Source organism: Capricornis sumatraensis, chromosome 8, assembly GCF_032405125.1.
Source record: "Capricornis sumatraensis isolate serow.1 chromosome 8, serow.2, whole genome shotgun sequence".
In the NCBI taxonomy this organism is placed as follows: domain Eukaryota; kingdom Metazoa; phylum Chordata; class Mammalia; order Artiodactyla; family Bovidae; genus Capricornis; species Capricornis sumatraensis.
The window spans coordinates 2,682,501-2,752,066 of NC_091076.1; the positions used below are offsets into that span (position 1 = coordinate 2,682,501).

The 69,566-nt window shown below is 50.0% G+C and overlaps 1 protein-coding gene across 1 annotated transcript; it reads right to left on the reverse strand.

The window, feature by feature from the left end:
* Window positions 1-8,497: 8,497 nt before the first annotated feature.
* On the reverse strand, window positions 8,498-13,187 carry MRGPRG (MAS related GPR family member G). Its single transcript, XM_068976313.1, has 5 exons — window positions 13,098-13,187; window positions 12,839-12,930; window positions 12,217-12,387; window positions 10,679-10,799; window positions 8,498-9,397 (listed from the first exon to the last, which is right to left on the reverse strand). The coding sequence occupies exons 1-5, from the start codon at window positions 13,185-13,187 to the stop codon at window positions 8,498-8,500; spliced, it is 1,374 nt and encodes a 457-aa protein (XP_068832414.1).
* Window positions 13,188-69,566: the final 56,379 nt, after the last annotated feature.

A 69,566-nucleotide genomic window follows, 5' to 3' on the forward strand; every position in this document is an offset into this window, starting at 1 on the left:
GTCAATCTATATGTCCCTTCACCCCCAAAGTGTGACGTTAATGGTGGAATTTCAGGCCCCATGGAGAACACGGAGGCAATGTTTTTGAGCCTGGAGTGAACCCCATCCTCCAATTCGATCCCAGAAGGCTGCTCTGGGAGGGGTTGGCCTTCTCCCAGTGCACAGGTGCTGAGAGGCCTCCTACTGAGCTGCTAACGAGGAGCAAGCCCCAGACTGGCCTTGCTCACCGCTCCTCAATGCACAAGGCACAGGACCTCTCCGTCTGTCTGCTCCCTGCTCCCTGTGTCTCTGGCGAGGCTCGGGAGTCCCCGCTGGAAGCCGCAGAATGTCCTTCATCAGCGTCTCTGCAGCCGCCTCCCCTCCACCTGCAGCCCATCTTTCCAGGCCACTTGGCCGGTGCAGGCCCCCTGCCGCCTGCTTGCTGGAGGGTGGGGAAACTGCCTTTCACCAGCCTGGGCCTGCCAGGCTGAGACACCAGCATCCTTATCGCGGCTCCGGAGGCCTGGGCCAGCAGTGCACACGTGCCGCGCAGCTGTCCGAGGGGCCGAGCTCTGCTGCGGCCCAGTGGGGGGACCGGCGGAGCCCCCACTTTGTCTGGGCCTCCATCTCTCCGCGGGCGGTGGGAATCTTACCCTTGCAGAGAGTCCAATGCCTCATGTGCTTTTTTGGACGTTATACATAAAGGAATGTTCATCCTACTTACAAAGAAACAAGCTCTCTCCTTTTTTTTCCTCATGGCGAGGGGGGTCCCTTGGGTCTGTTTTCCCCTACTTTTCACGATAAAAGGGGGCAAAGAAGACCCACTCACTCTCCGCTTTGATCTAGGAAACGACAGTGGGATGCAGTCCAGTGGCCAGGGCTCAGGTGACAGCGGAGAAGGGGGCCCTCTGGGGGGCAGTGAGGAACCCCCACAGGGAGGCTGCCCCACCCTTCCTTTGTGTGCAGAGGGCAAAGCAAGTGAGGTCTGCCAGCCTCTGACATTCAGGAGAGGCCTGAAATATGAAGTTTGGAGGGAAATTTCCCAACTGTAAGTGCTGTTAACTGATTAAGATTTAACCACTGTGAACGCCAACAAAGGCACCTGACCGCAGGCTCGCAGGCCCCTAGCGGCTGACCTCTGGCCCAGTGCGACCGCCGAGGGCCTGCCGGGGGTGGGTGCTGATGAGCTCTCAGGGAGAGCAGGGTCCCTGATGCCCTTGGGGGTGCCAGGCGGTCTCCAGGCCGTGAAGCACGTTTGTCAGGAGCTCCGCACAGAGTGTGGCCTCTTCTCAAATCCCCGCTTGGATGCCTGGGGGCGGTCAAATGTAGACTGATGGGCCCCGGAAGCTCTGGCTGGCAAAGATAAGCCAGCAAGTGGGAGGCCAGGGCCCCGCCTGAGGGCAGAGAGGGAGGGCAGACAGGCCGAGGGCCTCCCTGGACCGCAGAGCAGTTTTCCCGCAGGTCCAGGAAGCAGGTGTTCACTCTGCAAAAGCTTAGCTCCTGCAGGCTGGAAGGGGTCCAGAGCTGCAGGCCCCTCCTCCCTGCTGGGAGGGGCCGTGCCAGCCCCCGGAGGCCCCTTCTCTGGGAGGGGCGTGTGCTCACCTACAGGCGGCCCACTGGGAGGAAGAAACACACTTGATAGCTTTGTTTAGTCTGTTCTAAGACCTGCTGACTCAGCCGGAGTCGCAAGCCCAGGTCCTGCCGCTTTTCATTCTTCTGTAAACAGGCAGTTTTCCAGGCTGAAGAGAAGTGCTTCATATTTGAAAGTGAAAAATGAAGAGAGCTAGAAATGATGCGTGTGTGGATAATCATAAAGGATATTTTCTTCTTAATTTCTACAAAGCAAGAGTAGTAAAGACATATGTTGGGGTTTATAACATTTGTAGAAATTAAAGGTATAAAAGTAATCCAAAGAGCTGGAGGGGGAAAAAGGGCTTCATCCGTTGGAGGCTCCTTAAGTTGTATGCTGAGTGGTTTGCTATTCGCTGTGATAAGTTAAAAGGGCATATTATCATCTCCGGGGAAACTTGCCAGAATATAAAACGAAGAGCTGTCGCTGAGAAGCCAATAGAGAAGATAAAATGGAGCACTCAGGATGACTTGATTAATCGGAAAGAAGGCAAGACGTGAAGCTCAACAGGACAGTGAGTGTAGGTGACAGATAGAAGCAAATACTGAGACGGTAGATGACACTCAGTCGCATCCGTGATTATAGTACATGTAAGTGGACTAAGTGCTCTGAATGAAACGCAGAGATTTTCACACTGGATTAAAAAATACTACCCCAAAATGTGCTATTTACAAGAGCCACAGATGCAGAAAGACTGAAAGAAAAGAGTGAAAAAAATCTGCCATTCAGACAACAATGACAAGCTAGCCAGGGCAGCTAGTGACTTATTTCAGGCAGAGGAGACCTTCAGGTGGGCTCCCAGGTGGCACTAATGGTAAAGAACCCGCCTGCCTGTTTAGGAGACATCAGAGCTGTGGGTTCAGTCCCTGGGTTGGGAAGATTCCCTGGAGGAGGGCAGGGTAACCCACTCTAGTATTCTTGCCTGGAGAATCTTATGGACAGAGGAGCCTGGTGGGCTGCAGTCCACGGGGTCGCATAGGGTCAGACACAAGTGAAGCTTAGTCTGCACGCATGCTATGTATGGGAAGACGCTTTGCTCAGTCTATGGGTGGTGCTAGTGATAAAGAACCCACCTGCCAATACAGGACACTTAGGAGACACAGGTTCAATCCCTGGGTCAGGAAGATCCCCTGGAGAAGGAAACGGCAACCCACTCCAGTATTCTTGCCTGGAGAATCCCATGGACAAAGGAGCCTGGCGGGCTACAGCTGATAAGATTGAGAAGAGTCAGACTCGACAGAAGGGTGTTACTGGAGATAAAGAGGAATATTTCATAATTGTATTAGTAATCTATTGCTTTGTAACAACTCCAAACTTTAGCAGCTTAAAACGATAAGCTTTCTCTCATCGCCTCTGTAAGTCAAGAATCGGGGAGTGACATATCTAGGACCGCTCTGGCTCAGGGTCTTGTAATGACCAGGCATCTTGGTCATCTGAAGTCCTGACTGGGGTTGGAGGGTCCACCTCCAACGTGGCTCATTCACATTTATGCTCAATTCAGATGATGGAAGGAAAAAATTCCCTGAAAACCAAGACTTTCTAAAACTGATTCAAGGAGAAAAAGAAAATCTGGGTAGCCCTGTATTTGTTAAAGAAACTGAAATTGCATTTTGCACTCCTTCCACGAAAGATGGTTTCTCTGGTGAAACAGTACTGGTCTTACCCAGATTCTTACAGCGTAGAAGGGGATAACTGATACTCCAAACTGACAAGGGCATTATGAGAAAAAAAAAGCCAGAGGCGGCATCTCCCACGAATGTAAGTGCAAATGCCCTTATCAAACGTTTAGCAAGGCAGACTCTGTGATAAGTCAAATGGAAAATATATTCTGGCCAAGTGGGGTTTATCTAGGGACTATGAGGTCAGCACTGGAAAATGAATCAGTGAAGTTCTCCAACGTAACAGACTAAAGGAGAAAAGCCGTGTGTGTGTGTGTGTGTGTGTGTGTGTGCGTGTGCGCGCACGCTTAGTCGCTCAGTTGTGTCCGACCCTGTGCAAGCCCATGAACTGCAGCCAGCCCGGCTCCTCTGTCTGTGGGATTTTCTAGGCAAGAACACTGGAGCGGGTTGCCATTTCCTCCTCCAGGGGATCTTCCCAACCCAGGGATCGAGCCGGCACCTCCTGCGTCTCCTGCGCTGCAGGCAGATTCTTTGCCCATTGGGCCGTCGGGGAAGCCCCAGAGGAGAAACACCATAAGGTCATCTCAATAAATGAAGAAAGAGGTGCAGTTAAGGTCAATACCCGTTCATGATTAAAAAAAAGCAACTTTTGGAAAATTAGGAATAGATGGAAATTATATCAGTATGACAAAGGGTATATACAAAAAACCTATATTTAACATCGTATTTAGTGGGGAAAAACTGAGCACTTTCCCTATAAGATTGGGAATAAGGCAGGGATGCCATTGTTACCGTCTCCATTCAACACTGAAGGGAGGTCTTGGCCAGTGCAATTAAAGAAGAAAAGGAAATAAAAGGAAGAAGTAAAATGATCTCTATTTGCAAATGACATGATTTTGTACATAGGAAACCCTAAGCAGACTTCAAAAAGACTACTAGAGAGGATTCCCTGGTGATCCAGGGACTACGATTCCACACTCCCAAAGCAGGGCGCCTGGGATTCATTCCTGGTCAGGGGACTAGATCCTGGTCAGGGAGCCCGACCACACAGGCCGCAACTAAGGGTTTAAATGCCGCAATGCAGGATGAAGGTCCTGAGAGCTATAACTAAGAACGGGCACAGCCAAATAAATAAACAAATAAACAAAAATTTAAAAAGACTCAGAACTAATTTAGAAAGTTGGCAGGAGAGTTATTCAATTGTATAAAAAGTCAAGATGAAACAATTGGAAAATGAAATTAAAAGATAATTCTGCATAGCATCAAAGCTTCAAATACCTAGGGATAAATTTCCCAAAATATGAACAAGATACCTATGCCGAGGGGAGGTGGGATTTAAAACACAGTTTCCTGGTGGCTCAGCAGTAAAGAATTTGCCTGCAATGCGAGAGACTGCCTTCAGCGCAAGAGATGTGGGTTCAATCCCAGGGTCGGGAGGATCCCCTGGAGAAGGAAACAGCAACTCACTCCAGTATTCTTGCCTAGAGAATCCCCCAGACAGAGGAGCCTGGGGTGGGGATACAAGCCACGAGGTCACAAAGAGTTGGACACGACTTAGCAACTAAACATGCTTATTAACCGAAAAACTCCATAGCGTTAAGGTGCCAGTTACCCGTGATGTGTTTTTTGGCCGTGGGTTGTGCAGCAGAAGCAATTCCCCCGACCAGGGATGGAAAATTCGACCCCGCAGTGGAAGCACGGAGTCTTAACCACCAGACCACCAGGGAACCCGTCCATGAATTTTTATAGAATAATTGAATAGATTCAGTGCCATCCCAGTCACATTTTCAGTAGATCTTTGAAGAAATTGTCAGGTCTCTTCTAAACCATATGGGGAAATGTAAATTTTGAAGAAGAAATATAAAATTGTAGACCACCTGATTTCATGACTTATTTTTAATGCTGGTACTTAAGACAGTGTGATGCTGGTATAAGGAAAAACAGGCCAACACAGAACAGAGTCCAGAAATAAACCCTCCATGTACAATCAACTGATTTACAGTAGAGACGCCCATGTAATTCATGGGAGAAGGGAAGCCTTGTCAACAAATGTTATTAGAATGGCTGGTTATCCACATGGAAAAAAAAAGAAAAATCAGCTGAAACTTGACCTGTTTCACAGCAACCACACTTGCTCTGAACAGAACCACAGGAAAGGCCGGCCGGGAAGGAGGGTCACGCGGCTGCTCTCGCCCCCTGTCCCGGGTGGGCCTCTGTCTCGTGTCTAGGGCACACCCGTCCCATCCCAGGATCCAGCGCCTTCAGCCTCCTCTGGGGCCCCCTTCTTTCTTTCTCTTCTTCTCTGCTGTGTTTGGAGGCCTCTCAGGCTGTCCCCAGTGGATTTTAGTTCCTTCCTGACACAGGCAGTCCCGGGATCAGCGCTGGCACCCCCTCCTCCTGGGAGTCCCCTCTGCTTTATGAGTGGGGGGACATGTGACCCTCTTCCTTGCATCTGTAACACTAGGGGGGCCAGACGGTGTGTCATCCACACCGGGACACACACGACTAGACGGGGGTGGACACGCTGATGGCTGTCAAGGTCAAACTGGGACACACGGGGCCTCTCTAAGCCTCTTCACAAGCCGTCCTTGGATTGAGCGGACGTGTCCATCGCTTCTCCAGACGCTGAGCTCTTGGGGAAGCGGCCACACCTTGGCCTGACCCTCCCCCGAGCTCCCGCCCCGCCCCTGGCCCGGAGTTGCCCCTGCTGGTGTTGCTGGCTGAAAGCGGAGAGTGGGGTGGCGAGCTGGTGATGGGCTGGGGCGGCTCTGAGCACCTGGGTCTCTCGCGTCTCGCGTCTCCTGCTCAGGAGTCAGGTCAGTGGTCAGGCCTCGGCTGACCCAGAAGTTCCCAGAACCAGCCTGGGCTGATCCTGCTGAGTGGCACTCCATTTCAGCCATATCCTCGACTCGCTGGATCCCACGTTCGCGCCGTCACCCGCTCACCCATCTACCGGTCCTCCCACCCCACGGATGCCTGTCAGGCCGCTCCTCCCAGCTGTCCGGGTCTCAGCCCAGGGAGACGGCCCACACCCAGACCCCCAGGAGCTCGCCTTCCAGTGAGACGTGCAGACACTGAGGCTAAAATGAGCGCAAGAAGCGCAGCACGAGGTGGGAGGGAGCCCCTCCGGATGCTCAGCCGGTGGGCGGGCATCACGGGAGCTGAGGGCAGGGTGCCCGCTGCCAGGAGCTCCCAGTGTCACAGGACAGAGAGACATGAGGACAGGCCCCAGGCGCTGGGCGGGGTGCCAGCCGTCAGTGTGGTTTCTGGGCTAAGGTCAGGGAGGGCTGGGGACACGCGGAGCTCTGCCCAGAGACGGAGTTGGAGATGGCAGAGGTGATGCGGCTGACCTTGAAGGTCAGGAAGGTCATGGTCCACCCTCTGCCAGCCTGGCCTCCTGCCTCCTTCCTCAGAGTCCAGGTTGGAGATGCTACTCTGTTTCTCCGTCTGCAAATGAGGCTCCCGCAGTCAGGAGACTTACTGGAGGTCACCCGGCTGGAGAGACGCCAGAGGGACGGGAGCCCGGTCCTGCTTTTGCAGGTCGCTCTAGGCGGCCGTCACTTCTCCGGGACTGGGGACACACTGGCTCTATAGGGCCCAGGCTGGCGTCCGTTTACCCAGCAGCAGGTTCTGGGACAGAGGTTCGGCCCTGCCCATCTGTCCAGACTGGGCTGCTCATCACGCACCCCAGACACTGCCAGCTGCCTGGCTGCCCGTCTGGCACGTGGACGGACGGCCCCTCAGGGGGCCCTGCAGCTATTTCCTGGGGCTGGGAGAGGTGGAGGCTGATGCTGGCGCACCTCTGAGGCTGTCCCACCCTCATCGCAATTCCAGGGGCTCTAGGAAGGAAGCCACATCCCTTCTTGGGTCCAGCATGAAGTGGTCCCAAGAATGGGTGGCTCCTCCCCATCTTACCCCCAAAGCCAAGGCTGAGGTCGCTGACCCTCCTTCCTCAGCCTGCTAGGCTGTCAGAAGCATCCAGTCCTCAGGGCACTGTCTGGGGAGACCAAGTGGGAGGACCTGGGGTGGCCACAGTCCTGTCCATCCCAGGAGGGATGGACAGCTTGCAGAAGTGTTTCTGGGCCAGGGAGGGGTCCAGGGAAGTCTTCTTTCCTTTCCTTAGCGTTCTCCAAAGTCCCAAGGATGAGCAGCACATACCGTTTCCAGTGAAAAAAGGACAAGTTTTTAGAAACAATTCTCCTGGTGTTGTGAGAGGCGTTGTTGTAACAGATTTCACGTACCAGGTATAGAATGCCTTCGTCTTTGGTAAAAATTGAAATTTCTGTGGCTCTCCATCACAAAAATGAACACGGCCGGAGGGTTCTACGCCTCACGTGCCTCGCTCTGAGTCCGAAAGGTTTGGCGACGTAGCTTTTCAATGTTTTCTGTAGGACGTGAAAGGCTTGACAATGATCATGAAGTATCATTTTAAAATATCAGAATCACATAACAGGATCTCTCCTTTGGAAGCTGCAAGGAATGGCGTCAGCTGTCTTCCTCCTCCCTCCCATTCTCTCTTCCGCGTCACCATCCGTCCATCCACTCATCCACCATCCCATCCACCATCAGTCTCCCTTCTTCCCTCCCCTTCTTCACCGGGGGAGCCCTGGGGGTGGGGCGCTGGGAGGGGAAGGGGCAAGGTCTGTGGCAGGCGGGCAGGGGCAGGAGGGGAGTGATGGGTGAGCAGAGGATTCCCTGGAGGAGGGGAAGCTGAAGATGGGGGTCGGGGGGCAAGGGCACCCTCCAGGCAGCAGGTGTCGAGGACCCCCGGGGCTGGGAGGGGCAGGGGAGCGCTGAGGGGGCACCGGGCTCTGCTGTGACCGCAGCTTTGCCCACGTGCTTTGTGAGCACTTGGTGGGGAAGCAGCGCCATCTGGTGGCCAGTGGGGAGACTGCAGGGCAGGTCCTCTGGGAGGACAGCCCCTCACCCAGCCAGTGTCCCGGCTCCCATCCGCCCAGCCCCCCATGTAGGCCTTGGGGGGTGCCACACCCTCTTCACTCCTGCCTCAGCTGGTGGCAGGGTGGGAAGGAAGCGGGAGCTGGGGTGCCCGTCCTCGCCCCAGTCCTGGGAGCTCCCCGCCTCCTTGCTATGTCTCTGGCCTGGTCCTTGGGCCGCCCTTGTTCCCTGCAGGCCAGGGGTGGGGAGTCAAGACCACGGAGCTCACCGGGCCCCCAGCCCTTGGGTCCCCAGTGTGAGTGAGCCGGGGCGTGACGTGGAGTCCTGGAGGGTCTGGCAAGGGATGGGGGGTGGGGGGCGGCCAGGGCGGCCCCTACACGCGGCCCATGGGCAGGGAGACCCCGCCGGCCCCCAGCTGGGTGCCCTCCCCCAGGGAGCGCCGGAGGACCGCTCGCAGAGGCTCCCGCCGGCCCGGCTGCCGGCCCACCATGAAGTAGATGAGGGGCCTGGCGCTGCAGTGGATACAGGCCAGGAGGGTGGCCAGTGGGAAGAAGGTGGACAGCACGAAGCTCGGCAGGTACGGGCGCAGGGCCCAGCAGAGGAGGCAGGGGAGGCCGCAGACGAGCAGCAGGAGCCCGGAGCCCAGCACGGCGCCGAAGAAGCGCGGGCGCTGGCGCGGGCAGCAGCACGCCACCCAGACGAGGAGGACCAGGCCGGCCGCGAAGGCCGCGCAGGCCAGGGCCAGCAGCCCGGCGACGCTGGCCACGTGGTAGCGCAGGCAGGCCAGTGGGCGCGTGCTCTCGCGCAGCAGGCCGCAGGCGTCGGCGGTCAGCAGCACGGCCGGCGGGGCCAGGGCCCAACTGAGGCCGCAGACGACGCCCGACGTGTGTCTGGGGCGGCAGCCCTGGTAGCAGGTGGGGAAGAGGTCGGACAGGCAGCGCTCGGCGCTGAAGGCCGCCAGCAGCCAGAGGCCCACGGAGAAGGCCACGAAGGCGACCGGGAAGTGGAGGCTGTGCTCGGAGCCCAGGGCCGCCCGCACGGCCGAGAAGGCCAGCTGGCAGCCCAGGAACAGGAAGTCCGCGGCAGCGAGGTGGAGCACGTAGACGGCAAAGGGGCCCTTCTTGATGTGGAAGCCGAGGTGCCAGAGCACCAGCGCGTTCCCCAGCAGCCCCCCGATGCCCACGGCCAGGGTGAGGTAGAAAACCACGCTGCCGAAGGTCCCCCAGATCCCGAACATGCTGGCTGGCTGGCTGGGCAGCCGGTGGGCAGGACCCTGGAGGGAAGCAACAGACGTTGAGTCGTCAGCACGCAGGTGTGCCGGACGGCCCCTTCCAGGCCCGGCCCTGCAGGCCCCACGACCTCTTGGTAAAAGGAGGATTTTGCAAGACACGCCCGACGCGGGGAGATGGGGAGGCTGACCAGGTGGGTGGTCCTGCCCCCGGCTGGATGGTTAGACTAAACGCACAAAGATCAGGTGAGAAGGCCGGGTACCAACGTTGTTGCAGAGGTCGGCATTGACTGGACAGGACTCGAGGCAAAGGGGGCGCCCGTGTGGACACGGCTCAAGGACTCCATGTGGGGCTAGAGGACCCCAGTCCCAGAGGGTCAGCCGGGTGGAGGCCAGCAGTAGCCATGAGCACACTCAGTTCTGTGCTGGCCGTGGAGGGTGCTCAGCGCGGGGCGGGGGCGGGAGCCGTACTGTGGGGGCGGTGGGAGGCTGGGAGGATGAGAGAAGGCAGAGGACACCCCCAGCCTCCCTGGCTCTCCGGACCGGGCAGGCGTTCAGCCGGCTCCTCCCGCTGCAGGTGGGTCGGCCGTGTGCAGCTCCGAAGCCTCGGCAACCTTGGGGATGCGGTGATGCCTGGGTCCTCAGGAAAAACCAGTGCTAGTGTCTGCTGCCAGCCCCTTAGGGGCAGCGAGAGGGCACGTCCTATTCCGGTCCCAGGGGAGAGACTCTGTCCAGGAACAGGGGAGGCAGACCCCGATGGCGGGGTCTCAGAGGTGCCCTTCCCCCTGCCCCCTCCCTGCAGAGTCCACGCCTTTGTCCTCAGCCTCGCAGCGGCTGTCAGCCTAGGGTGAGGAGCCAGGGAGCCAGGCGGGGGGAGACAGACACACACCCAGAGAGTGAGAGAGAGACGAAGAGGGACCCAGAGACACCCAGAGACTCGGTGGGGGTGGACAGCCCGCCTCCCAACCTCGGGGTCTCCCCAGGTGCCCCCCGGCTGGGCTGCGCCTCTGCCTGGACCAGCCTCACCTCCCCCCACACCCCGTTACCCAGGTCTGCCTCCTTTAGGGCCCTGGAAACTTCTGCAGCCCCCTTGGGCCCCCAGCCTCCCAGCCCGTGTGGCTGTCCTCGCGCCCGGGAGCGGGCCTGAGCGGGGTGGGTCGGAGTCTCTCGCCTTTACCCCTCATAGGATCTCCCTGAGCGGGGCACGGGCACGCTCGGTGGTGTCAGGGGACCCAGAGAGCCGGGCTGGACTCTGGGGTCGTGGGGTCGTGGACTGGGAGCAGGGCTCTGGCCCCGGCAGGGGGTGAGGAGGAGTGGAGGGCTTACCTGGACGGCTGTCCTGCCGGCTCTCAGAACAGGCACACCTTCCCGGCACATACAAGCGAGGGCCCAGGGTCCCGGCTTGTAAATGACGCGCCCGCCGTCTGCTTCCCCGTCCTCACCCCAGCTCCCAGGCCCACGGGAGCCCGAAAGCACTCAGGGGAGTCCAGACCCACGCAGTGGGGAGCAGGTGGGCTGGGCGCAGGGGCCCCAAGGCTTCTCACCTGCTGACCGGGGCGCCTCTCAGCTGCTCACCACTGCCCAGGGCTCCTCCCGGGCCCTAAATCCTCCCGTGTCCCCGGGGCCCAACTGGCGGGACCCGGGCTCCCAGCCAGTTTCTTGGAAGTGGGAGGGGCCCTCCCTCCCATCCACAGGATGAGCTCAGACAGCGATGTCCTCGTGTGGGCCAGCCCTGCCCTTCCTCCTCAGCATATGAGGCGTGTGGACAGCGGGGAGTGGCCTCCTGGGGCCCCCCTCCAGTGGGGGCTGGACCTCACGTCTGGGGGGTGCTCCTCAGGCTGAGCCGGCTCCTCTGTCCCCTGGTGTGTGGGAGACGGGCAGTGAGGCAGGAGCCTGGCCGTGTGGCCTGGGTGCAAGGACCTGACCCCCCCAGGCCTCAGTGTCCCTCTCCATGGCCTGACCATTCCCTGACAGCTCGTGCCCGGCCTAGGGCTGGACCCCACTGTGGTGGGTGTGGTCTGGGCCTGCAGATGTTGGTCCTTTTCTCAAGGACCCGTCCCGACTGTCCACTTGCCAGCCTCACACCCACAGGTCCCAGCTGCTCACTGACCCTTAGGGGTTAAAACACTTGTCCAAGCTTCATGTCCTGAGCTGGTCCTGCCAAAAACTCGCCTTTTCCATGGGCTGCTCTGCGGCCCTGGGGACTCAGAGCGCAAGTCAGAAGTCAGGTGTAGAGATGCTGTTTGTCCTAACTTTTTTTAAAAAATAATTTTTTAATGAGGTATAGTTGCTTTACGGTAGCTCAGACAGTAACAAATCTGCCTGCAGTGCGGGAGACCCAGGTTCAGTCCCTGGATCGGGAAGATCCCGTGGAGAAGGAAACGGCTGCCCACTCTAGTATTGCTGCCTGGAGAATCCCATGGACAGAGGAGCCTGGCGGGCTACCGTCCACGGGGCCGCAGAATCAAACATGACTGAGTGACTGACATGTTCTCTTTGTCGCTTTAGAGTGCTGTGTTAGTTTCTGTTGCAAAGCAAGGCGAATCAGCTATATGTTTCTATGCATATCCCCTCTCTTTCAAAAAAAATAATTGTATTTATTTATTTATTTTTGGCTGCTCTGGGTCTTTGCTGCTGCGAGAACGTCCTCCCAGTCTCAGCGAGTGAGGGCTACGCTGTGGTTGCGGAGCCTCTACAGCACGAATTTCAGGACTTGAGGCTTCAGGAGCTGAGGCACGCGGGCTTAGCTGCTCTGGGGCACATGGGATCTTCCCCGAGGGAGATCAAACCCATACCCTCTGCACTGGCAGGCGGATTCTTAGTCCCTGGACCCCCAGGGAAGTCCTGTCCCCTCTTTTTTGTACTTCTTCCCATTCAGGTCGCCGCAGAGCAGTGGGTAGGGCTCTGTGCTGGACAACAGGTTCTCGATAGCTACCTGTTTTATGCAGCGTGGGTCCCGGTCTCCCAGTTCATGTCCTGATATTTCCCAGTTCGTGGGTTTGGCTCTGAACTCATTTCTGTAGCAGAGGCGAGGCCTGTGGAGCAAGGGTTCCGGCCTGTGACTCCTGGCAGGCCCCGGTCCCCAGCCCCCGCGGGAATCGCTGTGTGGCCTCCAGCCCCGGAGACCCAGGAGGCAGGGCCTGGCCCCGCCCCTCCCAGCGCAGCCCCGGGTCTCAGGACGCTCTCCGCTGCCCCTCCCCTTTGCTCAGGTCGCCTTCTCCCGAAAGCCGTCCTGGCCTTTGTACCCGAGGCCTCACCCCAGCCTGCCCCGTCCTCCCGCCTCCTGCCTCTCCTCCGCAGTGCTGGCCCCGTGTCCCACCGCTGCCCCCGTGCTCTCTGCCTGCAGCGGCCAGGGGGACCTGGTGCACACCAAGCTCTCAGCGCAGCCTCGGGAGGCGTGTCTGCTCTCGGTGTGTTGGCCACAACGGCAGAACACACCTGTGCGGGGCGTGTCCTGGGCCGGACGGGGCCCCCGGAGACACGGACCTGTCGGTCCCTGGAACCTCACTGGGAAGAAGGGAGGGCTTTGAGATGAGGTCATTCCGGATCACCCAGGTGGACCCTGAAGGCAGTAAGTCCTTAAGAGACAGGACAGGAAAGACACATGGAGGAAGGGCCATGTGCCCACGGAGGGAGAGGCTGGAGGGCTGCAGCCACAAGCTCAGGGGCTCCTGGAGCCCCCAGAGGCTGGAAGGGCAGGAAGGCCCTGCCCTGGAGCCCTGGGCCACCTTGACTTCAGACTCGCCCTGCGGACAGTGAGAGGAGACGTGTCGTCGTCATAAGCTGCCCCGTCTGGGGGCCTTGGCCCCAGCCGCTCCTGCGACGCAGGCCACATGCTGTTTGCTCTCCACGGAGCAGCTCGTTTATGGCACAAGTGCCTCTGAGGTGCTGCCGGCTGTGTGTGCAGATGGGGAAACTGAGGCCCGGGCGCTGAGGGCAGCAGGCCTCAGTGGGTGGGTAGGGACTCAAGCCAGCCCGCTCCCCCGCTCTCCCCGAAGCACACAGCAGGTCTCAGAGCTGCGGGCTGTTCCTGGACCCTGGAGGCCAGCGGCTTGTGGCGTCGCCCAAACACCAGTGTGCTTGTTTGGACTTGTGTCTCCTGAGCCTGTTCACAGCTGGTGGCCTGTGTCCAGGAAAGACTGAGGGCAGGAGGAGAAAGGGACGACAGAGGATGAGATGCTTTGATGGCATCACCGACTCTATGGACGTGAGTTTGAGCAAACTCCAGGAGACAGTGAAGGACAGGGAAGCCTGGTGTGCTGCCGTTCATGGGGTCTCAAAGAGTCAGAGGTGACTTAGCGATTGAACAGCAACAGCAAGAGGATAGACTGCTATTCACCGTTCTCCAGGGGAGTGCGAGGGCCACCAGGGACCCTCACTTGGGGAAGCATGATCAGGCCAGGCGGCAGAGGGAGGGGACCGTGTGGGCTGGAGGTTTTACTGTGGTTTCTGTGGGAAGGAAGGGGTGAGTCAGGATGAGTGGGCTCAGGATTGGCTGGTTTGAATCACCCCTGGGGGTTCTGGGGCACAGGGTCTGTCCCTGGCTGTCTGGGCCTGCCCCCTCTGCAGCTGATGATGTGTGGGGGGTGTGAGCTGTGGCTGGTCGGTTTCACTCGCAAAGCTGTGGGCAGCGGTTTGCTGTCTAGGAAGCCGCTCACTGAGTGAGGTGCAGCCCCTATGGGGTCAGGAGGCAGTGTGGGAAACCCAGAGAACAGAAGACAGGGTTGGGGCGGGTGGGAGCTGAGCACTGCGGGATGGAAGGAGCGGGCCCTCTGCCCCCGCACCTGGCTCGTTCCGACCTGGGGTCTTGCATGCCAAGGGGCTCCTTAGTTGCTCAGTCACATCCGACTCTTCCCAACCTTGTGGACTGGAGCCCGCCAGGCTCCTCTGTCCATGGGATTCTCCAGGCAAGGATACTGGAGTGGGTTGCCATGTCCTCCTCCAGGGGATCTTCCCAACCCAGGGATCGAACCCTGGTCTCCTGCATTGCAGGCGGATTCTTTACCTTTAAAGGCCATTTGACCAAGGGGCTCCTAAGGGGCTGCTTAACTCCTGCCCGGGGAGAGCGGGCAGAGGATTCTGGATTGGGAGCTCGGCCCCCTCCTTGGGAAACCAGACCCCCTTGGCCAGCACTCAGCTCTCTGCCCCCGAAGGGGCGTCCCTTCTGGACATTCACATGATGTCACACGTGTTACATGTTAGACCCCGTGACCAACATTGTACAGACTTGGCATTCGTCGGCTTTTCTTATCTTTAGTGCGACTCCAGTGACGCCGAAAGGGTTTTAAAGAATTAGGCCTTTTCTCTCAACCCGTTCGCAAAATCACCAAGCCCAGGACCACCCAGCAGAAGCCTTGTCGTCCACAGAGCTAAGAGCAGCGGCTCCAGTGGAACCCCCCACCCCACATCCCAGACAGGGCAGCGGGGGTTGGGGTGGGGTGTTTTTCAGACACCAAAGAGTCCAGGGGTTCTGGAGGAATTGTGCAGTTCATAAAAAAAGATAAATCTCGACTGGATTCCGTATTTTAGGTTGAATATTTCTGTTGTTGTTCTCCAACTGCTGAGATAATTAAATAGCTGAGCAGTGAGTGTTGCCCCACACAATGAAAACAAATGATGACTTGGAACCTTCATGCAGGCTGGGGATGGGCTGAGGGGTTCCAGGGTGCCTCCTTCGGCTCCTGGCTCACAGGCTGCCTCGTGCCCTGAGCAGCCTCCCTGTGGATCCCTGAGGACGGGGCAGTGTCCACACCCTTCCCAGGAACGTCTCTCTGCCTGCTCAAGCAGTGATGTACCTGTTCTTGGGAACTCTGTCCTGGCCAGAACAGTTCTGGGGTCCTGGGGGTGGGAGCTCGGTGGTCACTGGCTTTGGCCTTGGGACCCTGGCCTCCTGGGACCTGGGGCTGTCTCCCCTCCCAGCCTGGCTCAGGACACGGGCTGGGGTCAGGCTTTTCCTGAGGTCAGAGGGGTGTGGGCAGGGTGGGGCAATGAGATATTAAGGTGTCCTTGCCTGGGGGAGCCTGCAGGTGCCAGGCTCCAGGCTCCAGCTGTCTGGATCCAGAGTCCCGGGGTCCCATGGATCATAAGACAGGGCCTAAGCAGTGAGATCCCGGCAGAGAGAATGCCTCGCCAGGCGCCCAGGCCATTGGGCCAGACGTCTGCTGTGTGACCTGCTTCCACACCCACGACCAGGGGTCCAGAGAGACCCCAGAGAATGCCGCAGCTCTGGGGCTTCCTTGGGGAAGGTGCCCCTGCTTCATGGAGCCCAATAAGAAGGAACTGAGAACCCCCCAAACCCTGGGGTGCTGGGGGTGGGCCCTCTGGGAGGGAGGGAGATTATGAAAGCCGCTGAGCTGTGTCTGCCCCAGACATGGCAGGGGTGCTGGGGGTGGGGGGCTGGGGCCTCTTGAGGTCACTTTTGGCTCTGCCTCTCTGGTGGGGGTCCAGCAGTGACTCAGCTCCAGCGCGGTGTCCCATCCGGAAGGTGGGAGGACTTTCCTGCATTATTAAAAGGATCCCCAAGGCAACTTCTCCGGCGGTCTGGTGGTTAGGAATCTGCCCTACAATGCAGGGACGTGGGTTCTTTCCCTGGTCTGGGAGCTAAGACCCCGTGTGCCGTGGGGCAGCTAGGCCTGCACGCCCCAACCACTGAGCTCACGCACGGCAACTAGAGTCTGTGGGCTGCGACGAAAGATCCCATGTGAAGCGACGATCGTGGGTGTCGCAGCAGGCTCGACGCAGCCAAACACATCAGTGACTCTGCTGGCAGCAGATTCCCTGGGGTGCCACCCGCGGGAGGGGATGGCTGACCGGTTCCTGCTTTTCCCCTGGGTCCTCCCCTGCCTCTGGAGGAGGTTTGTATCTGGAGGCTGAAAGTGAGGTCACTTCCTCTTCTGAGCCTCGTTTCCCCAAGTGGAGTGACTGCGGTTGACAGTCACGTTCTGGTGGTGGGGTGAGGAGCTCTGCCACCCTGAGGGCCGTGCCATGCCATGCCTGTTGGCCCCGAAAGGTGGGAAAGCCCCAAGCGGGGGCTACACTGTGCTCCTGGAGCGGTGGCCCCAGCTTCAGGGGCTCCCACCTCGCTGGACCCCTGGACCCAAACTGCCTAGGACACTTGGGAGGTTGGGATGAAGGCACCCTGCTGGCCAGGATACGGGCTCTGGCACAGCCCTCGTGGGGTGATGACCAGGGGGAGGGCGCCTATGAGATCAGGACACCACGGTTCTGGGCAAGAGTCTGGACCCTCACCCCGACTAGAGAGGGATAGGTTCAATCATGGTGGAGATCAATGTCCTTCCATCCCTGAGGCTTAGGGGCTCAGGGTCAGAGTTATATTCATGTGTAGAATTCAGAGAAAATGCTCCTTCAGTTCAGTTCAGTTCAGTTCAGTTCAGTTGCTCAGTCATGTCAGACTCTTTGCAACCCTATGGACTGCAGCACACCAGGCCTCCCTGTCCATCACCAACTCCTGGAGCTTGCTTAAACTCATGTCCATTGAGTCGGTGATGCCATTCAACCATCTCATCCTCTGTCATCCCTTTCTCCTCCTGCCTTCAATCTTTCCCAGCATCAGGGTCTTTTCCAATGAGTCAGTTCTTTGCATCAGGTGGCCAAAGTATTGGAGTTTCAGCTTCAGCATCAGTCCTTCCAATGAATATTCAGGACTGATTTCCTTTAGGATTGACTGGTTGGATTTCCTTGCAGTCAAAGGGACTCTCAAGAGTCTTCTGCAATGCTGCAGTTCAAAAACATCAATTCTTTGGCGCTCAGCTTTCTTTATGGTTCAACTCTCACATCCATACAAGGCTACAGGAAAAACTAAGCTTTGACTAGACAGACCTTTGTTGGCACAGTAATGTCTCTGCTTTTGAATATGCTGTCTAGAATTCAGAGAAAATGCTCCTTAGATACGTTTTTTAAAAAAATTATTGAAGTAGAGCTGATTGACAATGTTTGTTAATTTCTGCTGGACAGCAAAGTGATGCTCCCCCACGCCTAAGTGGGGCTTCAATTCCAGGGTCATCGTGGCTTTCACGGGGGACATGCTCTCTGCTGGCTGCAGCTATGTGGAGGCTGGAGGGAAGCAGGGAAGGTCGGCTTGGGGTGGACTGGGCTGTGTGTCTGCCTGGTGGCTGGCTGTGGTCCCACGCCTTCCCTGGTTCTCCTCACCTGGAACAGAGCCTGCGGGGCGTCCTGCATGTCCTGGGTATGAGAACCACCTGGGCAGTTTCCTCCAAATGCATATTCCTGCCGCCCCAGAGACCCCACCCCCAGTGTCGTCGGGGCTGGAACCCACTTCTCCAGCAGCCACTCTGATGATCCTTGTGGGCAAGGGGAGACGTGATATCTCCAGGCATACGAGACCTGGTCACCAGCAAAGGCCGCCACCCTGGGTCTCACTGACCCAGCCTCTGGTCCCGGCACCCGCCCAAGGAGGGCAGCACCACACCCCCGCAGTCAGTGTGTGGTACCTGTGGTCAGGACAACCCTGGGCACCTCCCCTGCCCAGCCCCAGGGCCTCAGCTGTCACTTCCATGAGAAGGGCCCCCTGCGGGAGGTCTCTCTCCTACACCCCAGCTTGACCTTGACCCCCAGCACCTGCGGGGGGACCCCGTGAGGGGCATGGGCAGAGGTAGACGGGCCGCAGCTGTGGAGCTGGGGGCCATGTGCTCGCAGTTTCCGGCAGAGAAGAAGGTGTGGAAGGAGACGCGGGGACGCGGGCAGGGCCGGGGGGACGCCCCAGGGTGGACGGCGCCTGGAGCAGCACCCCATGCAGGGCTGGGGCAGGGTGCTCCCCCCCAGCATAGCACAGTGCCGTGCTCCCTGAGGAGCCTGGGAGGTGCTGCCGCGCAGCAGGCACGGCGGCCAGCAGAGGCCCGGGTGAGGCGGCACAGGCAGGTGGTCAGGTGGCTGGGGGGAGAATCACGCCCAGGACACAGCAGAAGGATCCCAGTGTGGCCGGGCCGGTCTGGACAGAGGGCGGTCTGGACAGAGGGAGCAAGTTAGGGATCATGGCCAGCGCCTGGCCCCGAGGAGGATGAGACTGGCACAGGCCACGCCCAGAGGCAGGTGCCGGGCGGACCCTGTAGAGGCTGCAGCTGAGCATCAGGGGACTGGTCCAGCCTCTGCGGCCCGGCTGGCCCAGGGTCTGGCTGAGGGACAGACCATGCGGTTGAAAGCACCCCCTCCTGGGCTGTTGGGACGCTGTCTGTCCGGGTCTCCTGGCTCCGTCATCAGGCAGGTTCGAGGTGAGGGCGGGAGGGCCCAAGGGCTCAGGAAGCCCCGGCAATGCCTGAGTTTCTGGGGGTTCCAGGCCCCTCTTCCCCACACCTGAGGGGGTGAGAGCCAAGGGCTGGGCGGTGACAGGGAGGAGGGCTGAGACCCCCGCGGAGGGCGAGACGGCTCCCACTTCTGCTCGCTCTGAGCCTGCCGCCCCCTCCAGGGCCCAGGGCAGAGAGGATTTCAGCACGGGGCCCGGTCTCCGGGGCCCCTCCGTGGGGAGGGGCAGCCGGGCCAGGCGGGCACCGGGGCTCCCCGCTTCTTGCGGTGTTTCTGATCCTCAGGACAAGTCCTGTGTGTCGTCAGAGTGAGCGCAGGGGCCCCCGCGTGTCCGGCGAGGGGCGTGGCCTCAGAGGGACAGCAGTGTGAGGCCCGGTGTCACGTTTGTCACCCTCGTAAAGCAGCTCTTCATCCTTGGGGGCCTCTCCATGTCGTCACGACCCCGAGGTCATGACCTTGGGTCACAGGGTCACGGCAAGGTCATGACCCTAGGAAACCTCGCTCGGCCCATGCCCCATCCTCACCTGCCCCTTACCCTCCCCAGCAGTGAGTCCTGAGTCCCTGGGGCAGCTCCTGCGTGCCGGCGGGGACCGTAGCGTTCAGCGTGTCTGCCCACGAGGGGGTCCCAGCTCTGGGAGCCCCACAGATCCAGTGGTCCTGAGCCGCAGCCCTGTGCCTCAGCCCAGTGACCCCGCTGAGCCGCAGCCCCAAGGACCACCCAGCACTCGGGGCGGGGGGCCAGCGGTCACCCCCACACAGCGGATGCACCTCCATCTTCCGCTCCCGTCTTTCGGGGAGGGGGAGGTCCGCAGAGGACGCGGAGGAGCATGGAAACACACACCCCCGACTCCTGAGGGCGCCCCGCCGTCCCGCAGGGCCCGCCTGGGGAGCAGGCCTGGGCAGGGTGACAGAGTGGAGAGCCCACACTCCCAGAACATGGGCTCGGGCCGGGGGCACGCCTCCTCGTGGAGGCCGGCACCCCGCCCCTGCGGTCACCTGGCGGCCGCGTTCTCGCCAGCACCTGGAGCCCGAGGCTCCTCCTGGTGAGGTGGCAGGACTCGGGCTGAGGCTTGCTTCCACCCAGAGACTGGCTGGGCGCCGGGGCTCAGGCTGGGCTCCCCTCCCTTCCTGATGGCAGTGGGCTCTCTGGTCTCACAGGGGGCTGGAAGCTGCGGGGCAGAGTGGGACGGTGGAGGCTGCCACTCAGGGACCCCCGCACCGGTGCTGGTCTCAGCTGCGCCGCCCGCTTCCGGGATGTCAGGGAAGGCGTGGCCCCCGGAGGGCCCTGAGCTCAGCAGCGCCGGCTGCCCTGCGGGCCTGCTGTCTCCCTCTCTGCCCACATGCCCAGTTCTCCAACGCCTCCTGTTTGAAGAGGGTAAAATGACAGCCCCGGGTGGGTGTGGATGAGTGGGCAGTGGAGTCCAGCCCACTTGCCCCAACCCTGCTTCTCTGGGACAGTGAGTCCTGCCTATGGTCCAAGTTGTATCTTCTGGTCTGGGCGGGTGTCAAAGCCCCAGCTGGAGCCAAAGTCTCTTCACCCCGTCCCTGAGCTCCATGCCCCAGCACGAGGCCCCTGGGAGGCAGGGCTCGGGCCTGCAGGGGGTGTGGACAGGATTCCGGTGTGATGCCGAGTCCTGCGGGGCCCCACACACCTGAGCTACAGGGAGTCCACCCCTCTCCCCTCCCAGGCTCCCTCCCTGACTCTGCCCCTGCCAGGACCAAGGCCATGAAAAGAAGGCAGGTTTCATGGGTTTGGTTGAATGTTTTTGCGGTGTTTGTCCAACCTCTGAGATAATTGAATAGCTGAGGAGTGAGTCTGGTTTCACCCAACGAAAAGAACAATATTTCAAACCTTCCATCCAGAGCTTGTTGGGAACCGCAGGCATCTCCCTTGGCCCCTGGCTGACATGCTTCCTCGCGCCCCAAGCAGTCTCCCCTCCGGTCCCCAAGGAGAGGGCAGTGTCTCCACCCTTCCTGGGAACATGTGGCTGCTCAAGCCTGTTCCTGGCCAAAACAGCCCCAGGGATCCTAGGGCCCTGGCGATGGGGGCCCAGATGGGCACTGGCCCTGTGGCCTTCTCGGACCCTGAGCTGTGTCCTCTCCCAGCCTGACTCAGGACCCGGGCTGAGGTCAGGCCGTGTCTGAGGTCAGAAGGGTGCAGGCAGGGCAGGGAGGTGACAAATTAAGGTGTCCTTACCTCTGGGGGAGCCTGGAGGCTTGGCTGCCCACTTGGCCCAGCGCTCCAGCCGGGAGGACAGCCCCAGAGTCCTCTGGAATTAAAGGCCAGTGCCAATCTTTCCCCAGGACCCAGCAGTCTGTGCCCCAAGGCAGGGGACAGTGTGGACTCGGCCAGAACGATGGGCCTTGAACTGCACATCAAGGCCTGATGATGAGGGAGAGAGAGACAGACAGACAGAGAGAGGAAGAGAGCTGTGGGCCCAGGCAGGGTGGGGAGAGGAAAGAGCACCCACCCAGGCCAGAGGTGCATGGGTGCTTGTCATGTCTGGACTGCTGCCAGCCTGACCCTGGGCTCTCCCGAGGGGGCCCGGGCCCTGCAGATGCTTCAGCGCCAAAGGTGACCTGGATCGAGCAGCAGATACGGAGGGGTCAAGGCCGAGGCCATGAGGCTGAGGCTGGAGGGTCCATGGCTCTACGGAAGGGACCTCTTCTCCATGAACCACCCCAGCCCCAGCCCTGCGTCAGCCCAGCAGCGTGGCACCCACGTGGCCCTGCGTTGTAACTGCAAGTATCTGCTCTGTCCTGTTCCCATCACCACCCCAATTCAGCGTGTGAGCTGCCCAGGTGCAGGAGCTGCACACACGTGCACACACACGTGACCTTGCACATGGAATTCCAGGCTCCTTCAAGCCTGAGCTGCGTGTCAGTCTGCACAAACGCAGGATGAAGGTCTGCCAGGGCGAGGAAATAACCACGGGGGAGCTGTCCAGATGTTTCTCAATCGCTCTTTAACAGTGTCTAGCCAAGAGAAAGGACCACACATCTGAGATGCTCCTACACCCAGACACTAAGCCGCTGAAGGTGGCCACTGTGACCCACATGCCCCAGTGCACCCAGACTGCCAGCTGCTGCATGATAAATAGACCCCGAAGATGAGCTAATTCAAGTAATGTAAAAATAGTACGTTTGGTCTTTGGCCTTCCATTCGGTTGGAGTTGAAATGAATGATATTGTCCATCTGAAAACCTCCTAGGAAAGTCTGACGTGTCTGGGTTGTTAGGTCAAGGGTTTGAGGCAGCCTACTTTCGTGGGATGCATTTTAATTTTGGGGAACCATGGGTCGGGCCCATCATAAGATTTTTAGGCAATCCGGATATTTTTAACATTGGTGAGAAAAGAGAGGCACGTGATAAAAATGTGAAAAAGTGTACTCTCCAACCCAGTAAGCCAGAGGGTCGTGCAAACCTGCCTTGAGGAGGAAGGTAACTCTTCAGGGTCGAGTTAGGTGTCACCAAAAACTCATGGTGAGATTGAAACAATTCCTCCCCAATGACGGGCCTGGCTCTTCAAAAATGTCCTGTTATGAAATAAGAAGAGGATGAGGGTATTACCACAGACAACGATGGACAGCTGTAAAGGGGACATCTTGGGGACAGTCAAGCGGTGTCACATGGATGAGAACAGGGTGTCTGCATCAGAGCTCGGGTGAGATGCTCAGACTTTGGGTGATAGAAGGGCACTCCAGCTCTTAGGAGACACGCGGTGAATTATTTACAAACGTGTGAAGTGTCAGGATGTTTGCAACTCACTCTCAGAGAAGAGACAGAGAGAGAGAGAAAGAGAGAGAGGGAAAGAGAGAGACACCAAGAGTCAGACAGAGAGAGGGAGGGGGGAAAGAGAGAGAGAGAAAGAAGGAAAAGGAGAAAAAGAGAGAGCAAAAAGCTGAACCCTAAGTAACGCTGGAGAAGCATGTACTAGGCATTCTCTTGTACTATTTTAATTTTTCAGTGGGTTTGAAAATTTTCAGTATAAATAGTTGAAAAAAATTTTAAATAATTAGTTGGGAGAAAATAAATAAATAATTGGGAGTAAGTTTTTTAAAAAACAAATGGCTGTCCTAATGCCCCTTGATTGAGAGCCACTGATTCGGTCATTGGCCGGCAGTTAAGCCAGGAAAAGTTCATCTGAATTTCACAAGCGTGTTTTGCTCTTCTCAGAAGTAACAGTGGAAGAAACGAGCATTTACAGAGGCCTTCTCCAAAGCACCTCCATCTTTCTCAGAATCAGGGTTTTCTCCAGTGAGTCGGCTCTTTGCATTAAGTGGCCAAAGTATTGGAGCTTCAGTTTCAGCACCAGTCCTTTCAGTGAATTCTTTTAGGATTGATTGGTTTGCCCTCCTTGCAGTCCAAGAGACTCTCAAGAGTCTTCTCCAGCATCACAATTTGAAAGCAGTGAGCGGAAGTGATGAAATTATGCCTTGCAAAAATCAGATTAGTGTGATCACCTGCCTTCTGTTCCACGTGCTAAAGGCATCTGGTATCGACTTACCAATTATAACAGAGGCTCGACCTGGATAACAAATTCTGATTGGTCACAGTCATACCAGAATATAAACGCAAGCCTCTTATGGCTGCTGAGAACTTTGGCCAGGTCAGGCTTCCCTAGGTGGTGAGAGGGTTGGTAGTCACACCGGAATCCAAGAAAGAAAGGATGTGTGTGTGTGTGTGTAATTTTATGGAAGCATAGTTGATTTACAATGTTGTGTTAACTTCTGCCTCCAGCAAAGTGGCTCCGTTATGCATAGGTTCTTCATCTTCTTTTCCATTTTGGTTTATCCCAGGATATTGAACGCAGTTCCCTGTGTGCTACAGTAGGACCTTGTTGCTTATCCACCCTACATATAACAGTTTGCGTCTGCTAATCCCAACACCTTAACTCAGCCCTCCCCAACCCCACTTCCCCCTCGGCAACCACGAGTCTGTTCTCTGTGTCTGTGAACCTGTTTCTGTGTCATGATTTAGATTCCACACACAAGTGATTTCATACGGCACTTGTTTTTCTCTTCCTGACTGACTTTGCTTAGTGTGATCATCCCTAGGTCTGTCCATGTTGCTGCCAATGGCATTATTTTGTTCTCTTTTCTGGCTGACTAACAGTCTATTGCATAAATGTATCACGTCTTCTTTATCCACTCGTATATTGATTGATGCTTCGGTTGTTTCCACGTCTTGGTACTGTAAAAAGAGCTGCCATGAACATTGGGGTGCATGTATGTTTTTTTAAATTAATTTATTTTTTTATTGAAGGATAATGGCTTTACAGACTTCTGTTGTTTTCTGTCAAACCTTAACATGAATCAGCCCTAGGTTTACATATATCCCCTTCCTTTTGAACCTCCCTCCCGTCTCCCTCCCCATCCCACCCCTCTAGGTGGATACAGAGCCGCTGTTTGAGTTTCCTGAGCCATACAGCAAATTCCCACTGGCTATCTAGTTTACATATGGTAATGTAAGTTTCCGTGTTACTCTCTCCATAGTCTCACCCTCTCCTCCCCTCTCCCCATGTCCATAAGTCTGTTCTCTCTGTTTTTCCACTGTTGCCCTGTAAATAAATTCTTCAGTACCATTTTTCTAGATTCTGTATATATGCATTAGAATACAATATTTATCTTTCTCTTTCTGACTTACTTCACTCTGTATAGTAGGTTCTAGGTTCATCCACATCATTAGAACTGACTCAGATGTGTTCCTTTTTATGGCTGAGTAATATTCCATTGTGTATATGTACCGCAATGTCTTTATCCATCCATCAGTCGATGGACATCTTGCTTCCATGTTCTAGCTACTGTAAATAGTGCTGCAATGAACAATGGGATACATGTATCTTTTTCAATTTTGATTTCCTCAGGGTATATGTCTAGGAGTGGGATTTCTGGGTCATATGGTGGTTTTATTTTTAGTTTTCTAAGGAATCTCCATACCACCTTCCATAGTGGCTACATCAATTTACATTCCCACCAACAGTGTGAGAGAGTTCCCTTTTCTCCACACCCTCTCCAGCATTTTATTGTTTGTAGACTTTTTGATGATGGCCATTCTGACCGGTGTGACGTATTTCATTGTAGTTTTGATTTGCATTTCTCTAATAATGAGTGATATTGAGCATCTTTTCATGTGTTTGTTGGCCATCTGTGTGTCTTCTTTGGAAGAATGTCTGTTAAGGTCTTTTTCCCACTTTTTGATGGGGTTGTTTGTTTTTCTGGCATTGAGTTGTATGAGCTGCTTGTATATTTTGGAATTAATCCTTTGTCGGTTGTTTCATTTGCTATTCTTTTCTTGCATTCTGAGGGTTGCCTTTTCACCTTGCTTATAGTTTCCTTTGCTGTGCAAAAGCTTTTAAGTTTAATCAGGTCCCACTTGCTTGCTTTTGTTTTCTTTTATGTTACTCTAGGAGGTGAGTCATAGGGGATCTTGCTTTGATTTATATCATCAAGTGTTCCACCTGTGTTTTCCTCTAAGAGTTTTATAGCTTCTGGTCTTACATTTAGGTCTTTAATTCATTTTTAGTTGGTCTTTGTGTATGGTGTTAAGAAGTGTTCTAATTTCTTTCTTTTACATGTAGCTGTCCAGTTTTCCCGGCACCATTTATCGAAGAGGCTGTCTTTGCTCCATTGTATGTTCATGCCTCCTTTGCCAAAAATAAGGCGCCCATAGGTGCTTGGGTTTCTGTCTGGGATTCCTATCTGGGTCCATTGGTCTATATTTCTGTTTTTGTGCCAATACTATACTGTCTTGATGGTTGTAGTTTTGTAGTATAATCTGAAGTCAGGAAAGTTGATTCCTGCAGCTCCATTCTTCTTTCTCAAGACTGCCTTGGCTATTCAGGGTCTTTTGTGTTTCCGTATGAATTGCGATTTTTTTTTTTTTTTTTTGGTTCTAGTTCTGTGAAAAATGTCATTGGTAATTTGATAGGGATTGCATTGAATCTGTAGATTGCGTTTGGTACTATAGTCATTTTCACAGTATTGATTCTTCCTACCCCACAGCATGGAATATCTCTCCATCTGTTTATGTCATCTTAGATTTCTTTCATTAGTGTCTTATAATTTTCTGTGTTCAGTTCTTTTGTCTCCTTAGGTAAGTTTATTCCTAGAGAGTTAATTCTTTTTGTTGCAATGGTGAATGGGATTGATTCCTTAATTTCTCTTCCTGATTTTTCAGTGTTACTATATAGAGATGCAAGTGATTTCTGTATATTGATTTTACATCCTGCAACTTTGCTAAATTCACTGATTAGCTCTAGTAATTTTCTGACACTATCTTTAGGGTTTTCTATGTACAGTTATATGTCATCTGCAAACAGTGAAGCTTTACTTCTTTTCTGATCTGGATTCCTTTTATTTCTTTTTCTTCTCTGATCGCTGTAGCTAGGACTTCCAGAACCATGTTGAATAACTGGTGAAAGTGGACACCCTTGTCTTTCTCCTGATCTTAGAGGGAACGCTTTCAGTTTTTCACCATTGAGAATGTTTGCCGTAGGCTTATCATATATGGCCTTTACTATGTTGAGGTAGGTTCCTTCTATGCCAATTTTTTGAAGAGTTTTGATCATAAATGGCTGCTGAATTTTGGCAAAAGCTTTTTATGTATCTATTGAGATTATCATATGGTTTTTATCTTTCAATTTGTTAATATGGTATATCACAATGATTGCATATATTGAAGAATCCTTGCATTCCTGATATAAACCCAACCTGATCATGGTATATGACCTTTCTGATGCGTTGCTGGATTCTGTTTGCTAAAATTTTGTTGAGGATTTTTGCATCTATGTTCATCAGGGATATTGGTCTGTATTTTTCTTTTTTTGTGTTGTCTTTGTCTGGCTTTGGTATCAGGGTGATGGTGGTCTCGTAGAATGAGTTTGGAAGTGTTCCTTCCTCTGCAATTTTTTGAAAGAGTTTTAGAAGGAGAGGCATTAGCTCTTCTCTAAATGTTTGACAGAATTCTCCTGTGAAGCCATCTGGTCCTGGGCTTTTGTTTTTTGGGAGATTTTTGATCACAGCTTCGATTCCACTGCTTGTAGCTGGGTTGTTCACAGTTTATATTTCTTCCTGGTTCACTCTTGGAAGGTTGAACTTTTCTAGGAATCTGTCCATTTCTTCCAGGTCATCCACTTTATTGCCACATAGTTGTTCATAATAGTCTCTTAAATCCTCCATATTTCTGCACTGTCTGCTGTATCCTCTCCTTTTTCGTTTCTAATTTTGTTGATTTGATTCTTCTCTCTTTTTTTCTTGATGAGTCTAGCTAAAGGCTTGTCAATTTTGTTTATCTTCTCAGAGAACCAACTTTCAGCTTTATTCATCTGTACTATTGTTTCGTTCATTTCTTTCTGCTCAGATCTTTATGATTTATTTCCTTCTACTAATTTGGGGTTTTTTTGTTCTTCTTTTTCCAGCTGTTTTAGGTGTAGAGTTAGGTTGTGTGCTCAATGTTTTTCTTGTTTCCTGAGGTAGGACTGTGTTGCTATAAACTTCCCTCTTAGAACTGCCTTTGCTGCATCCCAGAGGCTTTGAGTTGTTGTGTTTTCATTGTCATTTGTTTCTAGAAATGTTTTAATTTCCCTTTTGATTTCTTCAGTAACCTGTTGGTTATTTAGAAACATGTTGTTTAATCTCCATGTGATTGTGTTTCTTACAGTTTTTTTCTTGTAATTAATATCTAGTCTCATAGCATTGTAGTCCAAGAAGATGCTTGATACGATTTCAATTTTCATTAAATTTACTGAGGTTTGATTTGTAACCCAAGATGTGGTCTATCTGGAGAATGTTCCATGTGCATGTGAGAAGAAGGTGTATTCTTCTGCATCTGGATGGAATGTCCTAAAGATACCAGTGGGATCCATCTCATCTAATGTATCATTTAAGTCTTGTGTTTCCTTGTTAATTTCCTGTTTTGATGATCTGTCCATTGGTGTGAGAGGGTGTTAAGGTCTCCTGCTATTATTGTGTTACCAGCAGTTTCTCCTTTCATGTCTGCTAGTGTCTGTCTTATGTACTGAGGTGCTCCTGTGTTGGGTGCATAGATGTTTACAATTGTTATGTCTTCCTCCTGGATTGATCCCTTGATCACTATGTAGTATCCTTCCTTATCTTTTGTAATATTCTTTATTTTAAGGTCTATATTGTTTGATAGGAGGATTGCTACTCCAGCTTTCTTTTGCTTCTCCTTTGCATGGAATATATTTTTCCATCCTCTCACTTTCAGTCTACATGTGTCTTTAGGTCTGAAGTCGGTTGCTTGTAGACAGCATATGTATGCATCTTGTCTTTCTATCCATTCAGCCAGTCTGTGTCTCTTGGTTGAAGCATTTAATCCACTTACATTTAAAGTAATTATTGATATATATGTCCCTACTGCCATTTTCTTAATTGTTTAGGGTTGATTTTGTAGATCTTTTTTCTTCTCTTGTATTTCTTGGCTATAGAATTCCCTTTAACATTTGTTGTAAAGCTGGCTTGGTGGTACTGAGTTCTCTTAACTTTCGCTTGTCTGAAAAGCTTTTTATTTCTCCATGAATTTTGAATAAGATCCTTGCTGGTTACAGTAATCATGGCTGTAGATGTTCCCCTTTCGGTACTTTAAATATATCCTGCCATTCCCTTCTGACCTGCAGAGTTTCTGCTGGAAGATCAGCTGTTGAGAGTATGGGGTGTCCCTTATATGTCACTTGTTGCTTTTCCCTTGCTGCTTTTAATATTCTTTCCTTGTGTTTAGTCTTTGATAGCTTGATTAGTATGTGTCTTGGCAGGTTTCTCCTTGGGTTTATCCTGTCTGGGACTCTTTGTGCCTCCTGGACTTGATTGACTATTTCCTTTTCCACGCTGGGGAAATTTTCAACTGTAATCTCTTCAAAAATTTTCTCATACCCTTTCTTTTCTCTTCTGTTTCTGGGACCCCTAAAATTTGAATGTTGGTGCATTTGATATTGTCTCAGAGGTCTCTGAGACTATCCTCAGTTCTTTTCATTCTTTTTACTTTATTCTGCTCTTCAGAAGTTATTTCTGCCATCTTGTCTCTTATCTTCCAGCTCACTGACTCATTCTTCTGCTTCAGATATTCTGCTATTGATTACTTCTAGAGTATTTTTAATTTCAGGAATTGTGTTGTTTGTTTCTGTATGTGTATTCTTTAATTCTTCTAGATCTTTGTTAATTGATTCCTGCGTTTTCCTCCATTTTGTTTTCAAGGTTTTTTTTTTAGTCATCTTCACTATCATTATTCTGAACTCTATTTCAGGGAGCTTGCCTATTTCCTCTTCACTTATTTGGACTTCCGTGTTTCTGGTTTGTTCCCTCATTTGTGTAGTATTTCTCTGCCTTTTCATTATTTTTTTTTAACTTATTGTGTCTGAGATCTCCTTGTTCCAGGCTTCAAGGTTGGATTCTTTCCTCCTTTTGGTTTCTGCTCTCCTTAAGTTGGTCCATTGGTTTGTGTAAGCTTCATACAGAATGAGATTTGTGCTGAGGTTTTTTGTTTTGTCTGTTTGTTTTTCCTCTGATGGACAAAGCTGAGTGAGGTGAAAATCCTGTCTGCTGATGATTTGGTTTGTATTTTTGTTTTGTTTATTGTTTAGATGAGGTGTCTTGCACAGGGTGCTACTGGTGGTTGGGTGATGGTGGGTCTTGTATTCAAGTGATTTCCTTTGTGTGAGTTCTCTCTATTTGATACTCCCATATAGGGGACTGGAATGCAAAAGTAGGAAGTCAAGAAACACCTGGGGTAACAGGCAAATTTGGCCTTGGAATACGGAATGAAGCAGGGGAAAGGCTAATAGAGTTTTGCCAAGAGAACACACTGGTCATAGCAAACACCCTCTTCCAACAACACAAGGGAAGACTCTACACATGGATATCACCAGATGGTCAACACCGAAATCAGATTGATTATATTCTTTGCAGCCAAAGATGGAGAAGCTCTATACAGTCAGCAAAAGCAAGACCAGGAGTTGACTGTGGCTCAGATCATGAACTCCTTATTGCCAAATTCAGACTTAAATTGAAGAAAGTACAGAAAACCGCTAGACCATTCAGGTATGACTTAAATCAAATCCCTTATGATTATACAGTGGAAGTGAGAAATAGATTTAAGGGCCTAGATCTGATAGATAGAGTGCCTGATGAACTATGGACGGAGGTTCGTGACATTGTATAGGAGACAGGGATCAAGACCATCCCCATGGAAAAGAAATGCAAAAAAGCAAAATGGCTGTCTGGGGAGGCCTTACAAATAGCTGTGAAAAGAAGAGAAGCGAAAAGCAAAGGAGAAAAGGAAAGATATAAGCACCTGAATGCAGAGTTCCAAAGAATAGCAAGAAGAGATAAGAAAGCCTTCCTCAGTGATCAATGCAAAGAAATAGATGAAAACAACAGAATGGGAAAGACTAGAGATCATAGGACTTCCCTGGTGGCTCAGACGGTAAAGCGTCTGTCTATAATGTGGGAGACCCAGGTTCGATCCCTGGGTTGGGAAGATCCCCTGGAGAAGGAAATGGCAATCCACTCCAGGACTATTGCCTGGAAAATCCCATGGACAGAGGAGCCTGGTAGGCTACAGCCCATGGGGTCGCGAAGAGTTGGATACGACTGAGCGACTTCACTTCACTTCAGAGATCTCTTCAAGAAAATTAGGGATACAAGGGAACATTTCATGCAAAGATGGGCTTGATAAAGGACAGAAATGGTACTAACAGAAGCAGAAGATATTAAGATATTAAGAAGAGGTGGTGAGAATACACAGAAGAACTGTACAAAAAAGATCTTCACAACCTGGATAATCATGATGGTGTGATCACTCATCTAGAGCCAGACATCCTGGAATGTGAAGTCAAGTGGGTCTTAGAGAGCATCACTATGAGCAAAGCTAGTGGAGGTGATGGAATTCCAGTTGAGCTGTTTCAAATCCTGGAAGATGATACTGTCAAAGTGCTGCACTCAATACGGCAGCAAATTTGGAAAACTCAGCAGTGGCCACAGGACTGGAAAAGGTCCATTTTCATTCCAATCCCAAAGAAAGGCAATGCCAAAGAATGCTCAAACTACTGCACAGTTACACTCATCTCACATGGTAGTAAAGTAATTTTCAAAATTCTGCAAGCCAGCCTTCATCAGTACTCGAACTGTGAACTTCCAGATGTTCAAGCTGGTTTTAGAAAAGGCAGAGGAACCAGAGATCAAATTGCCAACATCCACTGGATCATTGAAAAAGCAAGATAGTTCCAGAAAAACATCTATTTCTGCTTTCTTGACTATGCCAAAGCCTTTGGCTGTGCGGATCACAATAAACTGTGGAAAATTCTGAAAGAGATGGGAATACCAGACCACCTGACCTGCCTCTTGAGAAACCTATATGCAGGTTAGGAAGCAACAGTTAGAACTGGACATGGAACAACAGACTTGTTCCAAATAGGAAAAGGAGTACGTCAAGGCTGTATATTGTCACCCTGCTTATTTAACTTATATGCAGAGTACATCATGAGAAACGCTGGGCTGGAAGAAGCACAAGCTGGAATCAAGATTGCCGGGAGAAATATCAATAACCTCAGATATGCAGATGACACCACCCTTATGGCAGAAAGTGAAGAGGAACTCAAAAGCCTCTTGATGAAAGTGAAAGAGGAGAGTGAAAAAGTTGGCTTAAAACTCAACATTCAGAAAATGAAGATCATTGTATCTGGTCCATCACTTCATGGTAAATAGATGGGGAAACAGTGGAAACAGCGTCAGACTTTATTTTTGGGGCCTCCAAAATCACTGCAGATGGTGATTGCAGCCATGAAATTAAAAGACACTTACTCCTTGGAAGGAAAGTTATGACTGACCTAGATAGCATATTCAAAAGAAGAGACATTACTTGGCTGACTAAGGTCCGTGTAGTCAAGGCTATGGTTTTTCCAGTGGTCATATATGGATGTGAGAGTTGGACTGTGAAGAAAGCTGAGCACCGAAGAATTGATGTGTTTTAACTGTGGTGTTGGAGAAGACTCTTGAGAGTCCCTTGGACTGCAAGGAGATCCAACCAGTGCATTCTAAAGGAGATCAGTCCTGTGTGTTTTTGGAAGGAATGATGCTAAAGCTGAAACTCCAATACTTTGGGCACCTCATGCGAAGAGTTGACTCATTGGAAAAGACTTTGATGCTGGGAGGGATTGGGGCCAGGAGGAGAAGGGGACGACCAAGGATGAGATGGCTGGATGGCATCACTGAATCGATGGACATGAGTTTGGGTGAACTCCTGGAGTCGGTGATGGACAGGGAGGCCTGGCGTGCTGCGATTCATGGGGTCGTGAAGAGTCAGACACGACTGAGCGACTGAACTGAATTGAGGGTTAGTTCTCTGATAGTCTAGGGTCTTGGAGTCAGTGCTTCCACTCCAAAGGCTCAGAGCTTGATTTCTGGGGTCAGGACGGGAGCTTGGCGGGCACTCTCCCTCAGCTGGAGCTGGTGTGTTCTGGCTGGACAAAGACTTGAAGAGGTCGCTGGGCAGCAGTTGCCAAATGCAGGAGACAGGGTGTGAACTTGGGTCTGTCCAACTTCAAATTCCATGTTCTCTTCCTTTGTGGGGCTTCCCAGGGGGCTCAGCAGGCGGCCCTGCCAGAGCAGTGTAGTAGGGGACAGGCGTCTCTTCCAGTTTTCCTTCCGCCAGTTAACTAACTTAGGGACACCATGCCTTCAACCTGTGGACTCGGGGTGCGTGTCTGATTTTGAGTTATAGTTTTGTCTGTATATGTGCCCAGGAGTGGGGTTGCTGGATCATATGACAGCTCTATTTTCGCTCTTTTAATGAATCTCCATGCGGTTTTCCACTGGAGAAGGAAATGGCAACCCACCGCAGTATTCTTGCTTGGGAAATTCCACAGACGGAGGAGCCTAGCAGGTCACAGTCAGTGCGGTCGAGTAGGAGTTGGGGATAAACAATGCAGTTTTCCGTAGGAGCGGCCCCTATTTTCATTCTCACCAACAGTGTAAGAGGGCTCCCTTTTCCTCCACACCCTCTCCAGCATGTGTTATTCATGGACTTTTAAATGACGGCCATTCTCACAGGTGTGAGGTGTTAGAAGGGAGGTGTGTGAGCTGTGCCCTTGCCTCCTTGCTCAAGGAGCGATATGATCGTTCTCTGCTGAGTCTCCCGGTTTGGTCCTGCATCACAGTCCTGATCCTCAGAGCCTTCTCCCTGACTGGCATGGGCCGGCTGCGGTTTCTCAGTTCCGTCGCCCATCTGCAGTCACCAGCCCTGACTCACATGTCACGATAAGCAGCCCACTCCCCCCCCTGCCCCAGGTGTGGGGGACGCAGCATCCTCCAGTCTCTGGATCCTGGACGGGCTCCGTTTGCTGCCCGGGGAAGCGTGGATGTTAGTTTTGAAACAGCCGTGGAGGAGATTCCTTCCTGCTCGTTCCTGCCTCTCCCACTCATGCGTGACTGTTCTCTCTTCCGCCTGTGACACTCTGTGGATGTCACTGTGCTGCAGGACATGATGTCATGGGAAAGAAACAGGGGGCTTGTGACTTCCCCTTTTTGTGGTCACTCCTTCATGAGACGGAGGATCTGGTTGTGATTCGATCTGACTTACAGCAAAAGAAGATTTTTTTGTTTGAAAATCTGATTCCTCTTCTCCATTTTCTTAGGGGATTAAGGGCTAGAGACAATAGGCATCATCTTTTTCTCTTTTATATCATCAGGAACTGCGGGCAGTATCTTAATTTGAGTCCACAAAGTGAGGCATGCTCCAGCTGAAGGCATCTGTGGATGCTTCTATGGTTCCGCTTCTTCCTTCTGCATGGAAAAAGCACCTTCTCCATTATTGTGTGAAACTTGCTCAGTCCTGTCTGACTCTTTGCAGCCCCATGGACTACACAGTCCATGAAGTTCTCCAGGCCAGAATACTGGAGTGGGTAGCTTTTTCCCTTCTCCAGCCGACCTTCCCAACCCAGGAATCGAACCAGGGTCTCCTGCATTGCAGGCAGATTCTTTACCAGCTGAGCTATCAGGGAAGCCCTGATAGAGACAAAGACCTCACGTGGATGTGTGGTGGTTTTATAACAAGTTGCAAATTTTTTGACACCTCTCCTACTGAGAAGCAGGGTCTATACCTCCTTCCCTTGAATCTAGGTGACTTTGAGCCATGGAGTCCTGCAGAAGTGATGATATTGGACTCCCAAAGCTGGTCATGAAAGGCCAGGTCAAGGCAAAGGCCTGCTTTCTTTGCTGCAACATGTGGCTTAGAGCCATGAGCCCCTGTAAGAAGTTCAGGGACTTTCCTGATGTTCCAGGGGCTAAGACTTCTGGCTCCCGATGCAGAGGGCCTGGGTTTGATCCTTGGCCAGGGAACTAGATCCCACATATTGCAACTAAGACCTCGTGTGGTCAAATTGATTAATTAAAAGAGAAGTCCAATATCCCTGTGGCCTCTGTGCTACGAGGATGGATGAGTCACGCGGTCAGGCCACTTGGAGGGGCCAGACGCAGGCACAGGTTAACTGTTCCGTCTGAGCCAAGCCTTTCAGAAAGCCCAGTCCAAGCACCAGAATTGAAGTGAAGAGCCTTCCAGAAGATCCCAACCCACCCTGGGGGCCTCCTCACTCGCGTGGCAGCTCAGGCTTCCCCAAGGCATGACGGTTTCAGTGGCAAAGCACCTGTTGTTGTTCAATCGCTAAATCATATCCTATTCTCCACGGCCCCATGGACTGCAGCACGCCAGGCTCCCCTGTCCTTCACCATCTCCCTGAGTTTGCTCAAACTCATGTCCATCGAGTCAGTGATGCCATCCAACCATCTCATCCTCTGTCAATCCCTTCTCCTCCTGCCCTCAATCTTTCCCAGCATCAGGGTCTTTTCCAATGAGTCGACTATTCACATCAGGTGGCCAAAGTATTACAGCTTCAGCATCAGTCCTTCTGATGAATATTCAGGGTTGATCACCTTCAGGATTGACTGGTTTGATCTCCACACTGTCCAAGGTACTCTCAAGAGTCTTCTCTAGCACTACAGTTTCAAAGCATCAACTCTTCGGGCACTGTGCCATCTTTATAGTCCACCTCTCACATCTGTACATGACTACTGGAAAAAAAACATAGTTTTAACTATACAGACCTTTGCTGGCAAGGTGATATTTCTGCTTTTTAATACGCTGTCTAGGTTTGTCATAGCTTTTCTTCCAAGGAGCAAGCGTCTTTAAATTTCATGACTGTAGTCACCATCTGCAATAATTTTGGAGCCCAAGAAAAGAAAATCTATCACTCTTTCTATTTTCCCCTATCTATTTGCCCTGAAGTGATGGGACCGGATGCCATGATCTTAGTTTTGGAATGCTGAGTTTTAAGGCAGGTTTTTCACTTGAGTCTTGGTGAATTATAGAGACAGTTTATTCTCTCTGTGTTCTGTTTTCCTTAACAGATTCGTGAGCTTCCGTTGTCCTGTGCCATTGCTTTGGGGTGTTTGTTACGCAGCATCAGGAAGCTGGAACTGGAGGCTGGGCGTCTCTCCTAGCTGCTGTCCACGGCCCCTCCAGCGGCAGCAGCTGTCCCTGTGGGCAGCGGGAGTTACAGGTGGGGGATATCTGGCCCTCAGTGGCAGCGTTACGCTCACTTTCTTGTTCATATCTGACTGCCAGCAGATGGGTTCTTCATCTTAGCCTGCAGGTTTAGAATCCGTGGATCCTTCAAGACTTGTACTGAGGCTGTATTAGTAAAATGTGGCTGCAGCATGAAGAGACAAAAGACCAGAGGGCCAGGGCAGCTGAGAGGCAGAGCCCTCACTGAAGAAATGATACGTCACAGAGGCGGCGTGGACGGCGGGGGCAAAGGCGGCCCACCCAGTGATGATGCTGGGACCTGTGCATCTCTGTTTGGAAGGAGCAGCCTTGATCTGTCTCCTGCTCCAGCTGCCCTGGAGCCCCAAAGGTGAGAAGCAAAACTTTAACCTTTTTAGGGAAAAACGTACAGGAGGCCATCCTCACCACCTCAGAATAAAGAGGAGAGGTCAGCTGGGCCAATCACAAAAAATCGCAGAACACAGGGAAAGATAAGTGAAATTCACTCAGTCGTGTCCGACTCTTTGTGACCCCATGGACTATACCGTCCATGGAATTCTCCAGGCCAGAATACCGGAGTGGGTAGCCGTTCCCTTCTCCAGGGGTCTTCCCAACCCGGTGATCAAACCCAGGTCTCCCGCTTTATATCTGGATTCTTTACCAGCTGAGCACCAGGGAAGCCCAGGAAGAAAAAGATTGATAGGTTAAAAAAAAAAACCCACACTTGCATTCATAAAAACCACCAATGAACACATGCAGTCAGACGGCAGAGCGGGAGCAGATTTACGACAGAGACAACTAACAGGGGGTGATAAGGAATCCTGCATACCGATATGGAAAAAGACAATTCAAAGGAAAACAGGCCAAGAAATACCAGGTATTCACAGGAAAGGGAACCAAACAGCTCATCAGTACGAAAAGGCGCGGCCTCGCCAGCAGTGTGGCAACTCACAGTCGTGGGGGCACCATTTCACATTTAAATTAGGGGGGAAAACGCCAACTTCAAGCACAAGTGAAGACACAGGACAACGGGAACTCTCCCTGCTGGTGTTTGGAGCAGACGTTCTTTGGAGAGTTTGGGGGTATCTACTACAGCCTTTTTTCTTTTTTTAATACAGTCATGCAGATGATACCACTTCAACGGCAGAAAATGAAGAGGAACTAAAGAGTCTCTTGAGGGTAAAAGAGGAGAGTGAAAAGCCAGCTTAGAACTCAATATTTAAAAAATCCAAGATGTGGCATCCAGCCCCACCACTTCATGGCAAATAGCAGGGGAAAAGGTGGAAGTAGGGACAGATTTTATTTTCTTGGGCTCTAAAATCACTGCAGATGGTGACTGCGGTCATGAAATTAGAAGACGATTGCTCCTTGGAAGAAAAGTTAATGACCAACCTGGACAGTGTATTAAAAAGCAGAGGCATTACTTTGCTGACAAAGGTCCATATAGTCAAAGCTATGGTTTTTCCATCTGTTTCACTCTCCCAGACTCATCTTTGCTCCTTAGAATCATGTCCCAAAGAAACCACTTCCACCCACATTCTTGTTTCTCTATTGACTTTCTGGAGGAACCCAGGTTACACACCTTTGACTCAAGTGTGACTTTTCTGGGCCAGGTTGTGGGGACTTGCTCCTGAGGCTGTGTCCAGGAGCTCAGCCAGTCTCTGATGGGCCTGGAGGATCCTACTTCCCCCTGGACTCAGTGGTGTGAAATTCAGTGTGGAGGACTTAGCTCCGAGGTCCATCCCCAGCTGGAGCTCACACATTCGGTGGCCTCCAAGATGGCCTGGGGGTCCCATCTAGGAGGAGGAAGAATCTTTGGGGAGCGTGTGCTTCCCGCTGTGGGCTCCACCACCTGCTCACTCCTGAGGCAGAGGCCGTCACTAATACAAGGAGAAAATCCATCAGCACTTCATGCTGAAATCGTCCGAGTCTGCCCCAAACCCTGGGGTGGACTTTCACTTTGGGAAATGACCATCTGCTGGACCAGGCAGGTTGGGAAACTTCTGGCTGTAGAGCAATCAGACATTCTTGGTTAAAAAGAAAAGAAAAGAACCACAAGCACCCTTTTAAGTACGTGGTTGTGCTTCCTGCCACGTTGGGGGAATCCCAGGGGGCTGAGGAATAAAGAGGAAGCATGACACCAGCTTGACAGTGCTGAGGGACTGGCCGGTTCCAGGAATTTAGAGCCTTGGGTTGAAGGATCTACAACGGAAACCGGGGCATCGGGTTGAGACACTGACAGCTTCCCGCTTGGCGGACGGTTCCGAACGTCAGGGATGGGAGTGACTGGAGTCTTTAGGGGACACTTGTACCTGCAACTCCGGATGTTCCCGTTGACCCCTTGCTTGGAGAACACCTGCCCCCCAACGGAAGACCCGCGTTGGGTCTCTCCCAGTTTCCAGCGTTTGAGTTTGTAGTTGTGACTGAGCAGGCCATGACATGGGCGCTGGGGAGTCCAGTCCTCACCCCCCCAAGGAGGCCAGGATTGCAAGTGCCGACCCTCCCTCTGGAGACAGTTCCATTACGCCCTACAGCCCCGCTTCCCGCAGGCACTGCCCGGGCTTTGACCAGGTCAACGATACCCGCGTGTTCCCGCATGTTCCCCCGATCTGGTCGACTCTCCACATCTCCCAGACGGCCAACAGTGCTCCTGACCTCTGCTTCTCACCCATGACCCTGAACTTCGGTCTCTTTCCAGACGACCCCTTCACATTCTCACTCTCCTGGAGACCAGGCTGCCTCTGTTCAGCACTGCTTCACGCAGGGTGGCTGTCCTTCCCATCCTGTAACTGCTGAACCGCAGGCTGGAGGAGAGACAAGTCTCACTCTCGTTTCTTACTGCCGCTTTATCTCGTTTCCTCACTCTTGTCCCCAGATTCTTAGTTCCCTTGACACACAGGCCCCTGGCAGCTGCCCTGCCTCATGCGGTCACCTCCCAACCTCCCCCGTCCCCCAACGAATTAGCACACAGTTCAAGGTCTGTCTGCCTGCATTCACTACTCACACGTCGACGCAACTGTGTGTGTGTGTATATATGTAACTGCGTGTGTGTGTGTATATATATATAGTGTGTATATATATGTAACCATGTGTGCGTATATATATATGTATATATAGTGTGTGTGTGTATACGTAACTGTGTGTGTACATATACATATACTGTGTACGTGTATATATATATATTTATATATATACACTGTGTGTGTGTATATATATATATATAAAATGTACTTTGATGTTGTTTTATCCCATATGTACAATTGTGTAACCACCACAACAATGAAGACACATTTTACCACGAGCTTTCCCCTTGACTGAGCTTCCCAGGTGGCACAGTGGCAAAAATCCATCTGACTGTGCAGGAGATGGAAAAGAACTCGGTTTGATCCCTCGATGCGGAAGGTCCCCTGGAGTAGGCAATGGTGATCCACTCCAGGACTCTTTCCTGGGAAATCCTCTGGACAGAAGAGCCTGGTGGGCCACAGTCCACGGGGTCACAAAGAGTGGGACAGGGCTGAGCACACACAGGGGTCCCCTTGATAGCTCCTAAAATCAAACTTTTAATCCCTCGAGACCTCAGAATTGCCAGTAAGCTCTGTTCCCCTCCTAAGGCCCTTAGTTGACGCTGTCTGCTTGGCTTCTCGCCCGCTTGCTCTAAGCAGTGTAGTGACTGCAAGTATTTTGAGGGGAGATGGGCTCGTAGCATCAGACTTGCTCCTCCGAGGTGCCCTCCCTCTGGGATCCCTGCCCCACAGATGCCGTCTGCTCTGCTTACCTTCTGCCAGCCTGGTTTTTGTCTCTGCAGCTCTAGGGAACTGCAGACATACTTTCCAGTATTTTTACTAAGAAGAAAGTGGGGAAAACCACTAGGCCATTCAGGTATGACCTAAATCAAATCCCTTATGACTATAGAGTGGAGGTGATGAACAGATTCAAGGGATTAGATCTGATAGACAGAGTTCCTGAAGAACTATAGACGCGGGATCATAACATTCTACAGGACGCATTGGCTAAAACCATCCCAAAGAAAAAGAAGTGCAAGAAGGCAAAGTGGTTGTCTGAGGAAGCTTTACAAATAGCTGAGACAAGAAGAGAGGCAAAAAGCGAGGGAGAAAAGGAAATATATGCCCAACTGAATGCAGAATTCCAGAGAATAGCAAGGAGAGATAAGAACACCTTCTTAAGGGGACAATGCCAAGAAATAGGGGAAAACAATAGAATGGGAAAGACTAGATATCTCTTCAAGAAAATTGGAGATATAGAGGGAATATTTCATGAAAGGATGGGCGTGATACAGGTCAGAAAGGGCAAGGATGTAACAGAAGAAGACGTTAAGAAGAAGTAGCAAGAATACACAGAAAAACTATACAAAAAAGTCTTAATGATCCAAATAACCATGATGGTGTGGTCACCCAGCTAGAACCAGACATACTGGAGCGTGAAGTCAAGTGGACCATAGGAAGATTTACCAGGAATAAAGCTAATGAAAGTGATGGAATTCCAGCTGAACTATTTCAAATCTTAAAAGATGATGCTGTTAAAGTGCTGCACTCAATATGGCAGCAAATTTGGAAAACTCAGCAGTGGTCACAGGACTGGAAAAGGTCAGTTTCCTTTTTTTCTGCATATGTATATTTTATTGAAGTAGAGTTGACTTACGACATTTCAGGGGCACAGCAAGGCGATTCAGCGATACATGTGCACGTATATTATTTTTGAAATTATTTTCCATTATAGGTTATTATAAGATGTTGGCTATCAGTTCAGTTCAGTCGCTCAGTCGTGTCCGACTCTATGCGACCCATGAATCGCAGCACGCCAGGCCTCCCTGTCCATCACCAACTCCCGGAGTTCACGGCCATTGAGTCGGTGATGCCATCCAGCCATCTCATCCTTGGTCGTCCCCTTCTCCTCCTGCCCCCAATCCCTCCCAGCATCAGAGTCTTTTCCAATGAGGCAACTCTTCGCATGAGGTGTTGACTACAGTCCCTGTTTTATACATTAGAAATTTGTTGCTTGTTGTATATTCTTTTTTAGCTAGAAATCTAGCATTCCATTCATACTAGGTCAAATAGGTGGAATCAAATTATCATAAACTTTTGAGTTAGGCAAAAATTCATGTTTTCTAAAATATGTATATTATACATGTTATCTATGTTGTTGTTCATTTGCTAAGCTGTGTCTGACTATTTGCAACCCCATTAACTGCAAGGCGTCAGGCTTCCCTGTCTTCACCATCTCCTGGAGCTTGCTCAAACTCAAGTCCACCAAGACAGTGATGCCATCCAACTATCTCATCCTCTGTCGTCCCCTTCCCCTCCTGCCCTTAATCTTTCTCAGCATCAGGGTCTTTTCCAATGAGTTGGCTTTTTGCATCAGGTGGCCAAAGTATTGGGGCTTCAGCATCAGTCCTTTCAATGAATATTCAGTGTTAATTTCCTTTAGGATTTACTGTTTTGATCTCCTTGCAGTTCAAGGGATTCTCAAGAGTCTTACAACACCACAATTCAAAAGCATCAATTCTTCCACTCTCAGCCTTATTTATGATCTAACTCTCAGATCTGTATGTGACTATTGGGAGAACCATAGCTTTGACTATACCGATGTTTGTTGGCAAAGTGATGTATCTGCTTTTTAATATGCTGTCTGGGTTTGTCATAGCTTTTCTTCCAAGGAGCAAACGTCGTTAATGTCATGACTGTAGCTACTGTCTGCATTGATTTCGGAGCTCAAGAAAACAAAATCTGTCACTGTCCCTGCTCTCATTGTAACTGTTCATACTTTGGGGGCTTCCCTGGGGGCTCGGATGGTAAAGAATCTGCCTGCAATGCAGGAGACACGGATTCAGTCCCTGAGTCGGGAAGATCCCCTACAGAAGGAAATGGCAGCCCACTCCAGGCTTCTTGCCTGGAGAATCCCACAGACAGAGGAGCCTGGTGGGTAGAGTTCACGGGGTCTCAAAGAGTCAGACACAGCTGAGTGACTAACGCTAGGTTTCCACTTTTTCCCATCTATTTGCCATAAAGGGATGGGACCAGATGTCATGATCTTAGTTTTTTGAATGTTGAGTTTTTAGCCAGCTTTTTCACCCTGGAGACTCTTTCATCCTGCTTCATAGAGTCATTAAAATGACCTGTTTGAAGACACGGAAGTGACCTCAGAGTCCCTCGACAGAGAAAAGGATAAAGAACACGTGGCACCTGGACACAGTGAAATAGTGCTCAGCTGTAAAAAGAATGAAGCATCGCTCTTCGCAGCAACATGGATGGGCGTAGAGACTGTCACGCTGAGGGGAGCAGGTCAGACAGAAAGACAGACACTGCATGATATCACTCATATGTGGAATCTAAAGTGTGGCACAAACGAGGCTATTTTTGAAACAGAAACAAATCATGGACATAGAGGAGAGACGGTGGGTGCCAAGCAGGAGGAAGGTGGGGGAGGGATGGACTGGGAGTTTGGGTTTAGCAGGTGCAAACTATTAATATTATGTACAGGATGAATGAGGGGCTTCCCCGGTGGTGCTGGTGGTAAAGAAACCGCCTGCCAATGCAGGAGACTCATGAGACGTGATTTCGATCCCTGGGTCAGAAAGATCCCCTGGAGGAGGGCATGAGCACCCGCCCAGGTATCCCATGGACAGAGGAGCCTGGGGGGCTATGGGCCACAGGGTCGCAAAGAGGTGAACACGACTGAAGTGACTTAGCACGCACATGCGCATAGGATGAATAAACGAGGTCCTACTGTTTAGCACAGGGAACTGTATTTGATGTCCTGGGATAAGCCATAATAGAAAAGAATATAAAAAATTATGCATATATGTGTGTATAAATAGAACTGAGTCACTTTGCTCTACAGCAGAAATTAATACAACATTGCAAGTTTAAAATACTTCAATAAAAACCAAATTATCTGGCTTGATATTTGCAAGCTGGTTAGCAGAGCGTTGAGATGCAGGACACGAGGAAGGTACCCCTGCCGTTAATGCTGGGGTCTCCACCTTGCAGCAGACCCTTAGGATGGCAAGGGCTCGGGCGCCCTCTGGCGGTGGCGGAAGGCTTTGCGGGCAGATGGTCAGTCCGGAGCAGCCTTGCCTGGGTGGGAGCCGCTGGGTCTTGCTAATCGCAATCCCCTACCTGGATGGCAACACTCTCAACTTTGTTTGACCAGAGAGTCACCTGTTCAGTTCAGTTCAGTTCAGTCACTCAGTCGTGTCCGACTCTTTGGGACCCCATAAATCGCAGCACGCCAGGCCTCCCTGTCCATCATCAACTCCCGGAGTTCACTCAGACTCATGTCCATCGAGTCAGTGATGCCATCCAGCCATCTCATCCTTCTCCTCCTGCCCCCAATCCCTCCCAGCATCAGAGTCTTTTCCAATGAGTCAACTCTTCTCATGAGGTGGCCAGAGTATTGGAGTTTCAGCTTTAGCATCAGTCCTTCCAAAGAAATCCCAGGGTTGATCTCCTTCAGAATGGACTGGTTGGATCTCCTTGCAGTCCAAGGGACCCTCAAGAGTCTTCTCCAACACCACAGTTCAAAAGCATCAATTCTTCGGCGCTCAGCCTTCTTCATGGTCCAACTCTCACATCCATACATGACCTCAGGAAAAACCATAGCCTTGACTAGATGGACCTTAGTCGGCAAAGTAATATCTCTGCTTTTGAATATGCTATCTAGGTTGGTCATAACTTTCCTTCCAAGGAGTAAGTGTCTTTTAATTTCATGGCTGCAATCACCATCTGCAGTGATTTTGGAGCCCAAAAAATAAAGTCTGACACTATTTCCACTGTTTCCCCATCTATTTCCCATGGAGTGATGGGACCGGACGCCATGATCTTCATTTTCTGAATGTTGAGCTTTAAGCCAACTTTTTCACTCTCCTCTTTCACTTTCATCAGGAGGCTTTTTAGTTCCTCTTCACTTTCTGCCATAAGGGTGATGTCATCTGCATATCTGAGGTTATTGATATTTCTCCCGGCAATCTTGATTCCAGCTTGTATTTCTTCCAGTCCAGCATTTCTCATGATGTACTCTGCATAGAAGTTAAATAAGCAGGGTGACAATATGCAGCCTTGACGGACTCCTTTTCCTATTTGGAACCAGTCTGTTGTTCCATGTCCAGTTCTAACTGTTGCTTCCTGACCTGCATACAGATTTCTCAAGAGGCAGGTTAGGTGGTCTGGTATTCCCATCTCTCTCAGAATTTTCCACAGTTTATTGTGATCCACACAGTCAAAGGCTTTGGCATAGTCAAGAAAGCAGAAATAGATGTTTTTCTGGAACTCTCTTGCTTTTTCCATGATCCAGTGGATGTTGGCAATTTGATCTCTGGTTCCTCTGCCTTTTCTAAAAGCAGCTTGAACATCAGGAAGTTCATGGTTCATGTATTGCTGAAGCCTGGCTTGGAGAATTTTGAGCATTACTTTACTAGAGTGTGAGATGAGTGCAATTGTGCAGTAGTTTGAGCATTCTTTGGCATTGCCTTTCTTTGGGATTGGAATGAAAACTGACCTTTTCCAGTCCTGTGGCCACTGCTGAGTTTTCCAAATTTGCTGGCATATTGAGTTCAGCACTTTGACAGCATCATCTTTCAGGATTTGGAAAAACTCTACTGGAATTCCATCACCTCCTCTAGCTTTGTTCGTAGTGATGCTTTCTAAGGCCCACTTGACTTCACATTCCAGGATGTCTGGCTCTAGATGAGTGATCACATCATCATGATTATCCGGGTCATGAAGATCCTTTTTGTACAGTTCCTCTGTGTATTCTTGCCACCTCTTCTTAATATCTTCTGCTTCTGTTAGGTCCATACCATTTCTGTCCTTTATCGAGCCCATCTTTGCATGAAACGTTCCCTTGGTATCTCTAATTTTCTTGAAGAGATCTCCAGTGTTTCCCATTCTGTTGTTTTCCTCTATTTCTTTGGATTGATCGCTGAAGAAGGCTTTCTTATCTCTTCTTGCTATTCTTTGGAACTCTGCATTCAGATGCTTATATCTTTCCTTTTCTCCTTTGCTTTTTGCTTCTCTTCTTTTCACAGCTATTTGTAAGGCCTCCCCAGACAGCCATTTTGCTTTTTCGCATTTCTTTTCCATGGGGATGGTCTTGATCCCTGTCTCTTGTACAATGTCACGAACCTCGTTCCATAGTTCATCAGGCACTCTATCTATCAGATCTAGTCCCTTAAATCTATTTCTCACTTCCACTGTATAATCGTAAGGGATTTGATTTAGGTCATACCTGAATGGTCTAGTGGTTTTCCTTACTTTCTTCAATTTAAGTCTGAATTTGGCAATAAGGAGTTCATGATCTGAGCCACAGTCAGCTGTTGGGGGTCATCTATTTAGAAAGCCAATCCAAGGAACTGGCTTCAGTCCACAGAGAGTGACGGAAAGATGATGTTCAGTTTCTTCTGTGAGGGTCATTCTCTCATCTTCCTGCTCTCTCTGCTTTCCCAGGTGTTATAGCGGTGGCCACAGAGCTAAACTCCTGAACAGCGTTCAAAACAAATGCAAGCATGGAGTCCTGCCCCAGGCCACAAGCGCCAGACCCTACACGAAGCCCACAGAACCAGAGCCCAGAACCAAGGGCACCTCCGAAGCTGACCGGTCCCTTTCTAACCATTGCCAAAAGCCTCCTGATCACCACTAAGAAGCCTCCTGACCCCAAATTAGGCAAGAATGCCCACCCCATACTCACCCTATAGCGCCTGAACCAATCACCCAATGCCAGCCTTCCAGCAGGAATTTTCTTTGTCTTGAGGCTGTAAAACTTTGCTGCTACCCCACGAAAGCTGTCGGCTGTCCCTGGCCTGTCGGGAGGTCAGTCCGCTGTGCTCGCAGTGCCCGCTTGTCTCTGCTCTTCGTTCCCAATAAACTCACTCTCTTCTGAAATGCCCTGTGTCTGGAAATTCTTTTCCATCCCAAGCGTGGACTGCCCCAACAGGGGCCAGCACTTTCAGCCTATGAGGGGCACAGGCGTCCTGTGCGTCAGGAGGGAGACCCTCGCCGAGAACCCACGCTGGCACCTGATCCTGGACTTCCCGCCTTTGGGACCATGAGACGGTCAGTCTCAGCTGTTGAAGCCCCCTTGTCTGTGGGACTTTGTGAAGCCCCCTTGTCTGTACAGACACATGAGCCAAATCAGCCCGGATCAACTTTATCTGTTCCCAGACCAGAATTTCTGCCACTTGCTCGTCAGAAGAAGCATCAACAAGTGTAAATCAAACCCTGCCTCACATCCTAGAGTAACAGAAAGCAGAGTAACAGGAGATGCACCTGTCACGCAGAGAGCAGGCGGCTTCTTCTGCAGGCGATTCTGGGACCCCAAGCACGTGCAGCTGGTGACTGCTCAGAAGAACACATCTATCCCTCACATGGTGTTACTGAGTCCAAGGTCTTACTGCTCGTTGCACGACAGACCAACCAATAGAGAGATGGACGAGGTGTTGGGGGCAGGAAGAGCCACTTTATTGGGAAAGCCGGCAGACCAAGGAGATGGTGGACTACTGTCCCAGAGAGCCATCTTGTCCGAGTTTGGATGCTAGTCTCTTAATTTTTTAAAGCTTTTAATTTTATATTGTAATACAGCCTATGGACAACATTGTGATCATTTCAGGTGGGCAGCAAAGGGACTCGGCCATATATATATACACACACAAGTATCCACTCTCCCCCAAATTCCCCTCCCAGCCAGTCTGCGGTGTAGCATTGAGCAGAGCTCCACGAGCTGTACGGGAGGTCCTTTCTTGTTATCCACTTTAAATATAGTGTGTACATGTCCATCCCAAACCCCCTACCTCTTCCCCTCATTCTCCCCACCTGGGAACCGTGTTAGTTTTCTTTATAGAAAAAAGAGTGGGGAGGCGAGGAGCTCACATATTAAAAGGTAGCGCTCAGTCATGTGCAACTCTTTGCGGTCCATGGACTGTAGCCCACCTGGCTCCTCTGCCCTTAGAATTTTCCAGGCAAGAATACTGGAGTGGGTTTCCATGCCCTCCTCCAGGGCGTCTTCCGCACCCAGGGATGGAACCCACGTCGCCTGCATTACAGGTGGATTCTTTACTGCTCAGCCACCAAAGCCCATGAAAGGCGGTGAAAGCGAAAGTGAAGTCGCTCAGTCGTGTCCGACTCTCTGCGACCCTGTGGACTGTAGCCCACCAGGCTCCTCCCTGCATGGGATTCTCCAGGCAAGAATACTGGAGCGGGTTGCCATTTCCTTCTCCAGGGGATCTTCCCGACCCAGGGATCAAACCTGGGCCTCCCGCATTGCAGGCAGACGCTTTAACCTCTGCACCACCAGGGAAGCCCATGAAAGGCAGTAAGTAGTTGCAAAGATTTCCTGACTCCAGCCAGACTCGGAGGGGATGGGTTAATTTCTTCTCTCCTGTGGCCACTCACAGGTGGGCCTGGTCAAGGTGTTTCCTGTGAGCTGAATGAAGTTGTTTCAGCTTAATGCTCAGTCAGGGGAGGCAGGGTTCCGAAGATGGGCCACTGTGTATTCGCGAGGCTATGGGCGCCATCCCTTCAGTGTCCACTTGTAGCAAAAGCAACAGAATACGTGGGTGAAAGGGAAAGAAAGAGCTCCAGGACGGAGTCAGGCTGGTTCTTCCCAGGTCCCGTGGGGGGGTCCAGCACCTTCTCCCTGCGTGGTCTCCGTGGGGCTCTGCAGCTCTGTGCCAGCGCTGCCCTCCCACCGCCCCCCGCTCTTCTGTCCATGGGATTCTCCAGGCAAGAATACTGGAGTGATTTGCGATTACCTTCTCCAGGGGATCTTTCCAACCTAGGGATCGAACCCGTGTCTCTTATGTTTCCTGAATTGGCAGATGGGTTTCCTTGCCACTAGGGCCATCTGGGAAGCCTCTAAAAGTTGTTGCTATGGGATGAATTGTGTCCCCGAATTCACAAGTTGCTTCTAACTCCCAGTATCCCAGAATGTGGCTGTATTTGGAGATACTCTCTTTTAAAGAGATGATCAAGGTCAAGTGAGGTCACCAGGGTGGGCTGTAATCCCATAGGACTGGGGTCCTTGTAAGAAGAGGAGGTCAGGACACAGACATACTCAGAGGGACGACCCTGTGAGGACGCGGGGAGGAGACACCTTCTACACACCCAGGAGGGGTCCTCAGGAGGGCCAGCCCCGCCCACACTTGGATCTCAGATTCCAGCCTCCAGGCCTGGAGACAGTGAAAGTCTGATGTCTAAGCCTCTGGGCTGTGGTGTTTGTTACGACTGTCCTGCTGACTGATACAGTTGAGATAAGAACGCGCCGGAACAACAGCGCTACCCGCCTGGTCCTGAGCTGCAGGACATATTTGGGTTAAGATTATTTCAAAACGGAAGCAGGTAGATACATCTTTTCTCATACCTGGGAGGTCTTTGCTTTGCTCCTGAATCACAGAAGGCTCTGGAACAACACTCATTCTGTGAACTGACATATGCCCGCCATGTACCTGGGGATTTCCCTGGTCCTGGGGTTTGCAGTCTCATTTTTGGGCACCACTGGGGTTCAGGAAAACATCAGGGCCCAGCTCCAAGTTGGTCCAGAGTTAGAAACCGCCCCTGCCCCATTTCCAGGATAACAGAATCTCCCCTGGTCAGCCTCTCTCCTTGAGACAGCACAGCCCGACCCCAGGCCCCTGGCCCCCTGGCCGAGTGTCTCGTGTCTGAGGTCAGCGGGGGCCACAGGTCAGAATCAGATCTACTGTGGTCATATGAGGAGGCCCAGGGCCTGGGGACCGCTGGCGCCCATGGCAACACCAGGGTCAGATGTGGCCACAGCCTGGGGTCAGGGTCACAGCCCCGGATCAGGGTGTTCCAGCCCGGGACCACGCTATGGACAGGAAACTGGTCAACAGGGCCCTGTGACCACGCCCAGGTCGATAGAATTTTGATTCCCAGCCAGGAGGCTAGTATTTAATGAGGAGCCATTTCTGGGGGCAAGGTGGGCCTCCCCTCTGAGTGAGAAGAGACCTGAGGCGGCCTCTAGTCAGGCTCTCCATCACTTGGCTGGCTGAGACCCAGGCTCGAGCCTGGAGACCACCTTGCACCCTGATGACGCGTAACCCGTTTTTTTTCTTTTTTGTCAAAGCCGCAGGAGGAGACATCTGTGCTCAAAAGGGTCCTCAGTGCCTGGTGTGGTCCTTGCACCTGGGCCACGAGCCAGGCCCCCTAAGGACACCTGCCTGACCGACAGAATCAGATACAGCAGAGGAGCGGGACCCTGAGGGTCGGCTCCGATGGAGCCGTCCAGCCTGTACAGCCCACACCCCGAGGTCGCCTTTGCTTTAGGGCTGAAGAGCTTCCTCTGGTTCTAAGATGTGAGTGCTTCCTCACCCCCACTGTCACCCTCCTTGACTTTTTATTTCGGTGAAATTCATATAACACGGAGTGAAGCACCTTGGTGCCATTCAGCACATTCTTGATGGGCACCCCTCCACCCCGTCCGCCTCCAGAGCATCCTCATCACCCGAAGGATGCTGGCACCACCGGCTCTCACTCCCTAGTCTGCCCTTGGCAACCACCCAGATGCTTTCTGACTCCACAGACCTGCCTGTTCTGAACGTTCGATGTGAACGGGATCCTATGATGCGTGGCCCTGTGTGGCTGCCTTCCTCCACGCAATGCAGTGTTTTCAGGGATCAATAATGTCTTAGCATGTGTGGGCGCCTCAGTCCTTTTTGGGGTGAGCCTCTCAGAGGGCCAGGACGCTGGCCCCTCCTTCCTTCAAATTCATCTAGCTGCCCCACCTCTCACCAAAGTAACTTAGACTAAACAGAGAGAATCTTGGAGAATAAATAAACATCAGTTTAGCAGCTAAGCTGTTAAATCAGAAGGACCAAGAGGCTGTCCCAGAAGGTCAAAGATCAAACCTTGACGACAGCCACTGGAACCCTACTTTTGCACCATGGTGTCCCGAGGTTTTAAATTCCAGGCAAACACAAATCTGCGTTAAGACTGTCGATAATGAAAGCAGATAGATAAATCTTTTGTCATACCTGGGAGGTCCTTTTGGACAGAACTGGTGCCCAGAGGCCAGTATCCTGAGAGATCCAAGTTCGCCCAGGAGTCAGGAAGCTCTCTAAGGATTTCTGCCTTGAACGGGGTCCTGAACGGGGTCCTGAATGGGGTAATCAAGTGTCTTTTGTCCCTCGGGCATTCCTGTATGAAGGTCACTTGCAAACCAGGGCTCAGGCCTTTATCTGAAATCTCGCATCTCAGCATCTCATGATATCCCCCAGCTTGTCTGACTGTTAATTACTCTGTTCTTAGCGACAGTCTCCCAAGTGAAGAAGATCTCCAGGAAAGTCACAGCCTCTCCTATGTCCATCTCCCAGGCTGATGTCCAGTCCAGCCCAGCTCAGCCCAGTTGGAGAGAGAGGGAACCAGGGCAGCATGGCATCCAGGAGCTCAAACAAGCCCCTTTCCTTTATCCATGAATGGAGCTGGATTTCGGTGGTTTTTTTTTTTTTTTTTTTTTTTTTTTTAGTAAAGATGTGGAATCCTTGAAGAGCTGAGACCCTCACGTCAGATTCACCAAGCCCGTGGTGATCACGTCACTGTGTTCCGTCAGGCAGACATTCTGAGATCTGGTCAACCCAGCACTCACTGGGGTTGTAGGTGGCAAATCAGACATCTCTTTTTCATTAATTGCAGTTGATCAAACAATTAATTTCAAGTAAGTCTGTCTAAGTCAACTGAGAGACCAGTTGAGGAATCAAAATAATGGCCATCCAACTTCAAAGGTTGAGGTGATAATACTTCTCAAGTAGAAATTCTTCATCTGTTTTTGAAAAAAAATGGAGAGAAATTATGTGTGTCGTAAAAAAGTCTTGCATGAACAAATTTGTTAAATGAATTCATGATTCCCTAGGGGAAAAAAATAAAACCATGTCTACTAAACCAGCACCTTAATTATTCACTCAACTAAAGGCCTGTAGGCCTGTTGGTGTCTCTGAAGTGCTTACGCTCACCTCTTTCCCAGGAGCTGAATTTCCTCCTCCAAACAGCAGGCGGGACCCACGGGCAAGATTCGTCCGCTGTGGCTCGTGACTTCCTGGATTCTTTATGCGGTCGCATTGATCTATGGATCTGTCCTTCCAGCAAGAAGACGCGGTCTTGACTGTTACAGTTGTGTGGTAGGGTTTATAATTCAGATGGGTGATTTCTCCCACTTTGAGTTTCCTTTTCAAAACGTTTTCTAGAAATGCCAGTCCTTTTGCCTTTCCATGAATAATCTTGTCTGTATCTCCCAAAAAAATCTTTCTGGAATTGTAATAGGAATCACATTAAATCTGTGCATCAATTCGGGGAAACCTGTAGCTCAAGCAGTCAAGAATCTGCCTGCAACGCAGGAGACGCGGGTCGGGAAGAGCCTCTGCGGAAGGGAATGGCAACCCACTCCAGCATTCTTGCCTGGAGAATGGTAAATGGACATTTTGAGTGTTAGACACTGTGATTCCTCTTTCAGTATCCTATTTTAGCATCGAAATGCCTGTTTTGACCCAGTAACGTAGTACAAATGTCAGTTTAGCTCATAAAGCTTCTGGAAGGCTAGGCTGCATGTTACTCAGAGGACAGGAATCTGCCCATATAGCCCCACAGCTGCCCAGGGAGGGGAGGCTGGAAGCTTCATTAATGCAGGGATTCCAAAAGGACCCAAGAGAACCTCCTATTGTGGAGGAAATGTTCTGCCTCTTGAATGCATTGGAGGTTGCACGGGCGTCTACATCGGTCAAAAGTTATCCAGGTTTATGCACACTTACCTTGGAGACACTGTGGGTTTAGTTCCAAACGACAGCGACAAACTGACTGTTGCGGTAAAGTGATCACACGGATTTTCCGGTTTCCCAGTGTCTGCGTCATGTTCACATCATACTGTAGTCTGCTCATTATGTTTCAAAAAGCAACGTACAGGGCTTCCCTAGGAGCTCAGTGGCAGAGACTCTGCCTGACAATGCAGGAGTCAGGGGTTCGGTCCTCGGTCTGGGAAGATTCCCCATGTCCTGGAGCAGCTAAACCCTTGTGCCTCAGCTACTGAGGCTGTGCTCTAGAGCCTGGAAACCGCAGCTACTGAGCCCACGTACGACAACTGCTGAAGCCCGCATTCCCTAGAGCCTGTGCTCTGCAGCGAGAGAACTCGCTGCAGTGGGAAGCCCGGCTCACTGCAACTGGAGAAAAGCCCGCAGCAACGAAGACCCAGCATGGCCAAAAGGAAACCAAAAACTACGTTTAAAAAGCAACACACATACCTTAATGTAAAAATATCTCATTGCTAAAGAAATGTTAACCATCATCCGAGCCTTCAGTGGGACATAATCTTTTTGCAATGATAACTTCACAGATCACTGTAGCAAATAAAATAGTAATGAAAAAGTTTGGCAAATTGTGAGAATTCCCAGCACGTGACACAGAGACACAAAATGTTGCCAAAAACCTTCAATTTATTTTTTAAAAATGCAGTATTTGCAAAGTGTGATCAAACAAAGGGCAATTAAATGAGGTGTGCCTGTACTTCGGATGTGGGCATTCTACTGTGTGTGAATCATGCCTCAGTCAGCTTGATAATAACAAGGGAGCTGCAGAAGAGATCTTGCTGCACGATTCCTTTAATTCACTATCACACATGGATATTGATGTCAATGCTGATGTCAATATACAGGTACATGTACCTATTGTAGGGCTTTCCTGGTGGCTCAGATGGTAAAGAATCTGCTTGCAATCAAGAGATACAGGTTCGATCCCTGGGTCAGGAAGATCCCCTGGAGAAGGGAGTGGCAACCCACTCCAGTATTCTTACCCGCAGAATTCCATGGATAGAGGAGCCTGGCGGGCTACAGTCCATGGGGTTGCAAAGAGTCATATATGAGTGACTAACACACGTACATATACATATTGTATTGGGTTAGCCAAAAAGTTCATTTGGGTTTTTCCATACGATTGCGCAGAAAAATGAACCCAAATGGACTTGTTGGCCAACCCAATATGTGTTATAATTATGGAGAAATTTGGGGGAAGGTAAATAGTAAAATATTTGGAGAAGTGGAGGGGGGCTCTCAAGCTTCATATTTTCCTCCTTGCATTTTCTAAATATGTATCCAGAAGTCCTCTTATGAAAGCAAAACCAAGGAAGAGTAAGGCAGATGGACAACAAAGTAGGAGCTTTATTGTCCATAAAACAGGTGAAGAATGTGTCACAGCGTGAGGTCCCGATGGCAGCAGGGAGCTCGCGCTGAGTCGGGCCAGCCTCACTCCAGCCCGTGGCAGAGACGGGGAAGGCCACAAGCCTCCGATTTGTGAGCGCCTGCTGACTCTGTTCTTCTGGAGGCACGTGGTTCACTGGCGGCCACACAGTGACGGAAGGCCCTCCTCCAACCCGAGAGGAGTGCAAAGCGGGACAAAGCGTCACTCAGTGCCACGTTAGTGGACGCTCTTCCACAAGGGAATAGGAAAAAGAGAAAATCAGGGTTTGCCCCAACATTCCCAAAGAGATTTCTCTTCCAACCAGTTGGTCTGAGTACAAAACCTGGTGTAAAAATGGGCATAGCTTTGCCTCGTCGAATGAGGCAGCGGGAAATGGAGTTTTCCTGCTTCCAAACTCTCAAGTCCACTCATCCAATACCAAGTACTCATCCAACACTATGGCTCAGGCTGACCGGGACTGTTATGTCCACAAACTGGGTGAAATATGTCTGAACAATGAATTAGTTAAATGCGACTTTACAAGTTTACAAGTCAGCTCTATGAAAGCTTCAGAGTTCCTCATTCTAGACTTTTTAAAACATGTTCTTAGCTTTTTTTTTGATGTGGACCTTTTTTGGAGTCTTTGTTGAATTTGTTACAACATTGCTTCTATTTTGTACTTTGTTTCCTTGGCTGCAAAGCACGTGGAATCTTAGTTCCCCAACCAGGGATCGAATGAGCAGCCTCTGCATCAGGTAAAGTGTTAGTCCCCGGGCCTCCGAGGAAGCCCCTGGACTCATTTAAGTTGTTGTTTTTCAGTCGCTAAGTCACGTTCAACTCTTTGCGACCCCATGGACTGCAGCATGCCAGACCTCCCTGCCCATCACTATCTTCTGGAGTTTGCCCAAGTTCATGTCCATCGAATCAGTGATGCTATCCAACCGTCTTATCCTCTGCTGCCCTCTTTTCCTTTTGCCTTGAAATCTTTCCCACCATCAGACTTATTTATACTCTCCAACAAAGGAAATCAGAAATTTTGCAATGAGATGAAATAACAAGAAGAACTTCAGCTTCTGGTGAGATGTAAAATATTGCAGCAGGAAAACCTGTACAAACTGGGAACATTTAGATAAAGTACAGCAATCACATTTTGGAGGCAACACAGGGGTGTGGAAACCAATACAGCTAGACTAGGTATCAGTAGATTAGAATGATCAGAACATGAGGCTGGTGACCCAGGGGATGAATCCACGTGGCCAGACCAGTGTTTCCTCTCCAGGGAGTCAGCATCCTTGTCCTTTTCCCCCGAAGCCAGGATGTCCTTGACCACACCATCCTGATGCTGCCTTCTATCAGGGATCCTCAGAAGACAAGCCGTGTGTGACCCTCATCCTGAAATCACTAAAGCCACAGACTGCTTGCATTGACTCTTCACCTGCCTGTTTCCCTTTCTCAGAAACGACTCCAAGTCAAGCTCAGCATGGCGGCCCTGGAATGTTTAGGGCCTGTTTCCAAGAATAGTCTTGAGAAAGGCTCTGAGTGACCAGGAAGACAGTGCCTCTTGTGCTGCTGAGAACATGGATTTGTTAGAAGAAGGAGAGTCTAGAGTGTCTTCCCCTTTAGGGCCTCTGTTCCTGGTAAGGATGCAAAGAAGAATCTAAGGTCTTACCCATTGCAAGAAAGTTTATTAATGATAAGGAAAGAAAGAACAGGTTGCAAAGTCAGACATGAGTATGCACAAAGAAAGAGCAGAGAGAAACCTCAGGAGAGAGGCAGGCCGAGCCAAGAGGCAAATGGCCCGGGAGGCCTGGAGTACAGTTTTTAAGGCAGGGTCATTTGCATAATCCAGGGGTGGGGGTCGTTGTTTGGCAGCCTTGACTGACAGCTGCAGGTTTCATAGAAAGATGCTCTACTGTGCATGTCCTCCTTACCGTTCAGTTCGTTATAATTAGACATGTGTATCCGTGGGATGGGCTTCCCGGATGGTGCTGGTGGTAAAGAATCTGTGTGCCAGTGCAGGAGATGTAAAGGACTTGGGTTTGATCCCTGGGTTGGAAAGACCCCCTGGAGGAGGGCATGGCAACCCACTGCAGTATTCTTACCTGGAGAAGCCCATGGACAGAGGAGCCCAGTGGGCTACAGTCTGTGGGGTCGCAAAGAGTTGGACACGACTGAACGGAATTAGCAAGCACGCATGTTCATGGAATATTTATGAGCAGTTAACGAGTCCAGTGGCCACCACAGATTACTTTAGTGCAGGATAGTGTGAGGCGTGCGTCTGTGCTAGATTAGGGAGAGTCCCACCAGTTGGCAGTAGGGGTTTTCCAGCCCCTGACTATTTTCGGAGGACTGGTGGGCATATTAGGGGCTACACTGGTGAATTGCTTGATGAGATTAGGCGGCTACTGGATGCTTAGCTGAAGGGGCTTCTTGTGGCACTTGATGTTGGGAAATGAGAAGAGATCATACTTGTCGCTTATATTCTTTTTCTCTTGATTTCTATCCTGGATATTCTGAATTTCTTATTTCTGTTAGAGAAGAAATGTAATTCTCTCACCAGAATCATGAATTTCACTTCAAGGAGCTGCCCCATCACTCAGGCTTGAAGATTCTTGGTGGGAATGATTACTTAACATTTTGTAATAACCTATAAGGGAAAATAATCTGAAAAAAATTGATATGTATGCACATATAACTGAATCACTTTGCCGTATACCTGAAGCCAAAACAACATTGTAAACAAAACTATACTTCAATAAATAAATAAATAAAATTCTTCCTGGAGACACGAATAGAAGATTGTGCAAAAAGAAATTAAAAAACCCAGGGGGCTGAGTGTAAACTGATTCTCTGTTTCATGCAATGACGGTATTTGTTTTTTTTTTAAAGTTTATTATTTATTTGGCTGCACTGGCTATTAGTTGAGGCACAAGGATCTTAGATCTTCCTTACAGCATGCAGACTCTTGGCTGCAGCACGTGGGGCCTAGTTCCTGAGCCGGGGATTGAGCCTGAGCCCCCTGCGATGGGAGCATGGAGTCTCAGTCACTGGATCACCAGGAAAGTCCTCGCTGGAGGTATCTCTAAAACACTGTCCACAGAGAGACTTCTGAAATATAGATTTAATCTTTATTGGTTTCCAGAGTAAGGGAGTGAGTCTCCAGAGAGGTATAAACTGATGTCCGTCTCTAATTCAGAGAGACTGACTCAATTACACATGGACATCCTTAGATTCTACGTTAAGTTACGTGGCCTGCTCCTTTCTTTCCCACTTTCATCCTCAAATGCATCCAGTCCTTTGTTCTTTTCTGCTGAGAAATAAAGATTATGTAGGTAGTCCTGCTCTCCACCATTATTATTCTAACTCCTGAGCCCCATTGTTATACATTCTGGAATAACGTGTAACATGAACGTGGCTTGCAAACTGATAAATTCACGGGCACAAATGTTTCAGGATACGGGAAAGCATGCTATGGGAAAATTGGGAAATATAGAAAAACTGACGCCTTATACTTTGGAGTGTAGGAGAATTCCCAAGGAAAGAGTCCCACTCCAGGGTCTCCAGAGCCCAGCAGAAGTGAAGGCACAAGATGCTACGGCATGATGTCCCGGACCACGTGTGTACCAGGCGCCTCCATCAACGTGGACGCCAGCCGCTCTTCTCTTCTTCTCTTCCAGGGTCTGCCATGACGGCATCACGAATATCTTCTCAAAAGTGTTGTCTGGTTTCTGAAGGGTCGTCAAGTCAACACATCTCTGATTGGTCAGTAGAGTAATAAGGCTCTCATTTCTAAGAGTTGTTAAACAATTTTTGGTGGTTCCTGCGGGCCATTATGCCCTGGAGGAAGGCATGGCAGCCCACTCCAGTGTCTTTGCCTGGAGAATCCCACGGACAGAGGAGCCTGGCGGGCTGCAGTCCATGGGGTTGCAAAGAGTCAGAAGCAACTGAGGCACCTTAGCATGCATGCATGTTCCCAGCAATTTTATGTATAAAATCTGAAAATCTGTACAACACAGTCTTTGAAATAGTCATCTGTGTGTGAATGGCTAAACAAGTTATTATGTGCTCATATAACGGAAAACCACTGCTGCTGCTGCTGCTAAGTCACTTCAGTCGTGTCCGACTCTGTGCGACCCCATAGACGGCAGCCCACCAGGCTCCCTGTCCCTGGGATTCTCCAGGCAAGAACACTGGAATAGGTTGCCATTTCCTTCTCCAATGCATACAAGTGAAAAGTGAAAGTGAAGTCGCTCAGTTACTAGGCAATAAGAAAGAACAGGCTTGGGTATTTGGTTTATGTAGAGTTCTTTAAACAGTAAAAGGAACCTATGGCTATTAACACCTAATCAGATGGGCTAGCAATTAGAGGAAATTGATTACAAGGGGATAAGTGACAAGTTGGGAGGTTACACATATTCTATGTCTTGGTTTTGAGTGGTGACAAGAATGCATACATTCATCAACAGCAAAATGATGTCTTCGAAAAGGATGCATTTTGAGGTAGTGAATCATACATCTCTTAATTAAAAAAAAAACTGACTGCAATAGGTCATAGTTATGGCACGTGAGATCTTTAGTTGCAGCAAGTGGGATCTAGTTCCCTGAGCAGGAATCTCACCCAGGCCTCCTGCACTTGGAGTCTTAACCGCTGGACCACTAGAGAAGTCCCTCCATCAATTTAAAAAAATAGATTCAAACTTGTAGCCAGACAGTAAAAGCACATGACTTGCAAAGAATAAGACCAACAGAGGACATCTTGGCGGAAATGATGAAAGTCAGAAATCAGTGGAATGAAATCTATGATATTCTAAAGACAGAAATGCCCATAGAGAATTATCCATCAGTAAGGAAAAAGGAATCATCCAGAAATAAAGGGAAAGGTGCAACCGAAAGGACGCAGAGCTTGGCTGTTGGGATCCTCTGGGAATATGCCCCAGATGTGCCCAGGGAGGAAGGGGGACCATGTACCTGCAGAACCTCTGAGAACTCTGAAGGTCCCATGTTACTGCGATTCACTTTTCCTTGTGTAGGCACTCAAGCAGTGGTACAATCATTGCCAGGCACACTCGCTGTGGAGTCGCGGGGTCTTCTTATGGGAACCTGGCCTCCCCTGCAGGTCCCAGGTCTCAGGTCAGAGCACCAGCTCAGGTCTGGAACCTGGAAGAATGGTCATGACTTGTCAAATTGTGTCCTTTACAAGGAGAACAAAGCCTTATGGGACTTCTGTAAATACATGTATTGCCATGAAAAATAAGAATATTTACTGGGGGTTTCTGAATAGTGGAGGGATCAGCAAGGGAGAAAATGATAAATGTTTCAACTTTTGTTTACAAAAGTACACTTTACCAAATCCACAAACAATAACTGCTGGAGAGGGCGTGGAGAGAAGGGGAACCCTCCTACACTGTTGGTGGGGACGTAAAGCGGTGCAGTCACTACAGAGAACATTGTGGAGGGCCCTTAAAAAACTAAAGATAGAGCTACCTTAAAAACTAAAAATAGGCATTGCAATCCCACTCCTGGGGACATATCTGGAGAACACATGATCTAAAAGGATACATGCACCCCAATGTTCATTACAGCACTGTTTACAATAGCCAAGATGCGGAAGCAGCCTAAATGCCCACTGACAGGTGAATCGACAAAGAAGATGCGCCACAGGGCTTCCCTGGTGGCTCAGCGACAAAGAATCCGCCCGCCGATGCAGGAGATACAGGCTTGATCCCCGGTCCGGGGAGATACCACATGCTGGGAAGCAGCTAAGCCCGTGAGCCACAACTCCTGGAGCCCACATGCCCTGGAGCCCGCGGCCCAGAGGGAGAGGCGCCCGCGCACCGCACCTAGAGAGGAGACCCCACGCGCCGCGCCTAGAGAGGAGACCCCACGCGCCGCGCCTAGAGAGGAGACCCCACGCGCCGCGCCTAGAGAGGAGACCCCACGCGCCGCGCCTAGAGAGGAGACCCCACGCGCCGCGCCTAGAGAGGAGACCCCACGCGCCGCGCCTAGAGAGGAGACCCCACGCGCCTCGCCTAGAGAGGAGACCCCACTCACCGCGCCTAGAGAGGAGACCCCACGCGCCGTGCCTAGAGAGGAGACCCCACGCGCCTCACCTAGAGAGGAGACCCCACGCGCCGCAAAGAGAGAAAAGCCCTCCCGGCAATGAAGACCCAGCACAGCCAAAATAAAGAAATAATTAAAGTGCTGCACTCAACACGCCAGCAAATTTGGAAAACTCAGCAGTGATCACTGCACTGGAAAAGCTCAACTTCCATTCCAATCCCAAAGAAAGGCAATGCCAAAGAATGTTAAAACCACTGCACAATTACACTCATCTCACATGTTAGCAAAGTAATGCTCAAAATTCTCCAAGCCAGGTTTCAACAGTATGTGAACCGAGAACTTCCAGATGTTTAAGTTGAATTTAGAAAAAGCAGAGGAACCAGAGATCAAATTGACAACATCCACTGGATCATAGAAAAAGCAAGAGAGTTCCAGAAAAGCATCTACTTCAGCTTCATTGACTATGCCAAAGCATTTGACTGTGCGGATCACAACAAAATGTGAAAAATTCTTAAAGAGATGGGAATAAACCACTTTACCTGTGTCCTGAGAAATCTGTATTCAGGTCAAGAAGCAACAGTTAGAATCGGACATGAAACAATGGACTGGTTCAAAATTGGGAAAAGAGTATGACATCAAGGCTGTATATTGTCACCATGCTTATTTAACTTGTATGCAAAGTACATCATGAGAAATGCTGGACTGGAAGAAACACAAGCTGGAATCAAGATTGCTGGGAGAAATATCAATAACTCAGATATGCAGATGACACCACCCTTGTGGCAGAAAGTGAAGAGGAACTAAAGAGCCTCTTGATGAAAGTGAAAGAGGAGACTGAAAAAGCTGGCTTAAAACTCAATATTCAAAAAACGAAGATCATAGCATCTGGTCCCATCACTTCATGACAAATAGATGGGGAAACAATGAAAACAGTGACAGACTTTATTTTCTTGGGCTCCCAAATCACTGCAGATGGTGACTGCAGCCATGAAATTAAAAGATGCTTGGCCTTGGAAGAAAAGTTATGACCAACCTAGATAGTATATTAAAAAGCAGAGACTTTACCGACAAAGATCAGACTAGTCAAAGCTATGGTCTTTCCAGTGGTCATGTAGGGATGTGCAAGTTGGACTAAAAAGAAAGCTGAGTGCAGAAGAATTGATGCTTTTGAACTGTGGTGTTGGAGAAGACTCTTGAGAGTCCCTTGGACTGCAAGGAGATCCAACCAGTCCATCCTAAAGGAAATCAGTACTAAATATTCTCTGGAAGGACTGATGCTGAAGCTGAAGCTCCAATCCTTTGGCCACCTGATGCGAAGAACTGACTCATTTGAAAAGACCCTGATGCTTGCAAAGATTGAGGGCAGGTAGAGAAGGGGACAACAGAGGATGAGATGGTTGGATGGCATCACCGACATGATGGACATGAGTTTGAGCAAGCTCTGGGAGTTGGTGAGGGTCAGGGAAGCCTGGCATGCTGCAGTCCATAGGGTTGGAAAGAGTTGGACATGACTGAGTAACTGGACTGAACTGAAATTAAAGTTAAAAAGAAGATGTGGTGTATATATACAGTGGAATATTACTCAACCGTTAAGCAGAATGAAATCGTGTCATTTCCAGCAACATGGATGGACATAGAGATTGTCGTACTGAGTGAAGCAAGTCCGATAAAGAAGAAGAAATATCATAAGACATTCCTTATATGTGGAATCTAAGAAGTAATACAGATGAACTTACTTACAAAATAGGAAAGAGACTCACAGACGTAGAGAATGAACTTATGGTTGTAGGGCGAAGGGATAGTTAGGGACTTCGGGAACATTGTGAACACACCGCTGTATTTAAAAGGGGTAACCAGCAAGGACCTGCTGTACAGCACATGGAACTCTGCTCAGTGCTATGTGGCCGCCTGGGCGGGAGGGGAGTTTGGGGGAGAATAGACACATGTATACGTATGGCCGAGTCCCTTGTTGTCCACCTGAAACTATCACAACACTTTTAATCAGCTCTATTCCAATACAAAATAAAACGTTTTTTTTTTTAATTTAAAAGAAGAAAAAAAGGTACACTTTACCTAACTGTTGCAAGTTATAGACAGTTTAAAAGACAGGAGAAGATATATCCTCTAAATCTGGAGAACAAAACATTAAAGACTCCACGATGCTTTAAACTGAAGAACAGATGCTTGATCTTAGCCAAAAGGCCAAGCTTCCCTGGTGGCTCAGATGGTAAAGAATCTGCCTGCAATGCAGCAGATCTGGGTTCGATTCCTAGGTTGGGAAGATCCCTTGGAGAAGGAAATGCCGACCCACTTCCAGTATTCTTGCCTGGAGAACTCCTTGGACAGAAGAGTCTGGTAGGCTACAGTCCATGGGGTCGCAAAGAGTCAGACATGACTCAGCCAATACTACTAACCCTTTAAAAGCAGTCGTAAGATTGCAGTCATCACCATCGGTTCAGTTCAGTTCAGCCGCTCAGTCGTGTCCAGCTCTTTGCGACCCCATGAATTGCAGCACACCAGGCCTCCCTGTTCATTTAGTCCCTAGCAATCAATTTTTGTTTGGCTAGATCTTGGGTGAGCAGCTTTGTGAATCAGTTTTCCGTTAGAGTTTTAGAAATTCTTACCCAGTTCCATGTTACGATCCTAAAGTCATCAGAAACCTGCATTCTAGGGTCCTTGTCAGGGTGTTTTCCACGAATCACTTGGAAGAGGAAGCATTTTTTCGTGTAGTTGATGGTAAATTTTTTTCAGAGAAGGGGCAAGAGTAAAGCAGACACCAACTTTTGTGATTTCTCAAGTTTGCAAGTAGATAACAAAACCTCAAAGTCAAGTATAAGACTGAGGTCTGATACTGTGTACACTGCAGTTTCTCCTGAAGAATACATTTTCAGAGCCATCCCATTTCCAGCAAAGATGTTTACAACGTTTTCCTAACACAGAGAATCTTTCTTCTCGGGGCAGATGACATTAAAGGGAAAGAAAATCCTTCATCGTGTTTCACTAAGAGTAAACTAATCACCTAAGAAATGTCCTGGCTTAAATAGAAAGAAAATTAAAACCTTCATTTTGTATCAGGACATTATTGAACTCAGGAAAAAAAACCTTACAAACAAATCTGTATAATTTTAGCCAGCTTTCATCTCATAACATAAAATTCCTTTCCTATAAAACTTCTGAAGCTTTCTCTACTCAATTTAGATTTTGCCTTCTTTTCCATTTCTTATTCTGGAGTGACCAGTCATTTTATTTTAGGACAAAAATGCTCTCTTTTTTTCCTTAAAACACATATTTATTGCATACTCTTTACATAAAAATAATCTCATTTTATTCTCATATTTTCTATAGAAAGCTGAGTCCCTTCCTTTTTGTTGTTCCTAAAATAGTGTTATTTTTATACCTGGATTATACATTTTAGCTATTAATAAACCTTAGTTTTCAATGAAAACTAGGAAACCAGGCAACTGTCTATCATGTATTAGCAAATTAATAAATTTGTTTTTCATAGTACAATTTTTTCATCTAGCAAAAGACATATATATTAATAGATCCAAATATCTTTTGTCTTTTTGTAATAAAAAGCCAGAAGTAGTCATAAAATGGGATAAAAAATTGACCCATGCTACAACATTATGTTAAGCCAGAGAAACCAGACACATAAGGCCACGTATTGTGTGGTTCCGTGGGTATGAAGCGTCTAAGAGGTGAGTGCATAGAAAAGGAAAGCAGATGAGCGGTTGCCAGGGACCAGGGGAGGGACCTCTGGAACTAACCTTCAATAAGAATAGGGTTTCCTTTTGGGGTGATGGAAATGTTGTGGAATTGGATAGCAAACGGTTGTGCAGGAGAGTTGAAGGTACTAAAATCCTCTGAAGTGTATGATTTAAAATGGCGAATTTTTTGTGGTTTTGTGAATTATATTTAAAAAATCTAAAAACACTCTCAGTTGAGTTCAGTTCAGTTCAGTCGCTGAGTCGTGTCTGACTCTTTGCGACCCCATGAATCGCAGCACGCCAGGCCTCCCTGTCCATCACCAACTCCCGAAGTTCACTCAGACCCACGTCCATCAAGTCAGTGATGCAATCCAGCCATCTCATCCTCTGTCGCCCCCTTCTCCTCCTGCCCCCAATCTCCCCCAGCATCAGAGTCTTTTCCAATGAGTCAACTCTTCGAATGAGGTGGCCAAAGTATCGGAGTTTCAGCTTTAGCATCATTCCTTCCAAAGAAATCCCAGGGCTGATCTCCTTCAGAATGGACTGGTTGGATCTCCTTGCAGTCCAAGGGACTCTCAAGAGTCTTCTCCAACACCACAGTTCAAAAGCATCAATTCTTTGGTGCTCAGCCTTCTTCACAGTCCAACTCTCACATCCATACATGACTACTGGAAAAACCATAGCCTTGACTACACGGACCTTAGTCGGCAAAGTAATGTCTCTGCTCTTGAATATGCTATCTAGGTTGCTCACAACTTTCCTTCCAAGGAGTAAGCGTCTTTTAATTTCATGGCTGCAGTCATCATCTGCAATGATTTTGGAGCCCCCCAAAATAAAGTCTGACACTGTTTCCACTGTTTCCCCATCTATTTCCCATGGAGTGATGGGACCGGATGCCATGATCTTCGTTTTCTGAATGTTGAGCTTTAAGCCAACGTTTTCACTCTCCTCTTTCACTCTCATCAAGAGGCTCTTTAGTTCCTCTTCTCTTTCTGCCATAAAGGTGGTGTCATCTGCATATCTGAGGTTATTGATATTTCTCCCAGCAATCTTGATTCCAGCTTGTGTTTCCTCCAGTCCAGCATTTCTCATGATGTACTCTGCATATAAGTTAAATAAGCGGGGTGACAATATACAGCCTTGACGTACTCCTTTTCCTATTTGGAACCAATTTGTTGTTCCATGTCCAGTTCTAACTGTTGCTTTCTGGCCTGCATACAGATTTCTCAAGAGGCAGGTCAGGTGGTCTGGTATTCCCATCTCTCTCAGAATTTTCCACAGTTTATTGTGATCCACACAGTCAAAGGCTTTGGCATAGTCTAGCTTCTATTTAATTTGTTTTACTTTTCATGTGTGGATGTAAGAGTTGGGCCATAAAGAAGGTTGAGCATTGAAGAATTGATGCTTTCTAATTGCGGTGCTGGAGAAGACTCTTGAGATTCCCTTGGACAGCAAGGAGATCAAACCAATTAATCCTAAAGGAAATCAACCCTGAATACTCAGTGGAAGGATTATTGATGCTGAAGCTGACGCGGTAATACTTTGGCCACCTGATGCAAAGAGCCAACTCATTGGAAAAGTCCTTGATGCTGGAAAAGATTGAGGGCAAAAGGAGAAGGGAGTGGCAGAGGCTGAGGTGGTTGAATGGCCTCGCTGACTCTGTGGACATGAATGTGAGCAAACTCCGGGAGATGGTGAAGGACAGGGAAGACTGGCGGGCTCCAGGCCATGGGGTTGCAAAGAGCTGGGCACAACTTAGTGACTGAACAGCAAAGGCAGCTGTGTTTCTGCAACGCGAGCTCCTGTGGGCAGGAGAGTTGCTTCAGCTTCTCTCCTCTGGCTGGACCTGGGAAGTCCCCCTGGACCTGGGGACCTTGTCCCCGCCAGCTCAGTGGAAGGTGCCTGGGCTGAGCAGAGGCTTCAGGTCCCTCCCTTGAATGAAGCGCAGTGTCCCTGCCCTGGTCAACTGCTACCTCTGAGGGCTGGTGGACCTCGCTTTTGAGGATTTTCTCCTCCCGGGACCTTCTCTCCTCCCACCCCACGCTTGTTATAAAGACCTTAACACACCTCCTTTGTGAATGAGTGCGAAATAGACTCAGACCAAATCTCACGACACAAACATGGATGGAATTACCTAGTTTGATTTATTCGAGATTTTATCAAGGAACCACTTGTATGACTGCAGAGGCTGAAGCTCCTGAGAGCCGTCTGTGGCCCCGTGACCGTGGTCAGCCCGGCTGAGGGTCCCCAGGTAAAGTTGGGAGGACACGGTGTTGAGGGAGACGTGGGGGGTAAAGCTCAGACCCCAGAATGAAGTGGGGTCTTCACTGACTGCACGCTCCAAAGAGCATTCACTGATCGCCACCCTGGGTCTGATGAACATGTGGCCTCTTAGGACACACACACACACAGAGTTTCAGTACCCTGTGAAAACCAGTGTCCCTGAGATAGGGAGCTGCGCCTCGCTGAAAACTTCAGCCTGAGGTCACCCAAGGAATTTACGAATGAGTTTGTCTTCTTCTAAGTTGAGTATGTTTATTCAGCTTGCTCTTCTGGTTGCCTCACGACCACCCCGCTGCAGGTGGGTCAGCGTGGACCACAGGAAGCCAGGAGGGTGGTTGTCACGTGGACTGCCTGTCCATCCCTGTGAGGCTGGGGCTGGGGTCCCTCAGGTCACCTTTGAGGTGTCTGCAGCTCTCAGCAGGACAGGCATGCGGACCCCACCTCGCGGGCTCTCACAGTTTTATCACAGGGTTTTGTTTTGTTTCCATTTCATGCGTGCGGGGGAGAACTCGCAGATGAGATTTTAGGAACTTAGATTAGGTTATATTGAGGAACTTAAATGAGATCTGGAGATACTGGCAGGCTTCTGCTGCTACACAGTTTAGGTGCTGTGGTTCAGCCGCTCAATCGTGTCTGACCCTTTGCGGCCCTGGGACTGCAGCACGCCAGGCCTCCCTGTCCATCACCATCTCCTGGAGTCTGCTCAGACTCATGTCCATTGGCTTGGTGATGCCATCCAACCGTCTCCGTGTAGGTGTATAAGAAGTATGCAACACACTGCGTAAGACGTGGCTTTTCAAGGTCAAGCCTGGCCTAAGCGAGGCTTACAGGGGACTCCGGAGAAAATGCAATTTAGTGCTCCATGAGGGTGTTCTCCAAACTGTGGGGGGTGGTCATGAAGTCAGTTAATTGGACCAAGAATAGAATTAAAAAATAATAGAGGGGATTTCCTTGGTGGTCCAGTGGTGAAGACTTCCAGTTCCAAAGCAGAGGACATGAGTTGATCCCTGCTCAGGGAGCTAAGATGCCACCTGCTGCAACTAAGATCTGGCACAGTCAGATATTTAATGAATAAACAAATATTTTTAAAAATAGAAAGAAAAATAAATAAGCAAAGAGACGTAGATGGACAATAGTTAAAAAAAAAAAACTATAATAGTGGCTCCTATAGATTCAAACCCAAACATGAAAGGACTACCTCTCTCTTTCAGGTTATGTGACATCATCTGTGTGTCCCAAGGGTGAAACGTCCTGGGAGAGAGTCTCTTTTTCACTCACTGATGGGTTTAATTTGTACAGTTTTTGGTTTCAGAAATTGGAGAAGGCAAATGGCAACCCACTCCAGTTTTCTTGCCTAGAGAATCCCATAGACAGAGGAGCCTGGGCTGTTGCAGTCCACAGGGTCGCAAAGAGTTGCACACAACTGAGCAGCTATCACAGTTCACTGGTATCAGAAATAGGTGAGCTCTTAAAATGAGCTGATGAATTTCGCTTCCTTTTGATAGACTCGAAAGCAGCTTATGTGATTATCGACATTCTAGATGACAGTTCTTTTTTTTTCCACCCTAGTTTTTGTACCCTACTGTCAGGTTCTAGGTTCTGCATCAGTTGGGACATTTATCATGAGCAATAAAACCAGAGAAAAACCACCAACCAACCAACCAAACAAACACAAATCCTGAGAAAGGTGAAGAGTGGTCTAGATTAAGAACTTATTTTGTCTGACGGGCTACCCTTGTGGCTCGGCTGATAAAGAATCTGCCTGCAATGTGGGAGACCTGGGTTTGACCCCTGGGTTGGAAAGACCCCCTGGAGAAGGGAAAGGCTACCCACTCCAGTATTCTGGCCTGGAGAATTCCATGGACTATATAGTTCATGAGGTCACAAAGAGTCAGACACAACTGAGCGGCTTTCACTGTAGTTTTCCATGATTTTCCAGATTCCATGTATAAGTGATATCATACAGTATTTGTCTTTCTCTGTCTGACTTATTGCACTTAGCATAATGCCCTCCAAGTCCACTCAGTTTGCAGTAAATTCTCTAACAATTTTATTGCCATGGGTCCTAGCAAGAGCCAAGAGAGAAAGGGAAGAAGAAAGGAAATTGGCAGCCCCAGATCAGGAGACAGACTTTTCTAGGTGCCCTGCATGGTCCCACACCTGCCTCACAGACGACTGTGGACATGCTGGCCTCGGGGGGATGGAGTGGGATTCCCTCCTTCCCTGTTGTGTTATCTGGAGCCCTTCTTCAGTCGCTTAGCTGTGTCTGACTCTCTGTGACCCCATGGACTGCAGCACGCCAGGCTTCCCTCTCCTTCACCATCTCCCTGAGTTTGCTTAAATTCCTGTCCATTGAGTTGGTGATGCCATCCAATAATGTCATCGTCTGCCATCCCCTTCTCGTTCTGCCCTCAATCTTTCCCAGCCTCAGAGTCTTTTCCAATAAGTCAGCTCTTCACATCAGGTGGCCAAAGGATTGGAGCTTCAGCTTCAGCATCAGTCCTCCAATGAGTATTCGGGGTTGACTTCCTTTAGAACTGACTGGTTTGACTTCCAAGGGGCTGTCCAAGGAGCTCTTCAGGAGTCTTCTCTGGCAACACAGTTCAAAAGAATCGATTCTTCCGTACTCAGCCTCCTTCATGGTCCAGTTCTCACTTCTGTACGTGACTAGTGGAAATGTCAGGCATCTCATCTTCTAAACCCTTGCACAGCAGAATGAAGCATATGCCAGAATGACAGCTGCAGAGCTCCTGCCTTGCTGAGTCAGCAAGGAGCATGGTGGCCCCACATAGAAAGAAGTCAGATTTTGCAATATTGGGAAGGGCGTGGGACTCTGAGCCAGGAAACCTGGCTTCCTGTTGGGGTCGGCCATGTACCAGCTGTGGAACATTTGGAAGATCTTGGAAACCTCCTCCACAATGCATCAGCCATGTGACCCCAGTGGACCCTCTTTGCTGATTTCTATCATTAGAAACCGTAGCTTCTGGGGCTTCCCGGGTTGTCTAGTGGTTAAGACTCTTACTTGCAATGCAAAGGACCTGGTTTGATCCCTGATCAGGGAACTAAGACCCCCCATGCTACGGGGCATCTAAGCCTCGTGCCAGAGCCAGAGACCCTGAATGCTGCAGCTCAGGCCCGACACAGACAAATAAAGAAATGAATATTCTAAAAGGAAGTAATAGCTTCTAACTTTATAATCGTGAATCTGAAAACTTGTACAAAGTATGACTCTGCACTCAGTAGGTGCTAAAGAAATACTCATTTTTATCTGTCTCATTTAACACCTTCAGGAGTGATTTGGAAGAAAGATTACGACATTTTCAGTTCATGATCAACTTGATGGTGTTGCAAATTCCAGCAAGGACAGAGAAGCTAGGCAGATGGATCTAAAAGTGGAAAGAAATGTGGGCAGGAAATAAAATTAGTGTCGGTTTAGAAAACTTAAACTTGATATTATACATTATCAGAAATGTACGTCATCAGCAGGAAATGTGAGAGAGAAATGTCAAGTTGAACCTGTAGAATCCGATAAAAATTTGAGACAATAGCAAGAGGTACCTAGTAAGAATTAAGTATAGTTTCGAATTCACAATCCTGAGTTTCTACAGAATATACTTTTTCAATCAAAATAATTTATATGTGTGTCCCAACTGCTGTTTGTCAAACTAAAGAAAGGACTGAAGTGATGAAATACCTTTTTTGGTCTGAGATAGCATAAAATTGAATTACACTTGTATACTTATATCCCCTGTGTAAATTACTATATCAAAGTCTTTAAATGTTTTTTATCTCTGGGGGAAAAAAAGAAATGCTCACTTTACTGGGCCCCAGTGCTCGTATCAGAAAGTTTGACTTATAGTCAAAGCTATGGCTTTTCCAGTAGGCATGTACGGATGGGAGAGTTGGACCATAAAGAAGGCTGAGTGCTGAAAAATTGATGCCTTCAAGCTGTGGTACTGGAGGAGACTCTTGAGAGTCCCTTGGACTGAAAGGAGATCAAACCAGTCAGTCCTCAAGGAAATCAACCCTGAATATTCATTGGAAAGGCTGATGCTGAAGCTGAAGCTCCAATCCTTTGGCCACCTGATACGAAGAGCTGACTCACTGGAAAAGCCCCTGATGCTGGGAAAGATTGAAGGCAGGAGGAGAAGGGGACAACAGAGGATGAGACAGTTGGCTGGCATCACTGACTTGATGGACATGAGTTTGAGCCAGCTCTGGGGGATAGTGGAGGACAGAGGACCCTGGTGTGCTGCAGTCTATGAGGTCACAAAGAGTCAGACACGACTTAGCAACTGAGCAACAGCAACCAGTCTATCTGAATGGTGGAATATTATTCAGGCATGAAAAGGGAGGGAGTTCAGACTCCTGCTGCAACGTGGATGAATCGGAAACATTATGCTCAGTGAAAGAGGCCAAAGACCACAGATTATCTGCTTCTGTTTATGTGAAGTGTCCAGAGCAGGCAAGCCTATTGAGACAAGAAACAGACTGTGGTTGTCAGAGGGGATGGTGGAGACTGACTGCTCATGGATGTGGCGCTTTTTTAGGGGGTACTGAAGATGTTCTGGAATTAGGTAGTGGCGGCGCTTGCACAATCTTGTGACTAGAGTAAAAACCACTGATGTGTATACTTGAAACGAGAGGAAAGTATGAAATGTGAATTACATCTCAGCAGAGAAAAATAAAGTCCAGAGTCTTCCTGGAACACACAAGACCCTCTTTTTCCAAGCTGGCGTAGCCTCATGTTTTGCCCTTGTTTGCTGCTGTCCGGACTCTGGGCTCCTGTCTCGCTTTCTCTGGCTTCTGACCTCTTCCAGTGTTGCCCTTGAGCCGAAGCCCTCGCCCCACCTCTCCCTGCCCTTTCACATGCTGTCTCCTGTGGGCCCTGCAGAGATCAGCTTAGAAATCACCACCCCTAAGAGTCATCTCTCTGTCTCCACCCCAGATTGTGTTGACGTGTGCATGTTGTAGCTTCCTGAGTGCAGACATGCTCGACTGCATGCCAGCTCACCCTTCAGTCCCCTGGGAGAAGCAAGCCCTTCGGAGGCAGGAACTGTGTCTAATGCTTCAGCCACAGTCTCTTCCAAGCGCACCACGCCGTACCAGGTACCCACTAAATGTAGGCTCTTGGTCTTCTCTTCCAAAC

What these genes read in the sequence shown, in the direction of transcription:
- MRGPRG (XM_068976313.1), bottom strand. Translation starts at nt 13,187, where the DNA reads ATGTGGCCTGCGTCGCAGGAGCGGCTGGGGCCAAGGCCCCCAGACGGG. An exon ending in CTCCTCTCACTGTCCGCAGG is followed by an intron (nt 12,931 to 13,097) that starts GCGAGTCTGAAG and finishes CTGTCTCTTAAG; the next exon opens with GACTTACTGCCTTCAGGGTC. An exon ending in GAGGTTCCAGGGACCGACAG is followed by an intron (nt 12,388 to 12,838) that starts GTCCGTGTCTCC and finishes CTTGCTCCACAG; the next exon opens with GCCTCGCCTCTGCTACAGAA.